Source organism: Callionymus lyra, chromosome 2 (genome assembly GCF_982586985.1).
Source record: "Callionymus lyra chromosome 2, fCalLyr1.hap1.1, whole genome shotgun sequence".
Taxonomy (NCBI): Eukaryota; Metazoa; Chordata; class Actinopteri; order Syngnathiformes; family Callionymidae; genus Callionymus; species Callionymus lyra.
Genome location: NC_141819.1, coordinates 45,140,401 through 45,201,348, shown reverse-complemented (window position 1 = coordinate 45,201,348; position 60,948 = coordinate 45,140,401). Strand labels below are relative to the sequence as shown.

Below are 60,948 nucleotides of genomic sequence, written 5' to 3'. Positions count from 1 at the left end.
TCACTGGAAAAAAGACCAAGGCCTCTCTGACTGCAGTGGACACGGTGGAGGAGGCAAACAGTCTCAACAACTTTTTCAACAGGCTTGAGCAGGTCACCTCACTCTCGCTGCTGCCTGCTCCAGAACCTGCCCCCCGTCCTGTGCCCCCTCAGCTTCACACAACCGCTTCTGCGCTTCTTCACCTCAGTCCAGGTACATGATTTTGGCAATAACTACCGTTTATCAAAATAAATTTAAATCAAGAGCTGAAAGCATGCAACGACCAACATGTAGGGTGTGTGTTTGTTATATTCAGTGTGAGCACATTTTCACTTGGTGACTGTTTAAGTGTCAACACTTTAAATATAGAAATATATAAAGTTGTCACCAAAGCACGGATCACATTCCTAAGAGAGGCAAGAATGTGGTGTGATTTTAAGGGCTAAGATACCAGATAATTGTGTCTCATGCCATTTTGATAAACAGACCAATCAATCATTTAAGATTGTTGATATCTTTGTATTTTCCACTTTTCCCGCATAAAATCATAGAAGATCAATGCATATTTAGAGTAGATGACAACCTTACAAACATTAATAATGGCAAAATCATTTGTGCTAATAGCTATATCAATGTTACAGATGGTAATGTTTAACTGTTAATTTAAAGGAACGTTGAATACAAAGCTGCAAAAATAATTATAGGATGAGAGTTTATAACTAAAAGATAAACTGTTTAAAGTTTCAAAAGCCACCGTGTTTCTTAGCCTCAGACTAAATAAAATAAAATAAAAAAACCCCAAAAATCAGTCAACATATAAGCAAAGACAAACTCATGCATGCAAACGTAACTTTGAGCTTCATCTCATCTTTTGTTCTTTAGATTGATGTGTGAAGAGATGGATGATGTTCTGTAGTGCAGCGATGTATTGTCTTATCCTGGCTCTCAGGCCGAACAGGGGACAGGGAGTGTCAGAATGGTAAAGAGGGTCCTGCATGGTGGGGGGCGGCAGATCCCCTCTGATAAAGCTTAATGGAGATGTCCTATTGACAGCCAAGGCAGATGGAGACACCCATCTTTGTTGATGAGGCTGTCGTGAGAGAAGAGGGGTTCAGAGACAGAGAGGAACAGAGTGTGTGCTTTTAATTTCATTTGCTGCTCTTTTTAGCAACACATGGACTTGCTAGCAGGTGGCTCACTTTTGTTGAGCTTAGTTGGGGGAATGTGAATACAAAGGGATTAGTGGACATGTTTGTTTCCTTGATTGTGTGTTCTGAAGTTGATGCATGAAGCAGTACCCACAAAGAGAACAAACCAACTAAGTATAATATTTTGTATGAAATGACATTGTTTGAAAGACTATGAAACTGATTTGTATGTTTCTTAGGGATACAAAATCTAAAAGACAAAGAAAACCGTTCCAAAATCCTCTTAATTCCTTGAACCATACCACCATTAGGGATACACAAAGAAAGATCTGACAAATGACTGCTGCAATGTTCTTCTTTGACTTTAATGAATGTATATATTATATGGGGCTAATGGAGGCTGTGGTGGAGGGGCGGGCACAGTGCTCGAACAATTGAAAATCCCTTGTTAGTGTAGAATGAGCTAAAAAATAAAACAACATTTTTCTTTGTTAGCATCCTCCTGAGCTCTTTGATAATCAGCTGCCACACAGACTTTGAAGCTGAGCGTGCTGTTCCCATTAGTTGTGCACCAACTAACCCACTGAGTGGTCCTCGGGTTGACAGAGCGTTTGCCTGCCCCTCAGCTGAAGACAGTGAATGGCTCAATGCAGCATGACTCCTGGATAACCTCAGGAGGTACCAGAGCTTCACCTCTACATGACCCCGCACTGTGATCAGGGGTGTGGGAGGGGGACTCCAAGGGGGTTACCGGAACAGGCTGAACATTAGCAACAGGTAAACAATAGCAAAAACAATCAAACCACTGGGATAATACAATTTTAATTTAATAGATATTGTCATGTACACTGGCATTTTTATTACCTCATTGAGTAGACACAACAAATTCTGGATTAAGCTATTTTAAAGACAAAATTTGTTTGATTTAGTATTCAATTTTACTATCAAGCTACTCAGATTTGATATTTCATCTATTATAGACTAAAATATTGCTATTGATTATTCGATTTAGAATTAGCAACTATTATGAACTAGGTATCTCAGGAGCTTCAAGATTCCCTGTTATGAACATGTGTAAACATTTATAACATTGTCAGTACACACATACACATTAAAAACACATCAGTTGAGGAATCCCAAATGGCATATGTACAAGTATGTACAAGGCTTTGAGCAGTAGGTCAAGATTTTTTTTTGTTTCTTTCGTAGACCTGCTGTGGTCACCTAAAGGGAAGTGTAAAAAACATTCTTGAACTGATACATTCTGTTTATTATTATTATATTATATTTTCTTTTCATTTTAAAGGACAACTAATCTCTAATTTCAACGTTCAACAAATCCATTGGAGGTGGAGACTTGTACTTATGGTAAATAAGATCAATCTCGTGGTCAAGTGTTTTTTCAGCGGGTGGGGCTAAAGCATATATTTTTAATACAAATATTTCAATTAAAATAGAGTTTTGTGCAAACAGATACATTCTGATGAGTATATTGGGTCCGAGATCAATTTAAGAGACACTCAAATCAAGTTGTTGCCCTTTAAACAAATCCAGACTATTTAAATGTTATATACAAAGATTAATAAACGAGAAAAATAAAAAAACTAAAGCGAAATAAAATCTTGCATTATAACCGTTAATCCTTGCAACGACCGAGACAGACTTTTATTATCTTGATATAAACACTGCTGTAAAAACAGACAATGTTTGTTTTTTCACATATGTATGAGCTATTATCGTACTATTGCTCCGGGGTCAATGTGAATATTATATTTGCTCATAACCGTGCTATGAACTCCCACTGTTGTCATTGGGAGACGGCTGTCCTGGGACACCCAGCTCACCACCCCCTCGCTGGGGCCCCGTGCAGAGTCTGCTTGCAGAGTTAGGTCTGACTGGGAGTGGAGAGGCTGGGATGCGGAGCAGCAGCGACTGAAACTACGCTACAACTCTGAGCTATGGACGGCAATGACTCCTATTTAAACCTGAGTGAGTACAACTCTATGTCTCTGTCGAGACAACTTTGCTTTGACGGAGCAGCTGTGTTATTTTGTTACAGTGTGTGTGTTCGCTTCGTGGCGGCTCGTCGTGTGCACACGAGCCCATGGACTATAATCGAAAACTCCTGGTCGTAAATCGGAGTGTTGAGCAGGTTTTATGGTCGTTTCTTACATTGCTCTGGTCGACAAGGAAGCAGCAACGTCAGGTGACCGCGGCTGTGTGGGTCGGGCAAGGTCAGAACTTGAGTCGCGCTGGTGTCATGTATGGTCCCGTCATATGTCTCTGGATCGCCCTCGAGACAAAACACCCATATTTATTCAAAGTATTGGTTTAAGCTCCTCTTTCTGTGAAGAGCTAGCCATAAACGGCATTGTACTTAAAACAAACAAACTTGAAGTTGTATGTAAACAAAAGCGTCAGTTACGACATGGTGTCGCTAAGTAAAGCTGATCTCAGTGTGGCTGGCTTTGCCCTTGAACCAGGTGATGTCTATTATCAGAAGTGCTTTCATACCACACCCCTTCAACAAACTACAGCAAACTACTTTTCCTGGATTGATTTTTTTTTGTGTGTAGAAAATGTACATTTAAATGCACATAGAGATAAAGTATTATGATTAAAAATCATAATTTAACCCAGTTTACACAGTTTTGCATTTACACATATAGTTAAAAGATCAAGATATGTGTCATAATACATTTTTATTAGTGCTTGTTAGTCACTAACAAGCACTTATCCAAACTCCAGCTACTTTTTCTAAACTCTTAACACAGACTTGCTCATACTAAACAATTGGCCTCATAATTATCTTCTCAAAAACACATTTTGTTAAATATATACTAACTCTTCATTTCAAAATAGAAAACATCTTTACACAGATAAAATTGACCAAAACACTGGAAATCTGACTCAACATTAAATTGTTCTGTCAAAGAACAAAACTTTTTCTCTTCACAAGGTACATGCTGTTCATCAAAGTACACAGGATATAAAATACTGGATATTGTTGACATTACAAAATTGCTTGGAACTCTATTCACAAATATATATTCAAAAGCATTAAATTATATAAGTAAGTAAGTATCAGTTTTCTTTCTTTACTGTTTATTACAGGTGGTACAGTATACTTTTTAAAATATGATAAAAATTAACTAAATGAAATGAAACACAAGAACATTCTAAACAAAAATACAACAGAAAAAAGCCCACATACTGCTACTGCTCCTCTTAAGGCCTTGGCACACAGCGCCAACTGTCGGACGTCTGACACTGTTGGGCAGTCCTGGGTGGTCTGACGTAGTAGAAATGCTTTAAGACTAGTCGAGAATGGTCGGTGTTTTCATCCGTTGAACGAAAGATAAAATGAAAATGGATAACGACACATTAAAAGGAAGCAACTCGCATTGTCAGCCCTTGGTCTTCTTGTTGTGGAAGAAAGACGTTGCAGAAAAAACGCATGGATCGTAGAGTGACAGTTCAGAGGGCTTTTTCGTATGTGTCAAGCAAGATGTAGGGAAAGAATTGTGATTATCTAGAATGATCATTAAAGTCATGTCAACAATATAGCACACGGAGCAGGAGGAGATGAGATGGATTCCAATGTTTTGATAATGTATGCTGGATGCATGTGAAAGGACCAGATTACCATGTCTAGACTGTGTCGCATTGATCTGATTCATTCACATGATAATATTGGTGTTTTTAATAAAAGTGTAGTTTCATTCATATTGCTGCTTATCTAGTGTTTACAATAGTCACTTCTGTTTCATTCGCTAGCTAAACCTAGCACTTGACCAATCAGATTGAAACCACACTCTAGTCTAAACCAGAGTCAGTTGTGTTTGAGATAATTTACCTCACATAAAACAGCTCTGTGTTTGTTTATTACAGTACATAGTGAGATACATTCTTTTTGAACTGATATCTTTGCAGAAACAGTTTTTTTTGTCTTTGCTATTATGGGCTGTTGGGTGTTAACATTCATAATAACACTAAAACAAGTCCATAGTTTTGTTGGAAGTTATGACTTGTCTGTTAAGAAAATGTTATCATTATGTAAACGTGCTCAACGACTGCATATTGTGTTAATGGTATGGCCACAAATCTCTGATGCTGTGCTAATTGTGTTAATAGTTAAGAAAATGTATCTGAAGTACATGTAAGGGCTTGGTAGAAACCGAAAAATAATGAAATGTCACAGTTCTAGATTTAATTATAATAATAATATATCATTACGCAACAGAGGGCATGTATGGTGTAGTTTTCCCTTAACTGTGTTTCTCATTTATTTGAGTCATCAACAGATGAGTACTTCAAAATAATTGAACTTACCATTGTGCAATTACCATAAACTCATGTTATCCTAGACAGATAGATGCAATCCGGCTTCGTATACTCCTAAAGCCCCTTGATACTACTAGACTTGCAGGGTAATGTTACGGAGCCTCATGATACGGCTAGACTCGTGGACTAATATTACAGCGCCTGGAGGTAGCTTACCAAAGTCGTACTAAATCATTTTGACATATTTGTCACCTACAAGCGAATTGGCAGGCTGTTGTGTTGCAATAGACCTCATTTGGCTCATCCATCTAGCCAGAGGTCATTGTACAATCGAAAGAAAACATATGAATTATTGCAAACATACCTTTTAAATATGTATTTATTTGTTATGCCGCTATTTAATTTAGAAGACATTACCATGATTGGTTTTCTTGATATGCAACACTTTTCTCACTTATATATTCTACAATAAGATTCAATCAGTTAAACATCTTTTGTATTCTACTATAAAGTTTATTTTCTGCTAATACTGATTAATGAAATAATTGAAACTGAAATTCTTTTAAGCTGTCATAAAGCTGACATTTATTTTGAAAAAAAAGAAAACCTAATGAAAACATTTACATTTCTTGTAAACATCTGTCTGTCTTTCAACTTAAATTGCATTGAAAGTGCTTCCCTTTTATGATACATTTGTATTGAGTATTTCTTCTGTTGATGTCCTTTATTTCTTTGCCACAGTTTTTTCATATCCCATCTGTGAAAGTGATTTTAGACTGTCTCACAAGTTCTCTTAGTCCTGTGAAAATCTTGTAGCTCACAGATTTGGGAAAATGAGAGTGAAGAATATCAAAGAGGGTGAGGGTTGATCACATTCGCTGAGGTGAACTCTCCAAACATTGCAAAGGCTGCTAAATCATCCTCAACTACCTTGCTTATTGCATAAATCCAGTCATACATTTTTTCTGGTTCATCCAACAGCAAATGTGTGTGTGATATCATGTGACTTAAAGAATGTGGGTGGTTCTATTTGAAACAGCTTTAAAACCACCAATCCACGCACAAATCTCTCCACCCAGTCCAAGAGAGTTAAATAAACCACACAGGTAGAGAAGGTGTGGCTCTCTGCTGGTATTTGCTTAAGGATTCTAAAGGTTAGGACCCATGCAGAGGTAAACAATACACACACACACACATGCTCACACGTCATCCATTGGTCGCATCTTTTGTCTTCATTTAACATGACAATATTCACTTTATGTAGTTGAATCCGATTCTTTTTTGCAGATATCAATGTAGAAGCTTTCCAAAAGAATGACTTTGTGACAGGAGAACCTTAGAAAAACATTGATTTTCTCCACTGTGAAATAAACTATTAAATATAGGATCTGGCTAACTTTTATGTATATTTAGGCTGATGTCTATTCAGGTCCTTATCCGTACATCCATTCGTGATCACAAGACGCTATCTAAAAACGCCTCGCTATGCAGATTCTCAAAAGGAATGTTTCAATAACACATACTCTGCTAAATGAAACCAAACTTTCAGAAGGGGAGGCTCATGACTACTGGCACCATTGTTGTTTAGATGAAAGTGGCGAATGCACAGCAGCATTTCTGTTTAGATGACTTCGGATTTCACTGTACACTAAAGCCTGCGGGAAACACCAACTGTAGCGATACACTAATCTCACAATATGATACAATATGATTTTTTTCAGCTCCTGATAAGATTCGATACTTAAATTTTAGCATTATTTTTAACAATTGAGAGGTACTGAACTCTGGCAATTTAGTGACATCTTGGGATTGTTCCACTTACTTTTGATTTAATGAATATAATTGATACTAAATATACACAATATACGTTGTCTACCACTTGAAAATGCTGAACAAAATGAATCAAAGATGTGGTGAAAAAAAGATTCATCATTATCAGTGCAAACTGTAGCCTACAGGCTTTTAAATTAATAAATATAAAATAAATTGTTATCATTAAAAGTTTAGAAAAAGTACATTAGGTGCCACATTATAATTCATAATTTTCATGATAAATTATTCAAAACATTATGGATAATATTATGAGCATTAGTATAAATAATGTTCATTTTCATGTCGTCGCTGTTATCCCTGATGCCTCCAACAATGGCAGTGTCGTCATCATACTGAACGAGACTCGGCTTGGAGTTGTAGCTGAAGTCTGAAATGTAGATGGTGAAGAGGAGAGGGGCCAGTACTGTCCCCTGAGGTGCTCCTATATTGCAGACCACAGAATCATACATCATCAGTGAGATAGTCCGAGATCCAGGAGACCAGACCAGGGTCCACATGCATCTGTAAGTAAGTAAGTAAGTAAAGTTTATTTTTTAAAAGCGCCTTTGTAGACCAGGGTCACAAAGCGCTTTAACAAACAAAAACAATATACGACTAAAATACATGCTTTAAAAGCGTAAAACACATAAGACTGGAGTCCCAGAAATTTAGGAAAAAGCCTGCACAAATAAGAATGTCTCAAGTTGTCTTGAAGGAGTCAGTAGATTCAATCAGACGCAGAGGGAGAGAAAGAACGTTCTTAAGCTTAAGAGAAACAGCCTGGACGGATTTCTCTCCTCTTGTCCGGGAGCGAGTGCACGTAGCCATGAGCAGATTCAAATCCACAGACCTGAGAGCCCGAGCTGGGATGTAAGGCTGAATCAGTTCGCTGATGTAAAGAGGAGCCTGACCATGAACCAGGATCTAGTGATCAACTGTGTCAAAGGCTGAGGACAGATCCAAGAGAACCAGAACAGTGTATTGACCCAAATCAGCCGACATCAAGATGTCACTGGACACTTTCAGTAAGGCTGTCTCCGTTGAGTGATCTTTGCGGAAGCCAGACTGAAACTTCTCATGGATGTCGCTCTGATTCATGAACAACAATAGCTGCTCAGACACCACATATTCTAAGATCTTGGACAAGAAGGGAATCTTAGAAATAGGCCTAAAATAACCAAGGTCAATCAGCCTGGCTTTTTGAGTAAAGGCTCCTCAATGGCATGCTTAATTGCATTGGGAAAAACCCCTGTGGAAAAGGCGAGGTTTATCATTTTGGTAACCCAGGGACCAATTACATCAAACGCTTTATTAAAGTGCCAATATATCAGCCAGAGTCGCATAGTTAAATGAGGACCACAAGGTGGAGAAAGGCTCAGTGACAGCAGGGGTTCTACACACAAGGGGAGGGATTTTCTCTTTGATCAATTTAATTTTGTCAGTGACAGGGGTGATTGGAGCAGCAGGACACACAAGAGAATTTATCGGGTCAAACAACACTTTGGGGGTTTTCTTATTCACTTTTAACAGTTTTCAACTGTAAACAGATATGGAAGTCAATCATTGAAGAAAGAGGGTCAAACATAGCCGAGAAACTGTCTGCTTTATCCACTGAGATAACACGCCTCAGAGACCTAACTTCTAAGGGCTTCTTAGGCTCAGGGTTAACAAGAGAATGAAAAACAAGCCACCACAAAGTGCTCGGACACCACATACAGCTTCAGTTAAAGTGACAGTGTAGCTGACCCTCGATGTCCTTACTATGAGACTTGCGCAGCACATCCCAGTCTGTGGTGTCAAAGCTGATGTCCACTTCCTGATTGTCCTAGTGGTCACAGTCTGTCTCTGCACCAGAGGAGTGTACTGTGACTGTAGATAGCCCAGGTTATGATCGGACTTTCCAAGTGGAGGAAGAGGTTTGGTTTGGCTTTTGTTCCTGGTGGGTAAATCCACTGCCTGGTGGAAAGTAGGCAGTGTAGAGTCCAGGTTGGTATGATTTAAAATCTCCAGATATGATGATAAAAGCAGGGTGCTGATTCTAAAGTCTAGCTGTCACTGTATGCATCTTCTCACAGGCATAGGGAGCCGCAGCACTTGGTGGAATTTAAACACACAGCACGAATACGTGACTTAACTCGCATGGTAGATAGTATGGCCGCAGGCTGACAGCCAACAGTTCTGTTCAGTTCTGTTCAGTTCAATCCTGACAACACAAGACTTTCTTTACAGCAAGGGTCTCCAAACCGGTCCTCAAAGGGCTGTGGTGGTGCAGGTTTTTGTTCCAACCAATCAAGAGCACCCCCTTTAACCCAATCAGGAGTCTTTAGAGTGTAATCAGTTGATTGTCAGTCTGGCCATAGACATGTACACATAGACGCTGCAACGACTGTAGACGGATGTGTATAAAGCGCCCCCATCTTGGTACAGTGTCATCAGAGGCAGCGGCGCATTACAAAACTGCAGGGAAGGAGGTACTTCTCAATCTTAAAATACAATTATTCTCTGCATTTTGGACCAGGGCCGGGTCTAGGCAGGGGCAAGAGGGGGCCTGGCCCCCTCAAATAAATGGTGTGCCCCTCAAACCAGGGCCGGGTCTAGGCAGGGGCAAGAGGGGGCCTGACACAATGCCCCCTCAAGATTTGTGGCTGCCCCCTCATACATGCCTGTCTAGACCCGGCCCTGTTTTGGACCGGTTTTCAACGGAACGGTTTGGTCCGTTCAAATCGTCATTCGCACCACCCCGGTGGTAATGTGTCCCGGGCTACACAAGCGTTTGTATACATACTTGATGAGCCCTCAACCTCTGCGTTTCCCGCAGGTGTGTGTGTCTCTGTCAGCAGTTGTGATGGTGAAGCCTGGCAGGTCCACGTAAGGCGACGTATGTATCTGAGAACATGTAAAGTAATTTATTTTGTGTTCTTCATGCATAACATACTCCTGCCCATTCGATAACTCCAGCGCTACCATGGGCCACTCGATCCACAAAATTAAATCGTCAGAAGTGAAGAGAACACCTCTTCAACGTACCAGACGCAATCGAATGTGTGAATTTGCCCACTCGTGTTGGTTACAACGACGAACTGGAATCAAGTCGAGTCAGCGATGTGGACGACGAGCATGCAGATGAGCTTCCCTCAGATGGTTTCTGACAGTTTGTGCAGAAATTCTTTCTGAACTCTACTGAATGAGCCCCCAAGGCTCATGACATCATGATCATCATCTGACGATGTCCTAAAATTTACAGCATACACCTGTCTTATTTCTACCACACTGCTATCCTTTACCGCCACTCCAAGATGGTGCCGCACGAGCAGCAGCTGGTTACAACAGCTCCCTCTTTCTTCTTACTTTTTATTACACTTTTTCCATTTTTTTGGCGTCTTTTTAATTTTTTCTTTAGAGTGGTCGGATCTTGTTGCCGTTGTGCACAAAACGAGACCACTTTTACAACTTTTAAATACGGTTTTCTGCTATTTTCGTCACTTTTGGGAAGGAGGGGTTCAAGATGGTTCGTGCGGACCGGGACATGGATGGAAAGAGGAGAGGAGGAGGAGTGGCGGTGTTTATTAATGAGAGATGGAGCGATCCCGCGCATGTCTCCATTAAAGAACAAGTGTGCACTAAGGACATAGAGTTTGTTGCGGTGGGCATCCGCCCGTATTACATCCCGAGGGAGTTCTCACATGTGATTGTGTTCACTGTTTACATTCCTCCCTCTGCGGACGCAGCCGCAGCGAGCGAGAGGCTGAGCGCCTCAGTGTCGGACCTGCAGCTCAAACACCCGAACTCTCTCCTGCTCATAAACGGGGATTTCAACCATGCCTCACTTTCCTCCATTCTTCCCACCTTCACACAATATGTGAAGTGCCACACCCGGGAGGACAAGACTCTGGACCTTTTATATGCAAATGTAAAAGGTGCCTACACCTCCATCCCCCTACACCCCCTGGACAGCTCTGATCACAACCTGATACGTCTGCGACCTGAATACACTCCCATGGTGAGGAGACAGCCTGCACAGAAAAGAACTGTTAAGATGTGGAATGATGAAGCCAAGGAGAGGCTGAGAGACTGCTTTGAGTCTACAGACTGGAGCGTCTTCTCTCATGGTGATGACATCGACACCTTCAATGACCATTCCACGGATTACATAAAGTTCTGTGAGGACAACGTCACGCGGACCCGCAAGGTGCGGTGCTTTGCCAACACCAAGCCATGGGTGACCCCTCAACTTCAAGTTCTGCTGAACAAGAAGAAGAGGGTGTTTGCTTCAGGGAGCAGAGAGGAGCTTAAGGAGGTCCAGCGTGAACGCAAGAAGGCGATCAGGATGGCCAAGGACGAATACAAGAGGAAACTGGAGGAGCAACTGGCGCAGGGCAACACAAGGGATGTGTGGAAAGGCCTGAAGAACATCTCAGGTCATGGCCAGAGTGGCGCCAGAGACACAGCAGGGGGAGACCAAAGATGGGCCACTGAACTTAACCAGTATTTCAACCGGTTTGATCAGGGCCCCCCTCCCCCCTCCATCTCTGCCCCCCACTCTTCACAAAGCTGTTTTTCCCCTGCTTCAGCCCCCTCCCCCCAACTGTTCTCACCTCCAAGCCACCTTTCTCCCCCCCAACATGCCCTACTTCAGCTGCCCAACCCCCCACAGCCACCTCTCTCTGTTACATCTGAACAGGTGAGGAGAGAATTAAGGCGACTGAAGATCAGGAAAGCTGCTGGACCAGATGGACTCAGCCCCAGACTGCTCAGGGACTGTGCTGATCAACTTTGTGAGTTGGTCACACACATCTTCAACCTGAGCCTCAAACTGGAGAAGGTCCCGGTCCAGTGGAAGACCTCCTGTGTGGTTCCGGTTCCCAAGGCGGTGCACGCGAAGGAACCAAGCCACTTCAGACCAGTCGCCCTGACCTCCCATCTGATGAAGACCTTGGAGAGGCTGGTACTCCGCCATCTACGCACGACGGTGAGCTCTGCGTTGGATCCGCTGCAGTACGCCTACAGGCCAAAGATGGGGGTGGATGACGCCGTCATCTACCTGCAGCACCGGGCACTGACTCATCTGAAAGGCGCCGGTAGCACTGTGAGAGTCATGTTTTTTGACTTCTCAAGTGCTTTCAACACCATCCAGCCGGCGCTGCTAAGGAAGAAGATGGAGGATGCAGGAGTTGGGACACAGCTGGCAGCATGGACGATGGACTACCTCACCAACAGGCCGCAGTATGTGAGGCTGCAGGACTGCAGGTCTGAGGTGACCATCTGCAGCACCGGGGTGCCTCAAGGGACAGTGCTGTCACCTTTCCTTTTTTCCCTCTACACGGCGGACTTTACCTATGACTCCAGCAGCTGTCACCTCCAGCAGTTTTCTGAAGACTCGGCCATTGTGGGCTGCGTGTCTGGGGGGGGCGAGCTGGAGTACAGGTCAGTCATCAAGGACTTTGTTGACTGGTGTGAGAGCAACTACCTTTGCTTAAACACCGGTAAGACAAGGGAGATGGTGATTGACTTCAGGAAAAAGTCCCCACCACATCAACCGGTGAGCATCCAGGGCTCGGACATTGAGCTAGTGGACAGCTTCAAATACCTGGGTGTTCACCTCAACAATAAACTGAACTGGTCCACACACATCAACGCCGTGTATAAGAAGGGCCGAAGTCGCCTCCACCTCCTGGGGAGACTGAGGTCCTTCGGAGTGTGCAGACCACTTTTAAGGACCTTTTATGACTCCGTGGTAGCCTCTGCTATCCACTACGCTGTGGTCTGCTGGGGAGCAGGCAGCACGGACCGGGACAGGAAGAGACTGAACAGGCTGGTCACGAGGGCCGGCTCTGTCCTGGGCCGCTCGCTGGACTCGGTGGAGGAGGTGGGAGAGAGGAGGACACTCTCTAGTGGCCTATGGCTCGCGAGCCAGGTGTGGCTCTTTTGATGATTGCATCTGGCTCGCAGATTTTGGCTTTTCAGATAAAACATAAAATATTATCACTTGTTTCAGGGGTGGGCAATCGATCGCGAAGCTGTTGCGAGTAGATCGCGTGATTTAAGAAAACATGATATAAGAAAATAGTAAAGAGAGCTCTGATTGGCTGCTGTGCATATTAATCAAATGGTTATTGCGCCGATTGGTTGAAAATTTGATTGACATGCACACCAGCCAATCAGAGCTCCCGCCTCTTCCGCTGAACGCACGGAAAAGATCATATGAATCGAGAATAAAAAGAGCAAAACGTGCGACAGTCATTTTACGCAATTCAGAAAAACTATATAGAATTATAAGCTTGTTTTTTTTAAATAATATATCGAACAAAATAATGCGCGTTTGATCGCTTCAGGTTCTTCTCTAATAGAGTCACAGAAACATGACGTCAGGTCCATCAAAGTTAAGCTGCAGGTTCCAATGAAACCTTTTGTGATCGCGGTCCTTAAAACACACTTGCACTAATACACCATCACATGATGACTATTTGTAAATTACCTTTATCTCACGAATATAATAAGAATACGCTCAAACCCAAACACATTAAACAGGTGCAGGTGAGCCACACATTCTAATGACGTCAGAGACGATCAGACAAAGCGATGATGATGTGAAGTTACTGATGAACAGTTTTATTCTCGTTAAACTTCATCTGAAATTTAATTAATCCACTTGTGTGATTCATATCAGACATGTTTAAAATTAACAAATATAAACTGTTAGTTTGAATTCATGTTTTCATTTGTTTTTGTTTTTTCATGATCACAGAAATGGAGAAATTTTAGTCTTGTGCTTCATTTGAATATGATCGACATATTGAAATGGAGGCATGGAAAGGGATGAACCCGTCTGAATTCTTTGTTGATTTTGATGAACAAAGGAAAAGGGCTTGAATTTGTGCCAAGCACAGATTCTTACATCTGAATATTATTTATATGGCTCTCACTGAAATAAATTTCCAAATATTTTGCTTTCATGGCTCTCTGAGTCAAAAAGGTTCCCGACCCCTGCTCTAGACTATCCTCCATCAGGGACAACGCTCTTCACCCACTGCACCTGACCGTGGAGGAGCTGGCCAGCTCCTTCAGTGGCAGGCTCAGGCACCCCCAGTGTAGGACGGAGCGTTATAGAAGGTCCTTCATCCCAACTGGTGTCAGGATATTTAACTCTCTACTTTAAATATCCTGATGCTAATCCGTAGTGTGTTTTTCTTCTCATGTGTTTTTTTTTTTTTTTCTCCGTTTTTATTTCTATTTTATTTTATTTTTATTCTATTTTATTTTGTTAATAGTGTTACATTTCTAATTTTGTAAATAATTGTATATTCTTAAGATCGTTTTTATTTTATTTTGTATTATCTCTTTTATTATTTCTTTTTCCTTGCACTTTATTTTTTTAAACTGCGCTGTTGTGAAAGTGTGTTTCCCCTCTGGGGATGAATAAAGCTTTTCTATTCTATTCTATTTTGTGAATAAACACTTAAAAGAGATTTTTTTCTCAGGTTTCGTTCAGATGGCGGTCGATTTAAGCTTAGATTTCGATTAAGTTACTTACGAATGCGCAGAGTTACGGCAGTAAAGTTACGAGTTGTGAACGAAGAGGTGCAATACTGTACAAGCGTGCGGCTTGTCTTTTTCTCACTTTGATCAAGAAAAGAAGATTCAAGCATTTGTAAACTTAAAAAATATATTTGAAATTATTTATTTGTAATAATTTAATAACTACAAGTCTTTAATTATGGCGCATGGCGGAGTTTGTATGTTCTCCCCATGTTGCGTGGGTTTGCTCCGTGCAATCTGGTTTCCTCCCACAGTCCAAAAACATACAGAGGTTTATTGAGAACTTTGGGAAATTATCCATAGGTATGAGAATGTGTGTGAATTATCTGTCTTTGTGTGACCTGTGACAGACTGGCGTCCTGTCCAGGGTGTCCTCTCCCTCTCGCCCTACGATACTGGGATAGGCTCCAGTCTCCCCGCGACCCCGTTAAGGGATAAAGCGGTTGAAAATGAATGAATGAAGTCTTTAATTATACAAGTGTGCCTTATGTTATTGAGTACAAATATATAGTTATGTGTATGCGCATTTGAAGTACGGTACAATATAGGCACCCATTTTATCAGTGAGTGAGGTGCAAAACAAATCTGTGACTCACACATGTCGTGTTTAGTAACTACTTCTAATCGTACACTTAGAAAATATAGTCAAATTTTTTTTTTTTAATTACGCATGTGTATCTTGTGAGTATGAATATGTAGTTACTTTAATGCAAGTTAGTAGTACGAGTACGGATCTCATGTTTGGGTATGTGGGACTAAAGCACCCGTTCTCACTTCATATCAGACGATCTTTGAGGTGAACATGCTGGATGTGGAGGTCCTTGGCTGGTGGTTACACATGGTCTAATGTTGTGAGGCTGGTTAGATGTGCTGCCAAATTAAACGCCTTTGGACCAACTTATGGTAGATAAATGAACATGAACAATTCACAAGCAAAAACTCTGGTGATCATTCCTGCTGTCAGCATAATTGCACACTCCCTCAAAATTTGCGAAATCTGTGGCATTATGATACAACTGAACATTTTAAATAGCCTTTTAATGTGGCCAGTCTAAAAAAATCAGCATCTTGATATGCCACACTTGTGAGGTGGGTTGGATTAATTCGGCGAAGGAGAAGTGCCCACTATCACAGATTTATATAACAGAAAATATTGGAGAGAAAGGTTTATTTTATGTATGTAGAAAATGATTTAGATCTTTGAGTTCATCTCATAAAAAATGGGGGCAACAAAAGTGTTTAGTTTATTGTGTATTTATTTGTTCAAGTAAGCAAGTAAGTAAGTCATTTTTTTGTATAGCGCTTTTCCAGACCAGGGTCACAAAGCGCTTCAACAATCAAAACAATACTCAATAAAGTATATACTTTAAAGAGCAAGATAAAACGGACATTGATCCATAAACAGATACTTGGAAAATACAACATTCTTTTTATTTATCATTCGAATGTGAGTCATATTTTTTTTGGCTTTCATTGTGACCTAAAATACACTAATTCCCAATGCATTTAAACATGCCATTGTGGAGCCTCTGCTCAAAAAACCAGGCTTAGACCCAACTGACCTCAGTAATTTCAGGCCTATTTCTAAGCTCCCTTTCTTGTCCAAGATCTTGGAGAAGGTGGTGTCTGAGCAGCTGTCTTTGTTCCTGGATCAGAGCGACATCCATGAGAAGTTTCAGTCTGGCTTCCGTAAATATCACTACGGAGACAGCTTTATTGAAAGTGTCCAGTGATATCATGATGTCAGCTGACTCGGGTAAATTCACTGTTCTGGTTCTTTTGGATTTGTCCTCAGCCTTTAACACAGTTGATCACCAGGTCCTGCTGAGAAGACTGAGGGATGAAGTGGGACTGTCTGGGTCTGTGTTACAGTGATTCTCATCTTACCTTTCTGGGCGCAGTTTTAGTAATCCATGCATTTGTTTCTTCTCGTCTGGACTATTGTAACAGTTTTCATGTCTTAACAAGAAAGAGCTGTCTCGCCTGCAGTTGATACAGAACTCTGCAGCGAGAATTCTAACCCGCTCAAGTAGAAGAACTCACATTTCTCCGATCGTTAAAACTCTTCACTGGCTTCCAGTTTCTTTCAGGATCAACTTTAAAATTCTGGTTCTTACTTTCAGAGCTATTCATGGTCAGGCTCCTCCTTACATCACTGATCTGATCCAGCCTTACACCCCAGCTCGGGCTCTGAGGTCTGTGGATCAGAATCTACTGATGGTTCCTCGCACAAGGTTCAGGACCAGAGGAGAGAAAGCCTTTCAGGCTGTTGCTCCTTGCGCTTTGGAACGATCTTCCTCTCTCTTTGCGCTTGATGGAGTCTACTGACTCCTTTAAGAAACATCTTAAGACGTTTCTATTTGTTCAGGCTTTTCCTTGATTTTCTTGAACTCCTGTTGTATTATCAGTTTTATCTTGACCTTTAAAGTATATACTTTATTGAGTATTGTTTTGATTGTTTAAGCGCTTTGTGACCCTGGTCTGGAAAAGCAGTATATAAATGAAAATGACTTACTTACTTAAGAATTATTTTTTTTATTTCAAATAAAATGAGCTCCCCAATAAACCATATTGTTACATTACATAACAGTATCGTCACATCCCCCTCTACCTTGTGTAACAACTACAACTAGAAGTATATCAACCAATTTATAAATGTAATAGTCATCACACCAACACCTTATCCTTCAAGAAACCAAACATTTATTTTCATGTTACAGCTTGAACAAAAATGAAAACAATGTATACAATCATACATGGTAAACAGTCGTTTTAACGACTACTTGTCGTGATACTATGCCCGGACCTCAACAAATGGTGGTCAGATCTTTTCATTTCCTCTTTTTAATTTGGCTTTTAACGCACGTGACCGCTGCTGTTCCCTTCGAAGGATCCCATTCTGCGCACCTATCAGTGACTCTGTGTCATCAGAAAGTTCTGAAAGTTGGTCTTCTGAATGCTCGTTTCATTACAAATAAATAATTTTCTCTGAATGATCTCTTCACAATAGAAAAGTTGGATTTATTGTTTCTGTCTGAGACTTGGCAGAGAGAGGAAGAGTTTATTAATCTAAATGAGCTCTGTCCAGTACGGAGCGCTGTCCTAGGAAAGCCTCGCCTCTCTGGTCATGGGGGAGGTTTGGCTGTTGTTTATAAAGAGAGTTGTTGTTGCAAAGTGATTCAGACACAGGAAATCACTTCTTTCGAGTCTCAGATAATCTTGGTTGGTTCTACAAGACCTTTCAATTGTGTTTCAATCTACGCCTGAAAGACTTAAGTGACTTCTTATCTTTCATTATTCAAATTGAATCTGTTCTTATTCTTGGAGACTTTAATCTTCATGTTGATGACATTACATCTTGCTCTGCTAAAGAACATTAACTTTAACAGAAGCTTTTAATTTTAGCCACACGTTTCTGAACCCACTCATCAAAAAGGCTACATTTTAGACTTAGTTTTTACTATTTGCCTGGACATTTCTAATGTATCTGTACATGATGTCCATCTGACTGATCATTCTTTTGTCTTTTTTAACCTGGACTTCATCCCTGAACCTAACCCCTTAAAGTTTGGGTCTCAGAGGTGTGTCATCTCAGCCGATACTGCAGACAATTTCTGCTATGTTCGACCCTCTTTCCTTCAACAACAAAACTGAACTCTGGTTATTGCTCCTGATGATAAGGGGTCGAGTCAGTACTTGGGTGACTTAAGTCAGTCAAACTCTGAGAAACCTGGGTGTTATATTTGACAAAGACATGTCACTAGTTCAACACTGCAGAAAACTGACCAGAAACTGTTTCCTAAGAAAAATCTCTAAACTTAGGAAAATGTTGTCACAACATGATATTTTGAGTTGAGTTTTTAATCCATGCGTTTGTGTCTTCTCGCCTGGACTATTGCAACAGTTTGTTTTCATGTCTTAACAAGAAGGAGCCGTCTCGATTGATTCAGAACTTCCAGGCTGTTGCTCCAAAACTTTGGAATGATCTTCCTCTTTCTCTTATTTGATGGAGTCTACTGACTCCTTCAATAAACATCTTAAGACTGTGTTATCTTGATCTTTTTAGTAAATTTGTTTAAGCGTTTTGTGACCCTGGTCTAGAAAAGCGCTCTATAAATATAAATTACTTTTTTACTTAAAACTGATAAGCAACACTGCAGTTTTTTTCCAAATAAGTGTAAGTAAGTGCAAGTTGAAAAAACAAAACGGCCATGAAGTTGCACGAATGAGATAGTTATACAATATTTTATGAAAATAAGAATTAATAATAAATGGTTTTTCAAGGAAAATGTATGTATTTTTCATGTTTTTGGACCAACATGATGCAAGATTGCAGTTCCAGCAGGATGGATTTTTGAGGAAAGGATTATTTGTGTAATCCTATAACTGCATCCGATGGAGTTGCCTTTAACAGAACATTGATGCCTCCACCTTTCCTGAAAAGCAGTGGCGGCGCAAAGTGTTAATGTCATCTTGCAGCAACAAGTCTGACCCCCAACCTCTTAAACATGTGGTCACAGTCTACTGGATTAAGTCTATATATATATATATACAGTATATGTTTATATCAATTGTTGTTTTGCTGCTCCAGCAAATTAACCTTAAATGCCTCTGTGGAATGCTTTCCCATAAATAGAAGCTAGAAGGCTTGTTTTTTAAGTTTTTAATTAAGTTCATCTGTCTATGGAGGATTGTGAATCAGTTAAAATAATAATATAATTTGTCATTCATAATGTTTTCATTTATATGCAGAGACTGGTTATGAATGTGTTGTTTCTGTGATCTGCCTTTAGGTCCAAAGGTCAGGTCATCCCAACACACAACAAGGAGATGTGTACGCATGTATGTGTTTGTTTTGGCTTTATGGTCATTTTACCTTTCCTAGGACATTTGACTAACAAGTAATCCTTCGTCAAATGGACCGGCTTTCCATGTCTTCATGCAATGTTTGTGTCAGGACTCTGGACAGGAAACCCAAATACAGAAGCAGGGAACAGGATACAAAATTACGTATTGTATTTATTAAACAATGAAAAAAAGAATAGGAAGGTATCAGTACAGGATTAACACAGTTACAGTACTCACACGAGCATGCGCACTGGCACTCTCAGACATGCGTACTGGCCTCTCTAACTCAGTCAGCAACAAGGCAAAGACAGTTGATCACCATGCAGAATTTATAACAGTATTGACAAACTGAAGATGTTTTAATTTGAGTTAAAATGTTGTTTTATAGTGTTTGCACAAGCGCATTCATTACAAAACAAAACTTTATAAGCGATTTTAAGATACAGGAAACAATTTATTTAGGCATTGTTGTGTGTCAGTGTTGTTGTTGGTGTATGTGTGGAGTCTCGTTAGATCAACAACAATAATGTTAAATTATAAAAGACGTGATACTAACTAAACTGACCTTTGAATCATTACAAACAAAACAATGACCTTCATTTAAAATGTTTTATGATGTGCGGGAGGTTTTTGATCGTTGTTATTACTGACACATCTTTCTTCTAGAAATTGAGAATTATCTAATTTTTCCATAATATTTTTGATAGAAAACCTAGTTAAAAATTATTTAAATCAGATTTTTAACTTAAAACAAATACGTTTTACTGAAGGTTCCAATAAATGTGTGCAGAACACATCTTTATACTTCAAGTATAAAGTCAATTTGAATATGTCATTGTGCGGAAGGAAACCCAGGAGCAGAAAGTGTCTGTTCGTCAAACTTGAAAGTTTATTTTAGGAGCAGGCAAAGGGATCGTCAACAGTAGTCCAGGGAAAACAGCAAACAGGAACGATATCCGAAAAAAAAGGTCAGGGGCACAGGCAGGCAGGAAGGTGAGAAAACGTAGCAGGGTCAAAACCGGAAAGGCAAAACAATCTCGAAAACAGGACGTGAAACAAACACTAGACATACACGGGACAGCGAGTGTGACGAACCCACAAAGACTGAGGGAGAGTGAGCAGAATAAGAACACTGCCAGCAATCACTGGCAGCTGCAGAGTGGGAGAACACAAGACAGGTGGAGACAATAACAATCAGCAGGGGGAGGGACCGGAAAGGATACTCACACAGACACAGAAGGGAGCAGGTTACACCGGGAAAGACATACGAGACATAACAGTGCCCCCGCCACTAAGCCCACCAACTAGCTGACGAGAAGAGGACACGGGGAACACGGGACGAACAGGCATGAGAGAAAAACCCAGAACAAAAACAAAACAGACAGAGAAAACAACTTAACGGGAATTAGCCTTAGCTCTTGGTTTGGAAGATGTAACAGTTTCTTTGGTTTGAGCATTGAACTCATCAATCAGGCGGGGGTCGAGAATGTTCCGAGTGGGCTCCCAGGAACGTTCCTCAGGCCCGTAACTCTGCCAATTTACCAGGTACTGGTAGCCCCGACCAACCTGCCGAGAGTCGAGGATCTTGTGTACCTTGAACACTCTCTCACCCTCAACCACCCTAGGAGGGGGAGGAGGTTTTGAAGCCGGTGTAGGTACAAATTTTGTCCCCCCTACAAATTCTGTCCCCCCACTTCCTACGTGATGACGTCACATGCGAACGTCTCTTTAAAATATTTTTTATGGGTTAAAGAAACGTCAACAGAACGTTTACATGATACTTTTTACCACACATAAAACATTTATATTGACAAAAAGACGATCTTCTTCAACTTAATCACTTTCCGTTCTTTCATTTCCTGGTCTGACGACACAGGTGACTTTGAGACCAACGGAAGTGCCCGCGCTACATGTGATGAAGCCGCTGATTGGCTGAAGCTGTTTTAATAATAACGCACAACTGTACAATGAAATACAAACATTTGAGTTCCGAAATAATTCGCTTTTCAAATAACAAAAATGTTAGAATACTTCCCTTTCTATAACTCATTCTACCTGTCTGTAGTTCGGATCATAAACACCTCAGTAATTATTTAGTTTTCATTTCGATTTTTTTTCTTCCAGATTTAAATCAATTATTAAATGTACATAAGCAAATTATTTCGGAACTCGAATGTTTGTATTGCAATGTAAAGTTGTGCGTTATTATTAGTAAAACGGCTTCAGCCAATCAGCAGCTTCGTCACATGTAGCGCGGACACTCCCGGTGGAGTCAAAGTCGTCAGACCAGGAGATGAACGAACGGAAAGTGTTTAAGTTGACGAAGATCGTCTTTTTGTCAATATAAATGTTTAATGTGGTAAAAAGTATCATGTAAACGTTCTGTTGACGTTTCTTTAACCCATAAAAATTATTTTAAAGAGATGTTCGCATATGAAGCGTGTGACGTCATCACGTAGGAAGTGGGGGGACAAAATTTGTAGGGGGGACAGAATTTGTACCTACACCGGAACCAGTGGGGACACCGTAGCGGGTTTGACCTTTGACACGTGGGGTGAATCTGCATCTCCTTGGGTAGGCGTAGGTGGGCCGCGACAGGGTTCACCACATTGGCGATGGCATAGGGTCCCATGAATCGGGGGGCGAGCTTACGAGATGGTAGGTGGAGATGGAGGTCTTTAGTGCTGAGCCACACTCGGTCCCCCACCTTGTAGGTAGGAGCGTCTGAACGCCGTCGGTCAGCAGCAGACTTGGCAGAGGCCGCCGAGCTTAAAAGTTTCTGTCTTGCCTTGAGCCAGGTGGACTTGCACCGCTGCACCAGAGCCGACGCCGACGGGACTTGGACCTCCTCCTCAAGATCCGTAGGCACACTCAAACAGGCACCGGCAGCTTCCCAGACGAGGTGGCGGATGAGATCTTGCTGGTCGCACACACCGGCACGTACTCCGCGACGTCCCTTGCAAGCCCAGGCCACCAGAACTGCCGCCTCACCAGAGTCAGGGACCGTTGCTGTCCTGGGTGACATTTCCACTTGGACGCATGGTGGAGGACCTGCTTGCGGAGGTTTTCTGGCACAAAGAGACGGTTAGCTGGACCGGAAGTCGGAGGAGGAGTCCGGCGGTTGGCTCTCCGAACTCGCTCCTCGACCTCCCAAACCAGAGACCCCACGACAAGCCGCGGCTTCAGGATCGGGGCAGGGATAGAGTCAGAGTCAGTGGGGTCAAACATGCGGGAAAGAGCGTCTGCTTTACAGTTTTTGGACCCAGGTCTGTAAGTAACCATAAAGTTGAACCTGGCGAAGAACAACGACCACAGGGACTGGCGTAGGTTCAGCCGGCGTGCATTTCTTAGATATTCCAGGTTGCGGTGGTCAGTCCAAACCACGAACGGATTCTCCGCCCGTCCAGCCAGTGACGCCACTCCTCCAGAGCCCCCTTGATGGTGAAGAGCTCTCGATCCCCCACATCATAGTTCCGTTCAGCGGTAGTGAGCTTGCGGGAAAAGAAGGCACAGGGGTGAGTCTCGAAATCTGCAGCACATCTCTGCTGCAAGACCGCGCCCAGCCCAGTGCTTGAAGCGTCGACCTCGACCAGGAACTGGAGACGGGAATCAGGTTGCCGGAGGACGGGGCAGAGGTAAAGCGGCACTTGAGCTCCCGGAACGCCTCCTCGGCGGCCGGGGACCACCGGAAGGGCTGTGACTCAGAAGTGAGAAAGTGTAAGGGAAAGCAGAAAGCACTGAAATTACGGATGAAACGTCAGTAAAAATTAGCAAACCCGAGAAACCGTTGCAGAACCTTGAGTATATCTGGGGCCGCCTGTACCTTGGCAGGATCCATAGGGATTCTACCTGGGCTAATGATATAACCGAGGAATGAGACGGTACGGACATGAAACTCACACTTGACAAACAGTTGGGGTGCGAGAAGACGGAGCGTACATGCTGGCGGTGGGACCGTTCGTCTTTAGAAAAAAATCAGGATATCTTCTAAATAAACGAAAACAAACTGCTTAAGGAACTCACGTAAGACGTTGTTCACCAAGGCCTGAAAAATTGCAGGGGCATATGTTAAGCCGAACGGCATGATTAAATACTCGTAATGCCCGGATGGAGTATTAAATTTGGTCTTCTATCCATCGCCCTGGCGGATGCGAACGAGATGGTAGGCGTTGCGCAAGTCTAATTTGGTGAACACAGTGGCCCCTTTAAGAGTCTTGAACGCAGATGACATTAACGGGAGGGGATAGCGGTTCTTAATTGTGATGTTATTGAGTGAGCGGTAATCAATGCAGGGTCTGAGGGACCCGTCCTTCTTACCTACAAAGAAGAAACCCGCGCCTGCCGGGGAAGAAGGACGTATGATGCCAGTCACCAATGATTCGGACCGGGATGGGACGTGGCAGCAGCTGGAGAGGGATGTCGTGTCGACTCACCAGCGCCGCTGTCAGCAATCGATGAATGTGGGCACGGACCAGGTGTGCCTGTACCGGCTCAGAGACAGAAATGGTTGGACGTGAGGGTTGAGGAGACGGCGGTGCCGGACTCCGCCATCAAAAATTTGTCCATTAAAACCAACTTCCAAGTACAGAAACTTGTATGAGCTGTCAACACTCTCCTCTTTTCTCTCACTATATCCTCCCTCACTCCTCTCCTTATCCATCTGTCTATCCCCCCATCCTTCCTCCCAGCCGGTCAAAGCGGCAGGCCGTCAACAATGAGTCTGGTTCCGCTCGAGGTTTCTGCCTTCTAAAAGGAAGTTTTTCCTCGCCATTGCTCACTGTACAGCTCTCTGTACAGTGTTTTGTTTCTTGCTCTTTGTTGAATTGCTGGGATCTATTTTTCCTTAATCAACTGTAGTCTTATTTCAACTGTATAGTGTCTTGAGATAACTTTGTTATGATAAGACACTTTAAATAAAATTGAATTGAATTGAACTAGTGCCATTTTGTTTGCTGGAAAAAGTCGAGCAAAATTACTGAAATCAACTGGCTTGTCCATCTGACTCACTTTCTTAAAAACTATATTGCAGAATATGTACTTGACAAAGTTTGATTTTGTTGACTTGTTCTAGTCATACTGCATTATAATGCATTCTACCCGTTTCCTACACCCAAAGAAATGATTTATTGAAAGATATATATATAAAAAGAAAATATATGGAAAAGATTTCCACGTGATTAAATAGCTCTTTTAGCATTATTCATTTCTGGTATTCAAACTTATTGTATTTGTGAAGGTCCAATGTAATTAATTAAGGTTAGTCCTGCTTCACAGTGACCTTCACTATGACAGGAGGATATATTTTCAGACATGACATATCACATGACCTTCGACTAAAAAAAGGGGGTGAGCGGGGTGCTCGTGTGGCTGTCTGAGTGTGCATTCCGAGTTACGCTGCGTCGTCCCTCAGTCGTGGGCAGACTACTATGAAAAGGACAATCGATGGTGTTTCACCACCTCGGCTTGATGCACCGAGATTAAAATGTAGGTGATGTAGTTTAACAAGACTGGGGCAACTCAGTTGAGTGTCTCTTGCAATGGCCCCTTTGTAGTGAACTAGATTGGTTCGCAGATAAGGTGGAGGAGATCAGCGGTGACTGCCCTCCTAGAGATGATATGGGTATTTGCTCTCCTGGAGGAGGATCCATGACACATCTCAGCTGGAACATCAGCATTGTTTTTTCCTCTTGCCTGAGGGAGATCCTGGAATTCTTTTAAGTATGGTGTCGGAAATCTTCTTGTTCAGGCCGGACCTCCTCAAAGCGGGCAGGATGTCTCGCAGCAGGCGTGGACGCGGTGGGCGCCAAAGGTGTCGTCCGTGAGCTTTGTCCGGTTCGCATCCATTGGAGCAGCAAAAGCGACAGACTGTGGCAGAGTGAGCTTTGCGTGGAAAGGACAACCATCTTTTTAGGGTTATGTGATCTAGTGCAAGACAATTTTTGCGCCACAAATGGCTGCCTCTGTGATTCTCTGAAAATGTCCTGTTTTGTTACATCTTATGTTACAGGAAATAAAGCTGTTTTTGATTCTGATTATATTAGATAATCGGGAGGGTATTTACATGAATAAATGTAAAATATTTTAAATGCGTTACTGTCAACACTGACTACTCTAGTTTCTAAACAAAACATTACACATTTTTTTGAGTCTAAACAGGTCGATATTGAAATGTGCAGTAAAAAGCACAACGCCAGTTTAAAAAAACAAACCCATAGTGTAAACAGCATTTCTGTCTTATCGGCTGACAGACAGCTCCTCATGTTTTTGCCCCATTTGCAAAAGGCTATTTATAGAAAGTCCATATGTTTTCTGTGTGTTTTATTCTAATTTAAGTCAAACAGTGTTTAAATATCGGTGTTTTGAGTTTAAAAGTAGCATATGTTCTTGAACGCACAATAGTATTCCTATTGTCATTGAATGCATCATTCGCATGCGGTAAATACATTGTGTTTCTTTTTAAAGGAGTGATAACAAAGTAATATCCAATTTTTATCGTTATTAATATAAATAGCAGCGTGTAAAAAAAACCCTCATAAACTGATGAAGCCTGTCTCTAAGTCACAACCTTTTGCATGAACCGCCATTGCCAAGTCAGCTAACTAAATTAAGTGGGGTATACATGTAGTAGCTTGCAGCACTCTTTACCGCACAAAGTAACGTAGTTAGTGTAACACGTTACTCCCAACTCTATTTATAAGCAATGTGTCAAAAAACATTTTTACCTTTTTTTAAAAAAAAAACAACTTAAAAGTCCATATTAATCAGAAAATATCTATTTTCATATCAACACATTTATAGGTGGTAATTGATGTTTATAGCTAAATAAACACTTAATTTGAAGTTCAGATACTGTTACAGCAACATGTTAGAAAACATGCTTGTCTCAGTCTGAAAAAAGTACTTTTCCCCCAGCTGAAGACTCGAAAGATTATGGTTTGTAAAAAGAAATGTGTCATAGTCATAACCTCATGCTGGGAAGAACTGGAAGGTCAGTGAGGTTCAGCAGTCTAGTGTTGTTTCAGCCTTATGGCTTCATGTGAAAACAATTGTGTGTTTCTATTTTATTATTATCTATTGCTTCACATCTGTGCCTTGTGCTGTGCCTTCCCCCTTATCCAAATCTGCATCCTTGAATCTGCAGTTCCTACAGTATATTGCTCTCCGACCTTCTCGACAGCTCGCAAACACTAACCCGACATAAGAGGATTTACTGGCACAATTGGTCAGACATCCTCATGAAGCCAAGAAATGTAAATATATATGTGACAGAGCTTATACGCATGCGTGATTAATTAACAGTACTTTTTAATATTGATACGTTTTCTTTTCTGAGAGTCTGGGTAGTTGGTCAGACAGTGCGTTTGAACAATATCTCTGTATCTCTGTACCTTAACTACTACAAACGAAAAGCAAATAGTCATTTTGTGCAAACATTTGAGAAAAAATGTTTTTGAACTTCTTTTTAGGAGCTTATCTGATAAATACAAGTCTGATGCCCCCCACTCCCTTCTGTCTTCATATTAACCCACTTGCTCATGCTGGACACCCCTTGCTGGACACCCCTAAGATTCAGGAGCAGCTTTATTCGCCAGTACATATTGGTATACATACATTGAATTTTCCGTGGTTTTGGACGCTTCCGGAATTGGTTGTAACAGAAATCAGAAGAGGTATAGATAAAGATAAACAATATACACAAAAATACCCCAAAAATAGTGCGGAAGGAAATACAAAAATAAAGAAAGTGCAAAAAATGTCAAACAGTGCAATAAATGGAGTAGAAATGGCGGGAATTATCTGTTCAAGGGTGAGATGGGGGAGGGGAAGAAAGTGTTCTTGTGGCCGGTAGTTCTTGCCCGTTCTGTAGCGCCTGCCTGAGGGGTGGGCGCAGAAGAGGGATGATCCGGGGTGAGTCGGGTCTTTGATGATGTTCCCTGCTCTCTTCCTGTTCCTGGACTTGTACAGTTCCTGGATGGAGGGCTGGGGGGCACCAATGGTCCGCTCTGCAATCTTCACAGCTGAAGTCTCCTCTTGTCCTGCTGGGTGGCCACTGCAATCCACACAGTGATGGAGGAGGAAAGGACCGACTGGATGACTGCGCTGTAGAGGTTAAGCAGCAGATGCTTCGACAACTCATGTCTCCTCAGCTGACGCGGGAAGTACATAATCTGCTGGGCCTTCTTCAGGATGCAGGTGAAGTTAGCCTCCCACTTAAGGTCCCGGGAGATTGTTGTTCCCATGAACTTGAAGGAGTCCATGTCTGCCACAGTGCTGCTGCTGATAGCGAGGTGGTTTAGGGGTGAGGGGTGCCTCCTGAAGTCGGCTGTCATCTCCACAGTCTTGAGCGTGTTCAGCTCCAGGTTGTTCCTGCTACTCCACCGAAACTGGCGCTAATCGATTGTTGCAGCAGCTGTCCAATAGGCTGGTCTCAGACGAACATGCTGGATGTGGAGGTCTTGGGCTGGTGTGGTCATGTGGTCCGCCTTTGTAGTCAGCCTATGGTAGAGAAATGAACATTCAATTCACGAGCAACATGCCAATTTCACGCTCCCTCAAAGCCTGCGACATCTGTGGCAACTTGCTGTGTGATGCAACTGAACATTTTTTTGAGTGGCCTTTTATTGTGGCCAGTCCAAGGCACACCTGTGCAATCATGCTGTCTTGATATGTCACACCTGCGAGGTGGGATGGATTGTTTCGGCAAAGGAGAAGTGCTCATTATCACAGATTGTGAACAATTTTTGAGATAAATGTTTTTTGTGTATATAGAAAATGTTTTAGATCTTTAAGTTCATCTCCTGAAAAATTGGGAGTAAAACAAAAGTGTTGTGTTTGAATTTTTTTACTCTATGTATTAAATGTTCTTATTTTCTTCTCCAGACTCACTGAGCACAGTTCACCCGCACCTTTACAGCCAGCCATCTTACAGCATGGTGGGCCACCCGTCAGTCATCAGCACTTCAAGGCACTTACAATCACCCATGTCGATGAATGGCCTGACCTCGCCTTACCCCGTCATCACCTCTTCCCTGGGCTCCCCCCCAGTGTCACTGCCTTCCACACCTAAAATCAACTTCGGACCGTTCAATAGCCCACAGGTGAGTGTTTCTAGTGTGTATTCATTTGAATCTTGAGTCAACAAATCATGACATGTGTTGCACACTTAAAAACAGAAAGGAGATTCCAGGCGTGCATGGGTTTTGATGATTTTAATAAGGGCTGAACAATTAATCGTATTTGTGATATAATTGCGATATTCAAAAATGCGATTATTATATTGCGGAGGTTGCCATTTTATTTAAATATTTGTTCATTTCATTTTTGAGCCGCCAAAAGGACTTGCAAGCAGCGCTGAGCGCAGCAAGCGGAGAGAGACGCTTTAAGCAGTTGATCAGTGACGTGTAGAGAAGCTCTGTCAATATACTAAATATTAATATGGCTCCACACATGGACTCACAACATGGACTCATTACATTAACTTAAGACATGAACTTACAACATGAAATATAAGGTACGTGGATGTAACTACAGTTCTATTAGTACATGCTATGCACTCTAACGGGCTTCGCTATCGGTTTATCCCTTGAGGCTTACGCCTCTGCACCTGAATAAATGTAATCTACTCTCTGCCAAACTTGGGCTGTCAGGACTCCCAAATGCAGAGGCATGAGACAGGAATGATGAACAACTACTTTAATAATGAAAAAAAGCCTAACTAAAAGAACTGGAGTTACATCAAGGTAACTTATTATTTCTACTACATACACGCTCTGCCGTCTACAGGGCTTTGGTATTTGTATATAACCTAGGCTCAAAGTGACCTCCAGCTAGGGTCATCTCGGGTGCGCTGGTCGAGAAGAGCGTGTAGAGTCGTTAATTAGTCCGGTGGTAGTTCGTTTAGCTCCAGAGACAACCAGTGTAGCGGTTGTGACGTCATAATTGGCACTAGCCATTGCCAAAGCTACCTTAAATACTGTGGCCGAGGAAGACAGAACTACGTTGTCAATCTTGTCATTATGTGCCGACATAATAACATTTTCAGAAGTGATAACAGACTTACATGACACGCCATCATAGACTATATGACCTTTACTTTGATAAGGGCGCTGTCTAAATGCACCAGGTGCTGATCGAGTGCGACCGCCCCCCTGGACCTGACGCTGGGTAGGTGGTGGGTCGTTCAGCTGGTTCAACTGACCTTGACAAGGGCCGTCCTGTCCTCAGGGGTCGTCTATGGGTAGGCGGTCCTGGAAAGGCGGATGTCTAGTTGATGTGAATGACGGTGCTGGACAACAACGTGGACAGATATGGCCGGCCAGCTGTTTTGACCTCTTCCGGGCAGCTTCCTGACGATTGAGAATCACATGATGGCTAGATGGATGGAAGGATTGGATGGATAGATGGATAGATGGATAGATGGATAGATGGATGGATGGATGTAAATGGAAGAGGAGATCATCCGAAAGAGATGCACTGAGGAGAGTGCGGAGGTCTCACTGACTCATGTCGGACAACCCCATCCAAAGGTTACGAGTAGCCACCAGGGTCACTGCTCGCACATGCTCGACATTGATGGCCTGGGTCATCCTAAGCATAGAGGCAGTTAAGGTGTAAGCCTCTTTAATCTCCTCTGGAGACAAAAAGGTGCGCTAAAGTCATTTTGTCCATAGAGCAGGCTAGGATGCTCAGATTGTAAACGATTGCCAATGGCTGAGAGCCCGATGTAAAAGCCTAGTTTAACAGGTGGTCCGGTCCTGCTTGTCTGGGAGAGACTGATCTCCTGGAGCCCAGAGTGATGCGTGGGGTATCAAGCACAGTCTGACTGTGTCCACCAGGGTTCATTTTTCTGGAACCTTGAGTTGAATCCTAAAACAACAACACACAAACAAAACAAAAGCTATTTGTGCCTTGAAATTAGTGCAAAAACACTTGACATTATCACAGCTAAACTTTCTTTAACATTATACAAGGAGATTAAATAAATGTTAATTATGTAATAAAATATATTGAATACTAGATATGTATAATCAAGAGAAAATAATGTTTAACAGGTAAAGTTAAAACAAAAATAACCCTGAAACCATAACTTCATTGAGGTAAACTTGGAATATATGTATATTAACTAAAATTAGAAATGCAATACTAAGACAAAAATGTCATGAATGAGTACATTAATATATTTATTGGTAGAATTAAAATGAAAGACAGCAAAGAAACGAATGGAGGTGCACAATCTCAAGCAGACACAGGAGCGGTATGATATTCAAAACAATTTAATATAACAGAGTCCACAAACACAAAGAATTACATTTCCCAAATAACACAAAATATATTGACACAAAACAATGGGTTAATGGCTCCGGTTTAGTGCGGAGCTGAATGGACGCATGTCAACCTGCTCCGCTACCTGACTGATAATTTAATTTTCTTAAAACGGGTGAAATACCTTCATTTTTGACAAACAAGCCTATGGCAATGCCTCTTTCACATAAAAAAGTGAGTCAAGGGCGGCAAGGAAATAGTCCAGTAATCGGCAACGAAAGACAATAGCAAGGGTAAGGCAAACTCGGCGTCAAGGGGCAGAAACAGGCAGGAAAGAGTCTTGGTTGGGACAAGGTACAGGACAGGGTAAGAGCAGGAATACTTGGAGGCAGGATACGGGTTCTAGAAAATGGTGACGACAAGACAAAGACGTGACAGAGAGTGGGGGCTTAAGAAGACAGGGGACCAATCAGCAGCAGCTGGGGGTGGGACTAACGAGACACGGCTGGAAACAATTACTACTCAGACAGGGGGGAAGTAAGACTAGCACAGACACAGAAGGGAGCTGATTTCACAATAAAACCGGAAACACAAGGAGGAACATGTAGACTCATGACATGGAGAGAGAACACAGAATCAAGCCGAAGTCATCCAAAAAATCAACCTGTCGAACGTTCATAATGAAATTTTGGCCAATGAGGTAATTTGAATTAAGAGGAGAGTAGTGGCATATTTAACAAACAAGCGAGGGGTGTCATTACTTTGGTTCAGAAATCTACAGGCAAATAAAATCATAAAAGATAAGTTGGGGAGATATCTAATTATTCAATGAAATCTAATAAACTAACCCATTGTTTTGGTAAATATCTATTCACCAAATGCAGATGACACATTTTTTTCAAAAATATATTTCCAATTTTGGCCACTCTTCCAGGCATAAATGTAGTAGGGGAATCCTCAAACCCACCAATATCTCCTTCTTCTTATAGCACAATTCAATGAAAAGCATGGCTAGCTTACTACAACAAAAGCAGTCATTGTATGACCAAGGTGAAAAACGTAATAGAATCCTTGCATGGCAACTGAAGCAATTACATAGGGAGCAAGCTATTACCGTATTGCAAAATAACCATAGGAAAACTGTTGTAGATCCAACCGGGTTAAATGAGTCCTTTAGAAAATATTATGAAAAACTGTATACAGTTGTGGTCAAAAGTTTAGATACACTTGTAAAGAACATAATGTCAAGGCTCTCTTGAGTTTCCAGTTATTTCTACAACTGATTTTTCCCTGATAGAGTGATTCTTCTTTGTCACAAAAAACATTCATTAAGTTTGGTTCTTGTATGACTTTATTATGGGTTAACAGGAAAAGTGATGCTGGGTCAAAAATATACATACACCAGTGCTAATATTTGGTTGCATGGCCCTTGGCCATTTTCACTTTAATTAGGCGCTTTTGGTAGCCATCCACAAGCTTCTGGTTGAATCTTTGACCACTCCTCTTGAGAGAATTGGGGCAGTTCAGTTAAATTTAATGGCTTTCTGACATGGGCTTTGGGAAGGCCATTATAAAACCCTAATTCTAACCTTATTTAGCCATTCCATTACCACTTTCGATCTATGTTTGGGGTCAATGTCCTGTTGGAACACGCAACTGTGCCCAAGACCCAAACTTCGGGTTGATGATTTTAGGTTATCTTGAAGAATTTGAAGGTAATCCTCCTCCTTCAATCTCCTATTTACTCTCTGTAAAGCACCAGTTCCATTGGCAGCAAATCAACCCCTCAGCATAACTACCACCACCGTGCTTGACGGTAGGCATGGTGTTCTTAGGGTTAAATGCCTCACCTTTTCTCCTCCAAACATATTGCTGGGCATTGTGGCCAAACAGTGCAATTTTTGTTTCGTCTGACCACAGAAGGTCTTATCTTTGTCCATGTGATCAGCAGCAAACTTCAGTCAAGCCTTAAGGTGCCGCTTTTGGAGCAAGGGCTTTCTTCTTGCACGGCAGCCTCTCCATGGAGATGCAAAACATGCTTGACTGTGGACACTGACACCTGTGTTCCAGCAGCTTCTAAATCTTGGCAAATCTACTTTTTGGTGGTTCTTGGTTGAATTTTCCCTCAGCAGAAGGAGATAGCTTGCGTTTTCTTCCTGATCATGGCAGTGACAAAACAGTGCCTATGCACTTTACATTTACAAACAATTGTTTGCACTGTTGCTCTTGGGACCTACAGCTGCCTTGAAATGGCTCCAGGTGACCTTCTTGACTTGTTCAGATCCATCCTGAGCTCCTTTGACTTTACCATTGTAGCGTTTGTGGGCGTTTGTATCCAAGGATCTCTGAGACCAACTAAATAGGGTGTCAGATAAGTTACCAGCAGTAGTCACTCATAATCCCTCACAAGAAGTTAAGAGGCCAATGCTATGAAGCTCATTTCATTGACACAACTTTCTAAGTCACAAAATTGCTAATTCATGTTGCTGTATGTATATTTTTGACCCAGCAGATTTTGCCACTTTTCCTGTTAACCCATAATAAAGTCATACAAGAACTAAACTTCATCAATGCTTTTTGTGACAAAGAAGAATCTGTTTCAATCACTCTATCAGAGAAAAATCAGAGTTGTTGAAATAACTGGAAACTCAAGAGAGCCTTGACATTATGTTCTTTACAAGAGTATGTAAACTTTTGACCACAACTGTAGGTCAGAAACTACTAATCAAAGTTGTGAATTAACTACTTTTTTTTTGACAAACTGCATAAACCTTAAGTACCCGAAAGGTTCAGATTAGACTTGGACAAAGATATCACAGGAGAAGCATAAATCTAATAAATCTAACAACCGGTGAATCAATTGATGATGAGAAAGCATTTGACAGAGTGGAGTGGTAATATATAAGCAATCATATGTGCACATTTTGACAAACAGTAAGATCACTTAACATTTCTGGAATTATCATAGGACAGTCAGAATATCGCCTAGCATTATATGCTGATGATGTATTTTACCTCAAAAATATCAACAGAACTATCCCAATTTTAGTGGACTTAATTAAGGAAATGTGGAATGTGGAATCAGGTTCCAAAATTAATCATTCTAAATCATCCATATTTTTACTGAACCAAAAAGAAAGAAGAAATCCATTGAAGATAGTGGAAAAAAATAAAGTTAATGTTCCCACTGCTTCAATTACCTTGGTATACAAATCATACCAATGTTAGGAAATAGGGGACAGTGGGGACAATGCATTTTCATAAATCACATGATTACGCATGGTTAAAAAAGCCAGAATTAGCCAATTGGCCAGTTTTCATCTGTAGTCCCCTGACTACATGTCTTTATGAATCCACCAATTGCCAGAAATACAGTTGCATGGTTTCCAATCAATCAGTATAATTCAACTCAACTGTCGCTGATTCTTTGGTTGACCTTTACACTTTTCTTCCTTTTCTTGTCAGTTTTGTTTCTTGGTTAAGGTTTTTAAGCAGCCTTTTATTCAACAAAAGTCACTGGTTTTTATTGCAGCCCTCTATGTGTCGAACCAGGCCAGCGCTGCAGGGCACCTATATGTTGCTCAATCACAGTATAGATCAGGCTATTCAGGGTTAATGCTATTGTCACATTTGAATATCTTTTTCACCTCACCATTCAATTTTTTTTTTCAAGAATTAACTGCAGCTCATGATCATCTTCTTTTGGGAGTCTTTGAGTTTTATAAATGATGTGTTAAACCGTGTTTTTATTATGTTTAAATCGTGATCAGCGATTTAATTTATGAGGTGATAATAATGACAAATGGTGACTATGACGCTGCCATTTTTCTATTGAAGATAATAGTAATGTAGGACCTGATCATTTTAATGATTAAACAGGTGACTGATAATCCTGGCAGATCATGTGATGAACAATCCAACTGGATCTGGGTTTGTTAGGTTAGGTTAGTTAGAACTTTATTCAGTAGGTCTCCTTCTAGAAATAGTTTTTTTTTTCCAATTAGCCACAGCAAATACAGCAATTTTTCATTAAAAATAAATAAAATTAAATAAGAACAAGAACAAACAGAAATAAAGAGAAAGAACAAGATGATACAATCTAAGTCTAAAGATAAAGATAAAGAACATAGATCAAGAAAAATAACAAAGACAAAGGATACAAAGACTAACATAGAACAGAACATCATGATACTTTTACTCCACTCCTGCCCCCGAACTCAGAAATGTACAATTTAATAGCCCGAGGAATGAATGAGTCCTTGAGTATTCTTGTACTCATTCTGCTGCTCTGCTCACTGATGACAGTACTCTGAACTTTCTTATACACATGGTCTGTGTTGTATTGGATTTATTAATTTATTTGTGTCTCAATACTTTGTAGTTTAGGTCTTCATCTCGGATGCACATATCGTTTAAGTCAATTGAAGTTTTTAGAGGATTTGAAAGAGAGGGATTCTTGATCTTCATTGTAAATCCTCTTGTTGTAAGTTTATTTGGAGAGAAGCTTCTGCTAAATGCATACATTTAAATGTATGCAACTTAAACCTTGTGTTATGGACCTACCTAGCTTCCAGAAATACATATTCAGTAGTGGAGGTTGTTGACCCTGAGATAAGTTCAGTTTGTTATTAATTAAGTCAAGTCAAGTTGCACAGTGTTTCGCTTCTTGCTCATTGTTGAATTGCTGGGATCTGTTTATCCTTAATAAACTATAGTCTTACTTCAACTGTAAAGTGTCTTGAGATAACTTTTTTATGATAAGACACTTAATATTACTTAATAATGAAATTGAATTTAATTGAATTGGAAGTTCTTTTATTGTAAAATATGCATGTATTAAGACATACAACATAAATGAAATTGTGGTCCTCTCTGACCCACGATGCAAAACATGAATATGGTAGAAAGAAATTAACAACAGACATTAAACACTTAAAAAAATAAAGACTTAAACAGACATTAAAGACATTCAGGGGAAAAATAATAATTATTAATAAATTATATATTTTAAATGAATGCTTCATATGTGATTTTTGGCTTTATGAATACTAATTAATTTGCATTATTGGTTACTAGAATGAAGTACATTTCCTCCTGCTGATTAAAAAAAATGCAGATTTCATGGATGTGTCAATAATGGTACAAATTATAATCCTTGTCACTTTCTGTGAAGGATGTAGAGCTGCAGCTATAATTTTCATTTTTCTTCTCTTCTAACTTGGGTATATAACACTACTGCCGCCACTTTTTCCATTAAGTTCATAACCATCCACGATATTTCAACACCTAAAAACTTTTGAATCATGTATGTTTCAAGATCAATGTTTATCTTCTGACACTGATACATAATCCTGTTTCATCGAGTATCATCTACATCTCCTGGCACATCTAAGTTAAAAAACCTTTTTCTGTGTAATAGTATTCATTTTAACTTTATTATATATAAATTAAAGCAAGCCCCACTGTCTTAGTACAATAGAGCAAAGTGGAAAAAGTATAGATTTAAGCATTAAAGTCACCTGTATGTTATTTATTAAGGTATGGTGAGTCACTTTGTTGATAGTTCATGACATTATGATGACTACGGTTATTAAAAACATCCTTTTATTACCATCAACTCAGATTTTGTGGAACTCTTAAAAGATAACATGCCTGTACATCTGAGCGTATGTTACATAAAGAATGTACTGGGCATTAATACTCCAGGCTTGATTACAGAGAACATTATATAAGGAGAAAGAAATATATCCTTGTCTTTTGCCATGCCCGATGCGTCAGAGGTCAGTTCCCCTAGAGAACATCCAGAGAAGAGTGCAGGCTATAAATAAGTGATAGGAAAAGCTCATGGTTACTCCAAGGATGTCCTCTGCATCATTGCCATCAATATATATAGATGTGAGAACAGAAGTGGGTCAACCTACTCGTTTCCAGTTATAGTGCAGACATATTCTGATAAAGACAAACATATATGACCTCTTAGGTTGTGACATCTGTGCATCAAACATTGATCGGAGAAAGTCTCATGCAGCAAATTATTGCTACGTTATAAATCTGACTTTTGTAATACATTTAAAATAACTACTTAAACTTAGTTTAAGCTGGGTAAGTCTTTTTAATTAAATAAATAAAAAATAAAAAACAGTTTAAGGCTTTTAAAATGTTTAAATTGCTTGAATCTTATAATGCTGGTATGATTTTTGGGGCCAATAAAAATAGATTTTTGTCAAATAATTCTGTTGTTCATTTGAAATAAATCAATGAAGATAACTGGTTATTTTATTTTGTACCAACAACAATGAGGTTCTACAGTGTAGCAGAGTATTTCATGAGGTCTGAACTTCTCTTCCTCCCCAAATGTAGACTAAAACCCTTATGAATTAACAATATCTCAAATTTTATTTTAAGTTATTGCATTTTATTAATACAGTTTTTACATATATATTAATATATTCTCTTAAACAAGAATTTATATAAAAGTTATTTGATTTTAGAAGTGGAGAGTGAAAAATGTTTGGTGTACCACCTTCATAGTCTAGGTCTGCTTTTGGACACTGTCCAGACTGAGGACATCATCAGTCAGCATGATAAATCAATAAAAACCTCTTTACCAGCCATTTTAAACTTATACCTACAAAATACATTTAAAAACATTTAATAAAAGCTGGTTTAGCTTGCTGCTCTCTGTATGCGGAACTAAAGTTTTTGTTTATTTGACTCTTGTACCTGAAAGAAACATGTCAAACATGTGTCCCTACCAGGAACTTTCCCATAAGAGAAATGTTAAAAATATAGGCCTGCTTATTCTTTTCTTCCACATATCTGTTTACTTTAGTCCTAGCCACCTCATGTTAATCATCTGACTTCCTACCTTCCTCAGATGAAGTCTATGAACGATGTCAGCAGTTCGGAGGACATCAAGCCTCCACCAGGTCTGGAGAACTTTGGGAACCTCAACTATCAATGCATGAGCCCCGGTGGAATGTCAAAACACATCTGTGCTATATGTGGCGACCGATCCTCAGGTAGTCTTGACTGATATCTCATCTGCAAATTTCCGTTCCCCTGTTCAACTACCTTGTAGCTCAGAAGAAGACTTTTTGTTTCCTGCAGGGAAACACTACGCTGTGTACAGCTGTGAAGGATGCAAGGGATTTTTTAAGCGCACTGTCCGTAAAGACCTTACCTACACTTGTCGAGACTGCAAGGAGTGCTTGATTGACAAGCGACAGAGAAACCGCTGCCAATACTGTCGCTACCAAAAGTGCCTCGCGATGGGCATGAAGAGAGAAGGTGCCATTTCCATTCTGCTTCCTGCAAATCACAAGTGACCTGGAAATAGTATTTTCCCACCTCAGACCTTAATATAATACAAATACTTTTTATCGTAAGCAGGTGTCGTTTTACATAGAGCAGAATAATTAATCTGTTGTCATTCATAAACATAAAAAAATACTGTGTTTGAAAACATATTATTATTTTTATTCAGATACATTTCACTAAAACAAAGGCATTTATTATGTGTTAGAGAGTGGTACATTTAGGATTTAAGTACCATAATACATAAATAGAAAACAGTAAATTAATCATAAAGTAAATTAGTTTAAAATGAATATGTTGAATAATTATTATGGGATATTGTACATGTTCTTGATTAAATAAGCAGAAGAAATTTATATTTCTAAAATCTCATTGAAACTGAAACATACTGTACATTGTCTAATTATTACATGTAACCGTTTTTATCCTTTAAAATTTACTTTTGACCCATTTTGGACCAACACAGGTTTTATGAAATGGCCTAAGCACACTAGTGAAATGGGTGAACTTCAATAGCAAGAGATATTGAAGTTCAATATCAATATATATTCAAGTTGACATATGCAGACATTAAACTTATTAAACTTAAACTTATTGATTAAGTGCATGTGATTCCATAAATACTTTTCTCACACTCACTGTGGTCATGTGATGGATTGTCTCCATTTGAAGATGTTGACACATGGTTGTTTTGCGACTTCTCCCCGGATGATCAGTTTTACACTACATAAATCTGTATGCATTGTAAAATTCTAAAATGGCAGGTTTTTCCAAACATCTGGGCACATAAAACCGTGCTCATAATTCTTCAGTTTAACATGCAAAATCAGATGATATGTAAGTAAAAAAATACATTTGATTTAAAAATGTCTTGGAGTTGGATTAAATCTGTATGTGCTTGTAGCTGTGCAGGAAGAGAGGCAACGGGGGAAAGAACGAGGAGAAAATGAGGTAGAGTCAACCTGCTGCTTCAATGAGGAAATGCCGGTAAACAAAATCCTGGATGCCGAGCTGGCGGTCGAGCCGAAAACAGAGACGTATAGTGATAGCAGCCAGGGCAACTCGGTAAGGCTCACAGACACTGGAGGTGACTCTTGTTTGTTTGGATTATTTATTGTCTTGCAGCTTTCATGTTACAATTCTTTACAAAAGTGTTTCATGCTATGTGAATATATTATTTATATACTTGAAGTGTTAAAACATTAAACTTATTCTCCAAAATAAACATACTTTCTCATAAATAACTGCAGGTGTGATGACACTTGTGTTGCTCTCTTGCTCCAGATCAACGACCCTGTCACCAATATTTGCCAGGCAGCTGACAAGCAGCTCTTTACTCTGGTTGAGTGGGCCAAGAGGATTCCTCACTTCTCTGAACTGCCAATAGAAGACCAGGTCATCCTATTACGAGCAGGTAGAACCTTGCAGAATGTTTTTTTTCATTTTCTCTACAGTTATGATGATTCAATTGAAGGTAATGAGTAAGTATTTCAAGAAAATCATTCAAGTTGTTTGTTTTAATATGGCCCCCTAGCGTTATCAAGCGGCAACAAGACTGACCTCTTCTGGCTAGTATGTGTATGTTCTCAGGTCCTTTATGAGTCAAGAGCGATATGAAACGGAATCTTTTATTGCCAGTGTAGTCAGCACATAGTTTTTTTTGTATGGTGGCAGTACAGAATAAAATCAATCATTTATTATAAAGCTCTCCTAAGTTTTTTTTTTTTTTCATATTACGTACTAACTGATCTAAAATAAATGTCATCAAGGCTGGAATGAGCTCCTCATAGCATCCTTTTCTCATCGATCTGTGACCGTAAAAGACGGCATCTTGTTAGCGACAGGCCTCCGTGTACACAGAAGCAGTGCCCACAGTGCTGGAGTCGGCTCCATTTTTGACAGGTAAAACATTTTTGGCAGATAATTTAAATGGACTTTAAATATCTGGACATTATTTGTTTGCCTCCAGAGTCTTGACAGAGTTAGTTTCCAAAATGAAGGACATGCAGATGGACAAGACGGAGCTGGGCTGCCTGCGCGCTATTGTTCTATTCAATCCAGGTCAGTCAATCCACAGGGGTTCTGAAATCTGAGGTTTGGGGGGCCAGATCTTGCACATATAGTGATAAAATGAATTATATAGCATGTATATATTTAAAGTAGATTTCCTTCAACTCATGTAAGACTGAGATTACACTATTCATCCATTGTTGTTTTGGGGAAAGAGAAGATCTTAAATGTCCACAATGGAATAGTCAAGCCTCCGAAAACCAAAATATGGTTGGGAAACGAAGATGGGAAAGCATCTTTGCTTAGCTTGAGTGTCCTGGTGGAATGAGGTGCAGTCAGTGTCCATGAAGGATCATTTATTTCGACCCAAAAATAAGTTATACAGTATGCTTAAATTAGCATTACACTGGTGGAGTTTGACAATATATAATTATTGTTTTAAAAGGTTTGAAGGTTCCATATAGAATATCATCCATAATATTATTCACGCAATGTAAAAAAAGCTGAAATGACTTCTCATGAAGATAAATCATGATGACAAATAGTAACAAGTGAAAAGTATAACGTTTGGTGATTGGTATGAAAGCCAAAGAAAAGATTAAAACTAAACATTATAACATATATTTCAGATGCAAAAGGTCTCTCAAACTCTCCAGAAGTCGAATGTCTGCGAGAAAAGGTCTACGCCTCTTTGGAATCGTACACCAAACAGAAGTATCCAGACCAGCCCGGCAGGTATCAAACATTGCACTTATAGTATGTATATTGTGATGTACAGAAAATGAACAACTCTAAGAGTAAAAGAACACCTGATTTAACAAACATTTATTATGTTGTAGTCTGATCTCATTCTTCTTCTCATGCCATCTGTGGTGACAGATTTGCCAAGCTGCTCCTACGACTTCCTGCTCTTCGCTCGATTGGCCTGAAATGCCTGGAGCATCTCTTCTTCTTCAAGCTGATCGGAGACACACCCATTGACACCTTTCTGATGGAGATGCTGGAGACTCCACATCGGATCACATGACCCTTGTCCCCCCCCCCCGATCCCTGTAAATACACCCCAAAAGATGAATTAAAAAGACTTGATGAATTTGTATTTTTGACCATTTGTAATTAAAGTTATACAGTTATTATGAGGTTGTAGGGAAGACGCATTTCACTGTAATAGTAAATTGAAGTGGAATTTGTTTTGTTTTTTTTACACATTTCATGTTTTGTTCTGATTCTTAAAACAATTGAGATTTCTTACAGATTAAATTTATTTAAAAGGTAAATTAAAGTGTTTTTGTGTTATTGTCTGGAATGAATGAACGCGGGCAGTATTTTGGAAAAAGCGTATATTTGACAAAAGTATTTAGAGTGATACAATTCTGTTAGACATCTAAAATGTGAAAGAGCTACATTGTTACTTTATAATAACAATAATCAATGCAACAGATGTATTGAAAGGCTGTGATAATCACAGTTGGACACAGAGACATTTGAATGTATGTATGTTATTATAATGCATTTGAATTGGATAGCGTTCACTATATGCACTGGAAAGTGCACTGGTTACAAAAATAGCTTTTGAATATACAATTTTACAAATAGTATAAAGCGAATAAATGGTTGGCCTGAGGCATTTGCGATTAACCAACAGCTTCACCATCAGGGGATTGGCAACATCTTTGTGAATTTGTTTTAGATATATTTTATTGTTTGTGTTTATAGTAATACAAATGATGTATTTAGCACATAAAACAACTTTTTTCCTGTTGGCAGTTAATTGTTTCCTGCTGATGTCTCATTTAGTGAGTTTGATACGACAAAAGCAGATATTAAAGTGTCAAGTGCATCTTATTTCATTCTTTTTTCTGTACTGCCACCACAAAAAGAAAGTTCCTGATTCTAAAATAATTGTTATCGCTCAGCCCAGTCAATGAAAAAACTACTTGAGAACATGTCATGTCACAAGATATACTCAGCGGACTTGCACACATTAGTGTTAGCAAGAAGTTAATCATGACATTTGTTATGACGATGTTATAAATTACTTTGATTCTAGAAAAGCAAGGAAGTTTCTGACCGGCTGGTGTTCATATTCTAAACTATGCTTTAAAAAAATCTGTTATATTGTAAATTTCTATTTTCTATGTTCATCGTGGTATTATTTGGCGGGGCCCGTGGGCGATCCCTTGGGCCTCAGCTGCCCTGTGTCAGGCAGGGGGGACTCTGTTAGCACCCCCGGTGTGTCTCAAAGTGTGGCTCTTGCACAGGTAATGTATTTATTGTTTTAGAAAAGGTAAAAGAAATTGAACAAAGTATATTGTCAACTTGTAACATAAATACATAACACATGTAAATTATTATTATTATTATTATTATTATTATTATTATTATTATTATTATTTATTATGATATTGATTGTTGTAATTGTTATATAATTATATCATATTATGATTATAATTTTTGGTTAAAATCATCATCATCCTCATTATTATTTATGATGGATATGAGGCGTCCAATCAGATATTACAATTACATAAAGTAATGATGGATAGACAGACACACATTATAGATAGATAGATAGATAGATAGATAGATAGATAGATAGATAGATAGATAGATAGATAGATAGATAGATAGATATTTTAACAGTAAAAAACCCTTTTTACATCGATACATCCATACATAGAAACAGACTATGTCGGTCTGCAGGTGTAGCCTCGCCCCCACCCCGCTCCGTCCGCTCGCCTCCTCCCTCCCTCATATCAGAATAATCAATTGATTGGTCAATAGTCAATAAAAAAGCAGTCTCTGAGTTGTTCTGGGAAGAAACTTTGACTTAGACAGTTTCAGACCGCTGAGCAGGAAAGTCTCTCTTTTTTTAGCAACTTCATCACCAGAACAGAAAGGTAAGAAGTTTTAATCTTGTCACTTGTCTTTGAAAAGGTCTGAACCTTTACCGTGTATAATATATATAATATAATATATATATAGTCTAGTATAGTATAATATATATAATATAATATATATATAGCATAGTATAGTATAGTATAGTATAATATAAATATATATTAGGGCGCAACGAAAACAGTTTATATTGAAATGAATAGGAAAAGGAATATTTTTTTTCAATAATTTATTTAATGTCATGAATTAATAACATTATAAATATACCTGATCTAAGATATTTGTTAATAGCGTTCAGTCGTTATAAGTTTATTAATAAATACAATATAACTGTATTTTCGTCTAACTAATGGTGAAGTTAAGGCATCAGTAACTTGATAAAGGATGTGTTCGCAGGTATGGAGACGGTGTGTGTCGGGTGTAACCACAGCATCACAGACAGATTTCTGCTGCGGGTCACGGAGGGACTGTGGCACGAGGAGTGTGTCCGGTGCTCGGTGTGCGGAGTCTCGCTGCAGAACTCCTGCTATCTGCGGGACCGCACACTTTACTGCAAGCGGGATTATGTACAGTGAGTTTTCACGATATATTTAACTATTATACACCTTAAAATAGTAACCTCAAGTAAACACGTACTTGATCAAATTCTACCAATGATGATTTATGCACATGATTTATACTTTCACAAAAGACTGTATAAATGCCTGCAATATGGCTTTCAAATTATGTTCGTTGCGTAGATCAAATTGCGAGGGAATGGATATTGAAAAGTAGCCCATGAACAATTACTGCATACTCACCTTTTTTCATCATGTATGCGTGGAACGGCAATAAACTGTAATAATAACGGTTATAATTTTACTTATTTATTAATTTCCTCTGTATTCTGTATTTTACATTATGTTCATTCCTTTACTCCAAATACTAAGTTATCTGGGTGTGGGTCACTATTGTTGGGATGAGTTGTTTCTGGGACAGCCAGAAAGTAATTCATAGATTTAATGAAGTTCCTTCTGATGCTTAAAATGTCACTGTTGCCACCAGTCTCTATTCTGTCACCTGCTATGGCCTGGAGACTTCCTCAAGGAATACTCACACAAATTATTGAATTACCAAAGAATTATCTTCATTAGTCAAATTATAGAGTTTAATTTGAATCTTTGAGTAATTGCCAACTTTTCAAGGCAGGGCTGTCACACTGAATCACAAAAATCATCTAAAATCACAATACATAAATCACCCCCCTTCAATACTGTTTTCACTTCATTCCACATTTTTAAAAAAATCCTCCACCGCCCAAATGCTTTTCCCTTTTCATCTGTATCACTTTTTCAGTCGTGGACATCTAAGATACTGCTTGCTCTGTATTCTTGTTGGGTAAAGATAACAGCATATATTGAAGGTTATAGAGGTAATTAGCATTATTTATTTGAATCTATTGCAGGCTCATAAAAGTAGGCAGGTTATATTTGTCCTTATGTTGGACTCATGTGCCTAAAGGTAGTTACTCTTTCACATATTAATTCTGTGTTTAAAACGTTCTGGTCACTGTTTTCTATATGTGTACAAGTTTACCTTTGAAAAAAGGTAGCAAGGTGACTGGAGGACAGACAACTCAACACTTGACTCACAACACAAGGTAGCACTTCATTGACACTTTGTCAAAATGTGTTAAATTTTAAGGCCCACTGGCTCGGCAACTGCAGTCTGGGGACAACATATGGTCATGACTAGGTCACCCCCTTCCCCCCGTGTCCCCCCACATCTTCCTCGATCCCTGATTGCCTCATCTTTCTTTAAAACAAGAGCCAAAACAAAGCCAGCAGCAGATTGCATTTGTTCTAAACAATTGTAGTGATTGTGGTATTGACATAGAAGTTCTGGGATAATAAATGGTCCTTTTTTTAATGTTGTTTAAAGCCTCTGGGAAATATTTATCCTATTAAATTCATAACGAGAAGATTGCTTGTGCAGAGAGAGTATTCATCCTCATGGTCTGAGTTATGTCATTGAAAACATTAATAGTCCGATAAATCATTATCTGTCTAAGAAAAGAGACGAGGAGAAAGATGAGATGGTTATTATAATCATCCATATGTCAGGAGGTCTGGCAAGTCTCTCGTAGAGATAAACAGGGAGTGGTGTGAACTTATTTTGGTAGACAGTACACTCCATGGAGCCTTGGCGTTCAGGGCTGCGGCATCTGGAAGAATCTGCAAGTGTGGCGCAATGGGACAGTGTCCGGTGGACTGTATGTAATCTGACTTGACCAATTAGCAGGAGACTCAATGATGTCAAAGATCGCCCTCGCTCCACCTGCAGTCTTGGCCGATACTCCTGGAACCCAATTTACACGTGAATTTGATTGTTAATAGTGTGTCTTCTAATGTATCTATCACCATTAACTCTATTTAGGTTTTGTTTAATTGGTTTGTTCTGGTTTTAAGAAATCAGGAGTTAAACATGTGTTTTATCAGTATGGTGGTGTGTTTCGTAGAGAACAACATCTTGTGATCAATCATTGTCAACGTTCTAAAACGTTATAATACACAATACTCAACATATTCAAAAGGATGACATTGTTGATAATTTAGATTAAGTTGTAATAATGCAATCCAAACTATTAAATTAATTAAAATATATATATAAAAAGTGCAGAAAAAGCGCATTATATACAACTATTATTGGACATGAAAGCAGCTGCTTGAATTAAGGTTATTTTTATTTCCCGAAAAACATGCCAATGTAAAAATGCTGTCTTATAAGACTGTTCAGAAATAGGTTGTTTCTCTCATAACAATCTTCAGGAAGTTAAATGATGTTTTATTTGACAGAGTTCTTTCAATTTTGAATCAATAGAATGGCTGTTCAGTTAAAAGACTTCCGCAGTTTCAAACAAGTTGTTTAAGACGCTGCTAATAGGAGTATTGTGAAGATACTCTCCTTTGTCGACCTCTGCAAATACATGTAAAGAAGGTTTTAAGTTCTATGTTTACAGTCCTGCAAAAAGACAGTAGCTTCAGTGACACCTTCATTGGTTTTAGTTAAATGACTTATGACCTTCCATTCATTACCCTGTTTGCACTACACAATGTGTGATTATTTACGCACATGAGCATTACATTCAGATACTGTGAATCTGCGTACTATCCAAAAACACACACTGTTTTATTCCCTCCAGCAAGGAAATGTATCTCCTTCTCATTGTTTTCTACTTTTTGCCAGTGATTTACTCTAACCTCCTGTAAACAACAACACACAGTTGCGTGCAGTCTGACAAAAGGATGCTTATATGTTTTGTTGAATTGGCCATTCTGTAAGCAAAAAACAAACGTCCATGCTTTGGTAAGCGGAGAGATAAACCCATTTAAAAAGAGCAAACAATAAGCCCAATGAGAAGAATGGTTCACACTTATTGTCACATAAACAGACAGAGGCAGAAACACACTTGTTGGACGGCAATTGTGTTAGCGTGTATATTTTTAACCGAATAGTGACAACTTTTATTTCAACACATATTTGCAGTGTGACAGTGCACTATACAGGTCACCCAGAGATGCATATTTGACGCTATTTCTGTGTTGACCGCGCAAAATACAGTTGATCTAATCCAGTAACAGGATCTCCTGCCTGCCTGTCAAAGGTAGGCATTGAGTCCAGGACCAAACATCAGAGCTTCACTGTGAAATGTTTGTGTGTGCAACAGACAGTGTCTGCTGATGACTTGTGTGTGTACACTATTGCTAAACACTCATTGCGTCTGTTTGTGTGTGTTGAAAGTAAATGGATTTTGCTGACTTATATAATGATCCTGTCACTAATTGGCAAGTCCAAATCCAACACAAATGAGAGTTCCCGCTCAGCTAGAAGGACGTCCTGTCCGATCATGTCGATGGAAACTCTAAAATATTAAACACTTTGAGCTCCCCCTAAGTATCTCAAGTACTCTTACTTTTGCATTAACAACGCTTAAGAGTACTTGTATAATTAAAAAAAAAACTTTCCCAGACATTTAATGGAAGAGGAATTCTCGAAACATTGTGTTCACTACCAGGAAATTCATTTGATTGTCTTGTGGTATCAGGAAAAACCCACAAACTTTTCCGGATTTTCCCTCATCTGTCATCTCCTCCCAGATGTTGCTTCCCTCATGGTATGCCGAGCTGGTATGGTGGGCATATAAGCGCACATTCTATTGGAGCAGCAGGCCGCACTAGCATTTTCTTAGCATCTTGTAGAGGGTTGACCGTTTCCTTTGTAACCACATAGCGACGGAGAGTGGAAGGTCAGAGGAAGGTTTGGTTTGAGGACGTAGTAGGAAACTTCTGAACGAAACATGCCTGTCAAACTCAAATATCCTAAAGGTTGTGAGAAACCAAAAAAAAAAAGAGTTAGATGTTTGTGTTATATTAGATCACTTCACCATGAGTAAGTATTTCTCTATATCCTGATTTGTTTTTGACGCTGTTTTTTTAATTATTTTAATTTGTTTTGTAATCAATTGTAAATAATAGTGAGCTCTGTATTTCAAATGTTTTTTTGTTTTCTTGAGCTGTTTGTTAAACCTTATTTTAAAAATCAAGTCATTAACACTGTTCATACGTTTGAATGTGATAGACAACTCAAATGTTACTATACAAATAAAGTAGAATAAAAATGGTAAAAACCATTTAATTTTGTTTTTAGTAAAATTACAGTTACATAAGATAACATATGACCTCACAATGAAGTACAACAATGTAAATAAGCAAAGATAATGATGTATAATGATAATACATTTTTTATTACTAGCTTAAGCAACATTATTGACGTCATTATAATAGCTACAGCAAATATTTATAAACAAACATTGAAATGACATTTCACTAGGTAACAATAGAAAAACTATTCAGTTGCAATGGAATCACATTTTTGTTGAGGTCTAAAACATTTTAATTGCCTTCATTAATTACATTTTATTATGAGTAGTAAGTACAAGCGTACTATAAAACCAGACAAACAAAGTAGTGATCTGAATGCTAAATGCTAATTTACGTCAGTGTGCTCATTTAAGATAACTACTTGTGTTCATAAATGAACAAATCTTTGTCTTTGATATTAAGGCATTGATGTTATATTTATATTTTTGAATTATTCTGAAACTGACCTGACAAAAATGATGATTGCCTAATTCTGACCTGGCTTAAAAAAGGGGACAAGAAGGTTTCAGTTGTCCGTAACCGAATCTAGTGTACGTTTGCCTCCTGACTTTTGTTAAGATGTCCTTAGGCAAATAGCTCTGTTTACTTTCCTCCACATGCAGTGGCAGGAATGAGCTGTGGTAAGGGGGTGACACAGGGGGGGTTAAGGAGCTGTCACTTTCTCATGCCTTTGTGCTGACTGGTCCAATGACCCAGTCATGTCTGCAGACAAACACGTTCCTTGGAATGATGGCACATCGCCCTGCATGAAAGACCTAAAATGTTGCGGTGCCAGCCACGGGACCATGGTGCTGCTGCTTCGGGGTTGGCTCTGCTTTTGTTTTGGTGTAGTTAAGCAGACTTGGGTATAATCCTGGAGATGATTCCTAAGAGCAGCGGCTCAGCCTCTCCCACCAGGATACATGATTCCCCCCTCTGGCTGGAGCCATGGCTTGCTGAGAGCCATTCTGCCCCCACCCCAGGACACCAGTCTCTATCACAGAAGCCGGAGCCACGGCATAGGTCTCTGTGGCTAAGCCTACTGCTTGTTGTTGCCAGGCGCTAAGTTGCACCGTCGACCTGGTTCGAGTATGTGTCTGGGCAGCAGTGAAGGAAGAAGGTGGAGGGAACCGGTGAAAGGTTTGAGAGACAGAACTCAATAAGGATCGCTACACTCATGCCTGCTACTGGTATGGCCTCTGGGCTGTAAGTTGCCTTGTCCAGCCTCCCTGTTTATTTAGAACAAAATCCATCCACTCAAGTACAGTATTGCTTGATTTCATCACACTAGAATCCTTAGTTTGTCCTCATAGTTAGTTTTATTTTGTATTTTTTAGTGATGCCATTGTTTTTCTTTTTAATATCAGATCAGTGTGTGTGTGTGTGTGTGTGTGTGTGTGTGTTTGTGTGTATATATATATATATATATATATATATATATATCTTTAGTACTCCTTTTTTAAATCTTGGTCACTAGTTGTTCCCAGTTAGACAAGACAAAGTAACTTTTGGACCGTGTCATGGAGGAATAACTTTTATTTAGAAATAATGGAGATTCATGAATGTGTTTATTATTGTCTGTATAAAATATGAGATAACTAGCTATAATTGAGCTAAATGCACAATGGTCGTTTACAGTTGCTATAGTTTTGAACAAACTAGCACTTTGCAATGTTGCTATCAGTCAAAATCTCAAGGTGGAAAATGATGAATGTTGAAATTCTGCCTCAGTGAGTCACTGTAAATAATGCAGTACATTGAATCAGAGTCATCATAATGATGATGTTGAATCTCAATTTGTTAACAGCCCTTATATTTGTTTCATTATTATTTTGATTTTGACTTATAATCTAACCCTTTTGCTGTATATTCCAACAAAATCTCATTTGCTATTTGTCTTCTATTTTTTTAAGACATGTTAGAAGTATTTGATTCTCAACAGTTCACTTGAATCAATCAGAAACTGATGAACTTCTCCGTCCTCCCATCAGGCTGTTCTCGGTGCATTGTGGTGGCTGTGCTGAGGTCATCTCTCCTGTGGAGCTGGTGATGCGAGTGGGGGCCGCTGTGTTCCACCTCCACTGCTTCACCTGCTCGGTTTGTTCCTGCCGGCTTCACACCGGAGACTGCTGTGTCCTGAGGGAGGGGCGACTTCTGTGTGCCAGAGACGACTACCACCAGTGTCCCAGCAGCCCCACTTCCTCCAACACAGGTGTGTGTTATTTTGTGTGTATGAATGTTCCTTGGTTTGTGTCAATGTATATCTGGTTCTCCGTGTTTGTTTCAGGATGTCTATTGTCTCCTTAACTGAGCCATTAGTGTGTGAAACTTGTCTTTTTTATTTTTCTTCTCTGTATTTGTCTGTCACACAGTTTGTGTGTGCATCATAGCAGAAGTCGTAGGGAAGAAGTTACTCTTATTATTGCTGTGTTTCTGCAGAAATCTTTGAGATGAGGGGCGCGTGGAGGGTGCTGAATTTTATTTTCCCTACCCTATAAAATGAATCATAATGGTTCCCACATTATTCAAACCTTCACAATCACTAGTTTCAAACCAAAGCAGTGAGGGTTTTCTGCAAACAAAATTTAAAAAAGCATAGTTTAAGGCAAAGGAAAATAATTCCAGCATAGTTTTATTTAGTTTTTACGTTGCTTCTCATATTCCTCAACGTGGTGAAAGCTTTATCATGAAAATAAATATTCATAATTTTTTATGACAAGCTCGTCTCGTCAATGTACAGCTTATCTTTTTTTTACTTTTAATGCAAAAACCTCAAGATACATTGAATTGATTATATATTATATGATTTTATAAGTTATTATATCTTTTTTGTTTGTCCTCAACAAACCAACAGCAACAGTGAAATATGTAGAGTCATTTTTGAAGAGAAGTAATTGCTAAATGTTGTATAATCAGTTCTGGAGATTGTTATTTATTCTTAACAACATGGTGAAACATTTTTTTTATTAACCCAAACATTTCATCATCAGGTAAAAGCGATGAGGAAGATGAAGAGTCAGAGAGAGACGCTTCGGGACAAATCAGATCAGATGACCTTGAAAACAAACGACCCAAAAGGCCTCGAACTATTTTGACCACTCAGCAAAGACGGACCTTTAAAGCCTCTTTTGAGGTCTCCGCCAAGCCCTGTCGAAAGGTAGAGTGAACCCTTCAGAGAGATTTTACTCGGTTGGGTGAGATTGCCTCACAGCAAGAAGGTTTGCTTCCAGGGTAGGAGGGAGGCAACTTAGGAACTTGCTGTGTAAACCGAGTTTGTATGTTTTCCCGTTATGCGTGGGTTTACTCCGGGCACTCGGGTTTCTTCCCAGAGTCTAAAAAAAAACAGAGGTACATTTCAAGAAATTGTCTATAGGTATGAGCGTGCATGTGAACCTTTGTAGATCTTTGTGTGACCTGCGACAGTTTCCCCCGCCTCTAGCCCGAAGAAGCTGGGATAGGCTTCAGCCCCCGCGACCCTCATAAGGGAACAAGCGGCACAGAAATTGAATGAATAATATCAGCAACCACTGAATAAGTCAACTTTCATGTTTTCATGTTTCTTCACATGCTAAGAAAGTCATATGCACCAGAAATATGAATGTATTTGTGACAGAAGTGAGCAAAATCAAATTCCTTTACCCTTCACATCCTTTATTTGTGTCCCATTTTTCCTGACCTTGTTTTTATCTCTTCATCCAAGGTAAGGGAGACCTTGGCAGCTGAGACTGGACTCAGTGTTCGGGTCGTGCAGGTCTGGTTCCAGAACCAAAGAGCCAAGGTAATGTAACATGCACACAAACTTACACACACAGACACACATAAAGAGTCTTTCGGCACCATGTCTGTGTGCCAGAGTGGAAAGTGGAAAGCCAGCCTGGTGATCTGTTAATACAGGAAACTGATGACATCTCACAACAAAATCTTTCTATATTAAAAAAAAACATATTTCCTGACAAAAACGTTGTCATTGGCTGAACACGCTTGTAATTGGTGAGGCTGGAAGAGCAGCATTGTGTGAATGTTGATGACTGACTCTGCACATTCTTAGATGAAGAAACTGGCCAGGAGACAGCAGCAGCAGCTGCAGGAGGAAAAGTCTCAGGATCATGATCTCAGCACACACCACACAGGTACACAGCTAACCATGGACAACCTTGTCCAACCTAATCCAACATAAACACACCTCTAAATACATGCATGTGATTGCAAGCGATTGTTTTGGGGTGAACTCAGCGATAATAGTCCAACACTATTCTTACATTTAATGTTGACATTCAAATCTTGTCCATTTCTTTACTTCACATGGACAGTAGTAGTAGTCTGAGGACACACACTTACAAATCAGTGTACTAAACAGTGACACAGATGCAGCTTCATTTGTTTGTAAAATATTTAAAGTGTTGCTTAAAAACCAGAATTGTATTCAGAGAAGTGACTCTGACTTTCGTGTGTCCTATGTCAGCAGCGTTCTCTTGTGGCTCTTTGCTGTCTGAGCGGGAGGTTCGTGGGTCCTGTCAAATGCAGCAGCAGATGCTTCTTACATCACTGGAGGAGCAAGAGTTTGATATGGACCCTTTCAGAGAGGGCTTGACCCCCCCTCAAATGCCTGGGGATCACATGCACCCCTTTGGTAGGCAGCACTGTCATTCTACTGAAATGGTTGTTAGATTGAATAAAATTACATTTTATTTTGGTAAATAGTTGTTTGATTATTTTAAATTGAATCAACAAAATCTCCTTTGAATTTTAAACTACAGCATAATTTTGAAATAATTTGCTGCTCAACAAAAGTCATTTTGGACCAAATTACGGCAACATTGACACTGCTTGATCATTTCTTTGATTGGAAAAAATTGTAACTGCAAAAAAAAATTGGTCAAGGAAAGATTTATGTGTGAAATAGAGAGCTTACATAGCTGATAAAATAAAATGATCTGATATGATTTTTTTTTTCTATTTAGGCCTTAAGACTTTATTCATGGATAAAGACCCTCTATACCATGTGGCTGAAGGCGACTGCTTGTCTCTTGACGACTCCTCTCTAGTAAACCCCATTGACCGGCTCTACTCCATGCAGGACTCATACTTCACTTCCTGAAACATGGACTGATTGGCAGTGAATTCCCGTCACTCATCTAGGTTCCATTATTTATGTCTGGACTGCATGCACTCGTGAATGTAAAATCACTGCAGGTTGCTGCGTTGCAATACTTCGCTGAAAAAATAAAATGTTACTGTTTGATTGATCTGTTGGTTTAAATAACTAGGTGTGTTCCTATTTATTTATACTCTATATGTTTGCTGCTCATTGAATTGTTTGATCAATAAAATCCATAAAAAATATGTGCTGGAGAGTTTACTGACAAAGAATGATGGAAGAAACAGTCAGAAACTGCTGTGATAGCAAACATTGGAACTTCTGCTACTAGATTAGATGAGATAGACATACAAATCACTCTGGATCTCCGTTGTGAAATTAGATTTCCAGGTATTTATACAAAAGCTGTAGAAATCTGTCAAAATCTCAAATAAATTAATTTAAAACTGTCAAAAAACACATTTACCATATATTTGGCAGGTCAAATGAAACTAGTGGCTCAAATGTAGTGAACCATGTGGAGTGGTAAATACGAAGCACCTGGTTATAATTGTTTTTAAAGTAAATACCTTTATAGCATAACTTCTGAGATTTCAGCTCGTATATGTCTTACATAATTTGATCTGATTCTTCTTCCATTCAAAACGGAAATCGTAGAATGAGCCTACTACTACTACTTACCCATAATTCACTGCAGCAATTGCATCTTTAAAATGTTAAACTCAAATTATCAAGATAATTTACTTAAAACAGGACATGTTGTTGACTGAATTTGACTGAGTTCTTTTATCTCTGAAATACCAGGACTGTGAGTACTCACTGAGAGTTGATATGAGCTCAAAAGGCTCAGCCAGTGGGCAGTTGAACACAACAGCTTGAAAACATTTGTGCCTCAAACTACTTTCCATGGGGTCCACTTTCAGAATTAAAAGAGGCATACTCTCATTCCAGAACTTTTGGACCGTCATTTGACATATCAAACTTAGAATGTTGGAGGACTGAGGACGAAATACCACCAACCTGGTTTGAAGAAGGGGTGAGTGGTTTTTCTTAGCAGCACATGAACAATAATGAAGTGAGTTAAAAATAAGATTAAATATACTTATTGGAGTTCAGGGTCAAAACAAGGTAATTTCATCGCCCTGGTTATCAGTCAAATCTGTATGAGCAAGGCATCACCGTCTCCACTGTCTGGAGGGTGGGGGGGTCAGACATAGCAATGAAAGCAGCATGGGTCAGTGGCAGGTGAGCATCACATCCTTGCCGCCATCATTAACCAACACATTGTGCTGCCTGTGGTCAAAGACAGTATTTTCTACCTTCCTCATCCCTGTGTAAAACTGGGTTTGGGGTAGGGAAAGGTGGGTGACCACCCATGTTCTGTGCCCAGCTGGAATGCATCAAGGGAGGCAAAAAGTGGGGTCTAGCCCGGTAGCTTTTTCAGAATAGAATTCCAAGGGTGACAGAGATATGAGACACCCACTGTATGAAGCGCCTTCTTGCCCCCGCCATGAACCCAACACTGGACCGTCTCATGTTTTTAATGTATGTAATCAGAGCCTGCAGGGCGGAGAGCGCAAGCTACTGGTCAGGAACAATCTAACTGTCTGTCAGCGTGCTATGATGCTGCCAACATGAGCTACAGAAGTGTGCGACACAGAAGACTGTGTGTGTCTTTGTATCTGCTCTAGTGCCTGCAGAGCAAGAAGAAGTCATTGTGGGCTCACTTTTGCCTCCCTTTCTGTGAGTCTAGTGAAACCCACCAGCAACAACTGTACTCTGAAAGACCCTCCCATGGCCCACGAAAAGATTCTAAACTAAAGCCAGTAGAGCTCCTCTATTGCTTATCTAGGATCAGAGATCAGGGTGAGAGGAATAATGAAAGTCATCGTACAGTCTCAGCAGGTTGCAATAACCTCATTATATCATGTCGGACAAATGGTTTTGTACACTGTTATGTTATTTATTTCTCCATCCTTGCCAAAAATCGTGTCTTGTAACTGCTGTAATTTTTTCTGTATTGTAATTACTAACTGTTATTTAAAACAAGCCACTAGTGGGAGTTGAAGTCCACCGTTACTCCCCGGGCCAGTGTTGATGAACAGTTACATATAGGAGCCTTAGCACAACCAAGTCAGGAGGTTTGACCTTGAAATAAACGTCAGGTTGGTTGAACCTAACTGGTCCTTTACACATTTGACGCTGCTGAGACGATACTTTATTCAGAGTTGTAGATGAACTAGTTCATTGAACAATAGTTAATTTACAGGTTCATATTTGGACGAGCCTGATGAAATCTTCTGTGAAAGCTTTCACTCTGGTGTCTCTGAAAGTCTCTCTCACTCTCTCTGTTCATAGTTTTATGACAAGGTCGACATATATACAATTTTTAGCTTGTAGCAACATATAAAAATACAGAACTATGAACTAGTTCATTTTAAAAATGGTGAACTCAACTTTGAACTAGTTCACATAGAAATCTAACTTTTCCAAAACCTGTTTTATTTGTACCTCTCTGTGTGTGCATTCTACATTCATTCACGACAAGAGACATTTGTTCGTTATTGTTTTAAGTGACATCTGAAGGTACAAGTTTCTCAAAAGCAATATTGTTGCAATTAAAATCTGTTTAGGTAGAAACAATAGAAGAGTCTTCTTGGTTAATTATCACTAGAACAAACATGCACAGCAAGACTATATTCTATATACTATAATCTAAATAAATGATTTAAAATACCATATGTATAGTTGTGAATGTCTGTCACCCATTCATTCACAACATGAGCAGACAGCACTGATCAGGCTACTCTACTGTTTTACAGTCAGTGGTGGGCTGTCAGGGTCTGCAAACACTTATCTGTTGACCTAAGAAATATCTGAATTACTGACTTATTTAAATTTTAATATATTTAATATTTATTAGTTTTCCCAAGAATAGCTACTTAATAAATAATTCCAAATTATCTATCTACCCCTTTTCATAGCTTTTTCAAGCATAACATAGGTGTCGATTGGACTGACCCTTTGGCCAATCAGATTGTGAGTTGACGACGCCAGGGCCTTCTTCGCAGGCGTACGGTGACGTCAGAGTATTCCTGTCCTTTGATTGGCTAATGAGAGAGCGTGCTAGTATCTACAGCAACAAACTCGTTGCTAGCTGAAAGTACGTGTGTATATTTACAAACCACTATGGCTGAAGGAGGAGAAGAAATTAACTTGGTTTCAGATTCACTATTGAAGCCATTTACAAGAAGGAATTTTCAAGAAAAGCTGGACATTCTTAAGAAAGTTTGGCAACTCTGAGGCGAGTCGTTCACAAGCAGTCAATGGACTTGTCCGCCACTTATAGTCCATTAACTACGTGGGTGAATGCAATTTTCCTAAATAATGTTGCGCTTTTATGAGGTTATTAGTGATGCTTCTGTGTGTCCTTGCTATAGCTGCAGTTCCGGCAACACGAGTTATCAGTCTGTGATGCAACAGCTCTTTATACTACCTTTCTGCATAATGCTTTCGTTAATTCATCAATACATAACTCTGGAGGAATGATGGACTTATCAGGTCATCTGCAATAGTCCTTCTGCACTTAAAGGACACAGAACACCCGTTTGATAACAGCAACGTACAGGTGCTGGCCAGAGAGGAAGGAGTATTACCAACAATGGGGTGCTTCTGATGGTCACACCTTGCTGGACAGTGAGGGTGTCAACGACCCTGCCCAGGTGTTAATGACCCTCACCAGTGGTGTGTCTTAAATCGCATACTACTCTTAGTATACTAGAAGTTAGTACGTACTAACTAGTAACTAATTCTCCACAGATAGTATGTCTCAAATCAAACTCTGCTGCTACACACTAACCGGAAATCACATGACAGCTTCTTCTTCTACTTCTATTTAACGATGGTTGCAACCAGCTGTTGGAACACTATCGCCACCTGCTGGCAGCACGTTTTGCAACTTTGGAAAAAGAAATAAAGAAAAAATATGAGAATCGAAATATTCGCGAGATATTTAAGCTGGTATCAGCAGCGAAGACGTGTCATCCTTCTACTGCTGCGGAAAATACACCTGTAAGTATATGCATATAAATTAATTTATATATGACGTAACTTCTGTTTAAAACATCATTAAGATGGCGGCTGTTTAGGGTGGTTAGCGTCCATCGAACCATGCTCAGTTTTGTGGGCGTGTTAGCCATGCACACTAAATTTCGCATACTAAGAATTGAGACGCACTAACGCACTAAAAATACTAACTTTGAGTACGCTAGTATGCGATTTGAGACACAGCAAAGGCCTCGCCAGACTAATAAGTTTCTACCCTGAGGACCTGTTCCAAACCCCTCCCTGTTGCTCTCTGCTCCTCCCCCTTATCAGGTTATTTACTGGCTTACCAGCTCGGTTGGGAATGAAAAAGCCTCGAAACGTCTTCCTAGAAGCTTTACACAGTCAAGTTGACTCGCTTTTGAACCTCAGGTCTATAGAGGAATGCTGTGTTTACAATATCACTGATCGCCAATTTGTCAAGCTATTTTCACAGGGTTTGTTTGCTAGATAGACAGACATAAATAAAACAAAAAGAACCCAGAAAACATTCAGGTCTTTATTGCTTGAAGTTCTATTGCATTTGAGTATATTAGTCTTATTACAGAAGTTATTTTTTGTTTTTCAGAACATTAATTTCAAACGGCAGCTTTAATGGCCAGGAACTATCCTGTGTAACTTTTGGTCATATGAAATACAGTGCGTTTTTTATTATTTGAATTAAACGAATAATCAATATTGAAAAATTTTAAAATACAAAAATACTGACGCACTGAAACAGAAACGGTCCATGTAACTTTTGGTCATTGGATTTTCAATTTAAGAGAAGATGTTAAAAAACGAAAAACCAGTGGTTTTTCAATTTTCTTTTTTTTTTTAAAACACGAAAAACAAAATACAGGGCGTGTTAACTATTTGAATCTAAAAAGAATTATCGGAATTGAATAATCGGTCGATATTTGATTTAGAAGCTGTACAAAAGAAAACAAAAAAAAAATTACTGACACACACAAGTCCATGATTTGTCAGCAAGGCGATGGCGAGTGCTTCAGATACATCAGCGGTCGTGAATGAGCAGTTGGGCACAGAGCATTGAATGACGGCCATGGCACTCGATGTCAGAATATAAGATTAATGACAACGATGAAGGAGCCCTGCAGCAATACACAAAACAACAGTGTAAGCTTAATAATATAATGACAATATTATCATCTTGATAATAATAATTATAATTATATTCAAAACTGAGATTTACAGGGATTTACGTCAAACCACCGTCGTAAAACGAACTTTATAAACACGAACAAGATGGCCGACTACCAACTCAACCAACGTATAATGGTCATATACTACCACCCGGTGGCCAAGAGTAGTCCAAAGAGCATTTTCGGCCAGAATATTTTTTAGTTAGTGTGTATGTGCTAAGAACTAATTATCATCATATTATCATTATTTATTACCATGAATCTAGGCGCCATGTATTACTTTCTCAGGCTTCAGTTGTTACATCAATTTTGTGTTAGTGACTTTATCATTAACTAGCTTTTACGCTTGTAAACCAACCAACTATACTGTATATTTAGTTTTTTTTGAAAGGCGGTTTATAAAATTGTATTATGAAGAAACTTGGCCAGATAATTGAAAAGTATATGGAATGGAGAGAAAGATACACAAAGACACAACCACACACACAGGGAATAAGACAGAGAAAGTAAGAAACAGACATCTAAAAGACAGACTGTCCGTTATTTCTACTATTCCAAACCCCTCCCGCGCTCTCTCTTTCAGGGGGCGCACAATCTTAATCTTTATTTTACGCACAATCTTAATCTTTAATGTTCTATTATGTTTGAACTGAAATATGCGACTTAATTCGTTTGCAGTCCTGTCTTCTTCCTTGTGGCACAGCCGGTTGCCACCTCGGAAAACAATGTTACTGGTCCATCATCTCCATATTCCAGCTCCGTAAGAAAATACTTGGCTGACTCGTTTAGCGCGTCTAACGTTCTGGTGCTCTCTTGTTTTGAGAATCCAGACATCCTGTTCAGGGGAATCTGTTTTTCTGTTTTAGTGCTTCAGTCATTTATATTTAGCTGTTCATCTTACAAATTTAAAATCCACCGAATTTTCTATTCTGATTATTCACATCGGATTCTAATAGTAAAAAAAAAGGCTTGTATTTTGTTTTGTTTTTAATGAAAATTGAATAACCACTCGTTTTTCGTTTTTTAACATATGCTCTAAAATTAAAATTCAATGATCATGGCCACTAGACACCTTTTCTGGTCCGTGGAACTTTTGGTATAGGTTTTTTGATACAAGAGCAGATGTTAAAAAAAAACGAAAAACGAGTGGTTATTCGATTTTAATTTCAAAACGAAATACAGCGCGGGTTTTATTGTTTGAATCCAAAACAAATAATCAGAATTGAAAAATCGGTCGATATTTAATTTGTAAGACAAACAAAAAAAAAAAAGACTGACCTACTGAATCAAAACACGGGTCTTTTTTTTTTTTGCAGTACCCTGGACAGGATGTTAGGATTTTCAGAATAAGAGAATCCCAATTGAGCCAGTACAAGTCAGGATGTATGCAGTTAGAGAATGAATTCGGAATCTTGCGACACTACAATTTTGGAGATGGCAAAGAGGGCTTGTCATCTGCAGAAATATTTGCACACATGTGGTGGTGTACGTGCATCAGAAACACATATTGGATTTGTGCTAAGAACTATTCATCAACCTTACCATGATCAAAGTATCAGGTTTTACTTTTTTCCTCAGCCTTTAGTTGTTACATAAATGTTGTGTTACAGACTTTGTTATTAAATAGCTTTTCAGCTTGAAAACACACCAACTATACTGTAGATTTAGTTTAGTTCTGAAGAAAGCCCTCCTGCAGCTAGTTGATCAAGAGGAACTTGACATGGAAAATGACCTTGTGAAATACTGCGTGTCAAACCTAACTGGTCAGAGGTGTCATTTCGGCCTTACAAAGGTGGTGGAATCATGGAATGCTCATTGAATTTCAGGTGAAAAAAAAAAAAATTAAAAAGAGAAAATAATAAACATAGGTAGATCTTGAGACCAATCGCAGCGTTCTTGCAGGTAAAGGTGTAAAGGTGATAGGTCTCAACCTATCAAGAAATCCAGAGATCAATTTTTTTTTTCTTAAACTTGCAAATGTATGCTATTAATTATGGACAATTAAATAATTTACATTCCTCTAACTGAACTTGAATTGAAATTGAATCAAATACAATCTTAAACATGAACAATGTTTTTATCACATTGGTAATATTTAATATTATAAACAAATAACTGTCTTTTCAACAAAATATATGATGATATGTCAAGGTAGCGGCGAAATGTGGCCCTTTTTTATGTGGCCACTATCTGGTGATCTCTTGTTTTGAAAATCCAGACTTCCTGTTCAGGGGAATAGAAAAACGCCCCGTATTTTTGTTTCAGTGCTTTAGTAATTTAAAATTTGTTCTTCATTTTAGAAATAAAACCCCCCACAGATTTTTCTATTCTGACTAGACGTTTTGGATTCTAATAGTAAAAAAAAAGCCTTGTATAAAGTTTTTCGTTGTTTTGTTTTATAAATGAAATCTGAACAACCACTTGTTTTTCATTTTTTAACATTGCTCTTCAATTGAAAATCCATAGACCAAAAGTTACACGGACTGCACACGGACCCGCTTTCTGGTAAATCCCGCGCATGCACAGCCTGGATACTGTAGGCTGAACGTGTTTTGTTTCTGTGAGAGAACCGTAGTGGCGTCAACAAGTTCGTGACGCCTCCACGGATGGGTATTCGGGATACTTCGCCATGTTTCTACATCAACTAGATTCGGACAAAAAAATAGCGTGGAACACGATTTGGAAAATCAGCGATCCATTTGCGCATGTGTGCCTTGCATTCAAAATACACAACTTTATTTACAGAATATAGCCGGTGACATAGCGTCTTTTCAATTATACAGAAGAAAACTATTCTTTTTTTTTGGCTAGCATGTCCGTTTAAGTTT

General features: G+C 39.5%; 2 protein-coding genes and 1 long non-coding RNA gene across 3 annotated transcripts; all 3 read left to right on the top strand.

Moving 5' to 3' along the window:
* The first annotated feature begins 3,011 nt into the window (after positions 1 to 3,011).
* On the top strand, positions 3,012 to 41,440 carry rxrgb (retinoid X receptor, gamma b). The gene is made up of 10 exons (XM_087785470.1): positions 3,012 to 3,116; positions 28,488 to 28,705; positions 37,747 to 37,891; positions 37,980 to 38,159; positions 39,091 to 39,251; positions 39,471 to 39,600; positions 39,956 to 40,088; positions 40,156 to 40,247; positions 40,826 to 40,931; positions 41,076 to 41,440. Exons 1-10 carry the CDS (start codon positions 3,086 to 3,088, stop codon positions 41,221 to 41,223), a joined length of 1,344 nt encoding a protein of 447 aa, XP_087641596.1. The 5' UTR covers positions 3,012 to 3,085; the 3' UTR covers positions 41,224 to 41,440.
* A 1,445-nt stretch (positions 41,441 to 42,885) lies between these two features.
* lmx1a (LIM homeobox transcription factor 1, alpha) lies at positions 42,886 to 50,080 on the top strand. The gene is made up of 4 exons (XM_087783042.1): positions 42,886 to 42,891; positions 43,478 to 43,665; positions 49,765 to 49,985; positions 50,061 to 50,080. Exons 1-4 carry the CDS (start codon positions 42,886 to 42,888, stop codon positions 50,078 to 50,080), a joined length of 435 nt encoding a protein of 144 aa, XP_087639168.1.
* A 700-nt stretch (positions 50,081 to 50,780) lies between these two features.
* Positions 50,781 to 51,903, top strand: LOC148087277 (uncharacterized). The gene is made up of 3 exons (XR_015710469.1): positions 50,781 to 50,930; positions 51,474 to 51,551; positions 51,822 to 51,903. It is a non-coding gene; the product is annotated as an uncharacterized LOC148087277 (long non-coding RNA).
* The last annotated feature ends 9,045 nt before the right edge of the window (positions 51,904 to 60,948 follow it).

Excerpts from the sequence above, each read along its gene's own strand:
- rxrgb (XM_087785470.1), top strand. The coding sequence starts at position 3,086 with ATGGACGGCAATGACTCCTATTTAAACCTGA. Across the intron at positions 38,160-39,090 it reads GATGGGCATGAAGAGAGAAG|CTGTGCAGGAAGAGAGGCAA; the intron begins GTGCCATTTCCA and ends ATGTGCTTGTAG. Across the intron at positions 39,252-39,470 it reads ATAGCAGCCAGGGCAACTCG|ATCAACGACCCTGTCACCAA; the intron begins GTAAGGCTCACA and ends CTCTTGCTCCAG.
- lmx1a (XM_087783042.1), top strand. Across the intron at positions 43,666-49,764 it reads TGCAAGCGGGATTATGTACA|GCTGTTCTCGGTGCATTGTG; the intron begins GTGAGTTTTCAC and ends TCCTCCCATCAG. Across the intron at positions 49,986-50,060 it reads CCCCACTTCCTCCAACACAG|GATGTCTATTGTCTCCTTAA; the intron begins GTGTGTGTTATT and ends TGTTTGTTTCAG.